The sequence below is a fragment of the Phytophthora infestans genome, genomic scaffold (assembly GCF_000142945.1).
Source record: "Phytophthora infestans T30-4 supercont1.15 genomic scaffold, whole genome shotgun sequence".
Classification (NCBI taxonomy): domain Eukaryota; phylum Oomycota; class Peronosporomycetes; order Peronosporales; family Peronosporaceae; genus Phytophthora; species Phytophthora infestans.
The window spans coordinates 2,227,817-2,298,157 of record NW_003303744.1 but is presented as its reverse complement, the minus strand read 5'-3'; the positions used below and the strand labels follow the sequence as shown (position 1 = coordinate 2,298,157).

Here is a 70,341-nt window from a genome sequence, read left to right as displayed (position 1 = left end):
GTCAACACTCCACGTAGGATCCACTCGATGGCATTGTTCCCTCCGGAATTCCTGGCCGGCATCCTGCTGGCCTTCGTGCAGCTGAGGCTTCGCTCGCACTTCAGTCTGGCCACATGGCTGGTGAATGGCCTTACGTTCTTCTTGCCGCCCGAAGACGAGCTCATCGCGACGCTCAACGGCCAGCAGCTGGCCAAAGGTGGCAAAAGCGGCAAGACGCCGGCCGGCCAACCACTCAGCGCGGCCGAGAAGATGGACAAGTTCTACGTGCGTGTGGCCAAGACGGAGCCCGGCGTCTTCAGCCAGACGCTCTTCTTCGAGCTGTACGAGATGCTAGTGGTGTTGGTCTCATCGGCCTCGGTTGCCTGTTGGATCGGCAGCGTCGTAAGTTTCACGGCTCCGTGGTTTAGCCCCGTGGCCGACGACGCTGATGACAAGGTAGACGTGGCCACGTACGGCCTCATGTCGGCCATGCTTGTGGCCCTCTGGTTCCCCTTGCAGCTCAACTTCGCCCAAGGTTTGGCCGGCTACGAGGCCCGCTTGGGCCTGGCCGTCGGGTTTATCGGCCTCATTCTGTCCGGCTTCATCATCCTGTCGCCCAAGGGCATGTTCGACTTCGATCTGGAACTGGCCGCCCAATTGGCCGGCCAGCGTATGGAGATGGTGCTCCGCGCCGTGGGCTTCGTGGACGCAGACTTCGTCAACATCGAGCTGCTGGCCGAGCTGGCCCGCATCTCTCTGTTCTTCACGTTTGCGCTACTCGCGGGCATCTTCACCTGCACGACATTCCTACCATCATTTCGGTTCGCACGCATGTACTCGGAGATGATCAAGGACAAGCAGACGTCGGCCGTGATGAAGCTCTTCCTGCACCTTAACATGCTCTTCCCCGTGCTCATCAGTGCGCTGTGGGTGCCGCGTCTGTCTAGTAACGTATTAGTCCCGTCCGAACTGGTCAAGTGCTCTCCACGTGCATTGGCCCGCGATTGTCTACAGAGCGACGTGCTCGGCCTGGCCAACACGTCGTCCGACGTCTGGAAATGGTACAGTCTCACCGAGTCGCAGTTCCACACGCTGCGCATCTACGTCGTGTTCGTGGCCTGTCTTGTACGCTTGATCTGCTTCCGTACACATCTCCAGTACTTCCTTTTAGAGCCTCGTGAAGTCATGGCCTCACTTGTGGGTCGGCCGGGCTTGGTAGACGGCGCGTTACTGCAGAACAAGGTGCGTCTGCAGTTCAACTACGTGCCGATCATCGCGCTGCAGTATTTGGCGCCTGTATGTGCGCTCCTGGCGTCGGCCCAGCTATTGATGAAGCAAACGGCCATCTCTCTGGGTGTGTCCAAGGCCACTTCGTGGGCTTTACAGCGCGTGGCCAACGTGTCGCTCCCCGCTGGCCTCGCGTCTGACGCTGCCACGCTGAATATCCTACCCGACCCTACCGCGCCGCCCAACCTCGGCGGATTTCGACTGGGCGACGAGCTGACCAAGGAGAACGTGACGCCCTTCTTGCGGGGTATGGGCCAGTTCCCCATCCTCACGGCCGAGTTCTACGACGCAGCGCTGGGCTTCCTGATCTGGTTCTTGAGCTTCACCATGTTCGCTGTGAGCTTGGCCGGTCTCATCTACTGGCGCAACGTGGCGGCCCACGGCACGGAGGTAGAACAGCCCGTTGTGCGACCGAACAAACAGACCCCAAAGACACTGAAGAACCAGCTTAAGAGTCTCAAACTCAAGAAGAACAAATAGATAGAAGAAGACAGGAGAAAGGCTGGCCAAACGGCCACCGCAAATACAGAAAACCTCTCTGCTTGTTTCAAGTTTATCTCTACTGCTTCTTCATGTTCTGGAGGTATTCCTTCCAGCCATGGGCGGCCATCTTCTCGATCTTGTCGTCCACCTCACACTTCTGCGTGTCCAGGAACGTTACCATCGCGTCGAGGAGTGACGAGTCCCCGGCACCGAGGATACGGACGGCCAACAGACCGGCGTTCGTCGAGTTGCCGATGGCCACAGTGGCCACCGGCACACCGCGTGGCATCTGCACAATGCTGAGCAGTGAGTCCTCACCGTTAAGTGTCGACGTCTTGACAGGGACACCGACAACCGGCAACGGCGTTAGGGCAGCGATCATGCCGGGCAGGTGGGCAGCACCACCGGCACCGGCAATGATGACTTTGAGGCCACGGCCCGCCGCATTCTGCGCGTATTCGTACATACGGGCGGGTGTGCGGTGGGCCGACACGATGGTAAGCTCGTAAGGCACGTCAAACTTCTCCAGCATGTCGGCCGCAGCGGCCATGCTGGGCAAATCCGAGTCCGAGCCCATAACAATGCCAACAAGTGGCGTACGCTCGTGCTTGGTCAGGCCAGCGTTCTTGGCCGCGTCCGGGGACAGGGCCGTAGCACGCTTGGTGAGCTCCGAGAGGCTCGGCGCCGTGATAGTCACGTGGCCGAGCTTGCGGCCCGGACGCACACCGGCCTTACCGTAGAAGTGAGCGGCGGCACCAGGCACTTTCAGACTGTCACGGAGCAGCGAGAAGCTCACGTCTTCGGACGACGAAGCGTCGCCGAGCACGTTCACCATGAGAGCGGCCGGCACACGCAGCGCACAGCTACCAAGTGGCAGGCCGGTGATGGCCCGCAGATGCTGTTCGAACTGGTCCGTTTCACAGGCCTCGATCGTGTAGTGGCCCGAGTTGTGCGGGCGTGGGGCAATCTCATTCAGCAGCACCTCGCCAGTAGCAGTCAAGAACAGTTCCACGCCGTAGATGCCGCGGCCATCCAGCTGAGCAACAGCAGTCTCGGCCATCTCGCCGGCACGCTTGGCCACTTCCTCAGGGATCTGGGCCGGGGCCAGCACTGTGTCACAAATGCTGTCACGCTGGGTGGTCTCCACGACGGGGTAGGCGCGGACGTCGCCCTCGGCACCCTTGACGACCATCACGGCCAGCTCCTTGACGAACGGCACCCATTTCTCAGCATACAGCTTGGCCTCTTCCTCGGCCAACTCCTTCAAGTCTACACCGGCATCGTCCTTGGCCAGCAACTTAGCTCCGAGCTTCTCGAAGGCCTCTACGAGGTCCTTCTCGCTCTTGACCACAGCGTTGCCCTTGCCGTCATAAGCGAAGCGACGCGACTTGAGCATGTAAGGGTAGCCGAACCTTTCGCCCACCTGGCGAGCGGCCTGCAGAGAAGTGACGATCTCGTACGGGGCCACATCGACGCCTTGCACCTGTGTGAAGAACTGCTTCTGCTGGTACTTGTCCTGGATAAGGGCAATGGTGGCCGGCGCCGGGTGTACACCCTGCAGGTTGGCCTCCTTCTTGTCCTGCAACTTTTGCAAGAAGGCAGCATTCACGTGCTCAATTTCCACCGTGAGAACGTCGCACTGCTCGGCCAGTTTGGCAATGTCCTCCTCCTTGGTGAAGCTGCCGGCCACGGCCTTAAGACCCGTTTGGCCAGCCGGGGAATCGGCGCCCAGCGGATCCAGCACCAACACCTGCAGGCCGAGGCGGTGAGCTGCATTGGCCATCATGCGGCCGAGCTGACCGCCACCTAGCACGCCCACTACGGGTGGCGCAGCCCCGCTAGTGTTGGTCGTCAGCACCGGCATGTTGATCTTCGAACTTCTAATGTTTGTGCGGCGTTGATTGGCCGACGGATGGCTGGAACACATGAATGTAGCCATTTGCTGTTTTATCCTAACGTTACATTCATTTTGTCGATGAGTTTTGTAAAAGGCCAAAGCAAGGCCAAAACTCACCAATTAACCCTTTCGTCACCCCATTCATTTCTATATTAAGCCTTACATACTTTAATCAAGTTAAACTTTCAAACCCGTACATCATGTAGGGTTTTAGTATATCAATTGCGAAGGGGTTTGCGAGCTTATTAATCGCATTTGAGAGGGTTTGATCAAAACAGTACATAATGTATGGTTCAGATTGCTGCAATATGATTTGCTGAAAATAATTGACGGCACTGATGATTCGTCGAAAACACACGAAAATCCTCCTTCTATCCCAACATTGGCACAAGGTGCAGTACCGTGAATGACAGCCTTGCCACAGTGGAAAAAGGTGGCGATGCTCCATGGAGGCAGAGTGGATCTCGGAGGTCCAATTTGGACCTCACTTCTGAAAAGCTGCGAGCGAGAGGAGTTAGGAACTGAGCGCAGAGATGGCTGAGCGGGCTTCAAAGCGTCAGCGCAGGTCTCAAGCCAGCAGCACACCACAGCTTTCTCGAGGTGTGGCACTTGTATAGTCACTAGACTATAGACTACGGGTAGCAGGTGATAACATGTTTGTTTCTTATTTTATGCAACAGATAATTCTGTGAATTTCAAGGACGTTTGGAAAGTGTTACGCCGTGTGGGATGGTCCTATAAACCCTCGTCGAGTAGAAGTTTGGATTTGCGCTATCGCTACGTTCGTCCTGGAGGCAACCCAAATGGAATAAATGGTCAAGACTATTTCTTGGGGGAAGAAGCACTTGTTGGGTACTTCAACAGTGCGTATGCAGATGAAGCACCTTACGTGAAAACTGGTAACTCGGTCGGAGTATTGCATAGTGCTAATGTAGGTACGAAGAGCAGTGCGATTGATGAGCTTGATGCCCTACAAGTTGGTGCTACAGCTGGAAATGTTGCTTCAATACCTGAGCAAGGAGATATAAGTTTGGATACTTGTGACAAGGACGACGACAGACGCACTAGACAGCTAGATGGTAATCCTGTGGCTCACACGATACCAAAAGCTACTATTGGTGTCGTGGATGAACAAATATGTGTTCATACGTCTACTGTCGATGAACCTCAGCAATCACGTACAAAGTCTACTGTTTCGACTCCAATATGTCCAGTTTGTGAATCACCGTGCTCGACCCAGCGGTCGTGCACGACGTGTGGTGCATTTATGCATCATTTTTGCTCTCATGATGTTTGTGCAGCACTTGAGCTGTACGACCCGGACGGACAGCAGATACTGGATTTTGGAGACGCTTCGTTCTGCAGTAAGCAGTGCTATCGAGAAAAAGCAGCACCGGTCGTGATGAACATGAGTGGGCAAAACCAGGGGGGTACAACTGGGTTGGTTTCGGGAGTAACTACGTCGAGTGTTGCTACATCGCACAGTGATATCCACCTCCAAGGACAATCACAGTCGGAAGGAGTACTAATACGAACGAGTGAAGCCAAGTCAAACCCGCCACCTCTACTACCAGTTAAACGCAAGCCGAAATCAGCAACTCGTAAGACAGACCAACCACGAACAGCAACTGAAGAGAACGCAAAATCACGAGTTAGCAGTACTCGAAAGAACTCAAAATCAGCTGAACGCTCGCAATCGAAAGGAAAACAAAAAATTTCAAACGCAAATGCTACTGCATTTCGTAAAGAACTCGCAATACGGGCGGAAGCTACCGCAAACAGATACGTTGGAGCCAGTGTGGCGTTTTCGCCAGCTGAGGAAACCTGGATGGGGCGCAAATATTATAGCGATGTCGGCTCAACTTATCTGATTGGCGTAGTGACTCGTCACATCCTTGAAAATAAAAAAAATGGTGATGGTGTGGCTGTGCCAACCTTGTCGTTTGAAGTACGATGGACAAATACCGCTTTTCAAACAAAACATCACATATCAGATCGAAGAAGATGTCGTATGTCGCGGCGTAAAACACTACGTGGCTATACATCAGAACAGTGCTGAATTTGGTGAATCTTGGAGTGCGCTTTGCAGTATGGTGCCAAAGTATACGAACATACCTCAACTTACAGATGAATTTGACGAAGTACAAGAAAGTGAATATCGTGAGTGGTCGGTCTTTCGAAGCCAGAAAGAGCTTCAAATTGATTTGTGTCCAGCAGAAGTCGAGCTTATCCAAGGTATGACATTCTCACCTACGGCTTCGCTTGACGAAGTACCAGGCCTGTTTGCTCACCCCGATGGGTCTACAACCACAAAATTACGCGAAGAAAGTAAACATCTTTTTGGAAAAAGTGCAAGCTCGAGTTTCTTTGCGTTTATCCCTATTTCGTTTTGGAAACAAGTGGTGACTTTTTCAAACGGTCGTGCTGCAGAAACCTCTGGTCAACTTGGAGCACCTATTGAACTGGAAGAATTGATGATATTTCTTGGGATTCAGTGGTACATGACACTTGTCGACAAGGGCGAGATGCGAAATTATTGGTTTGACAATGAAGACTCAAATATTTTTCCTGGACAATCGTCGACAAGTTTGGCTACTGTTATGAGCTGGAAAAGGTATCTATACATTAGAAAAATTTTATCGTTTCGCCCTCGTACAAGTGCTGAGGAGCTGTCGAGTGATCCTGCAGCAAGTATACGTCCTCTGATAACAATTTTGAAAATAAGATGCTGCCGTCACGTTATTCCGGGGCGAGATGTGGCTGTGGACGAAGCGAGTATTGCGAGTAAATCAAAGTACGCCAGGCACATAATCGAAATAGGTAGCCATACGCGTATATTAAAGATCACTTTGCTAGCCAATCAGACTGCTGGAATCATCGGAATGCTATTTGATTGGTCAAACCGAGGACATCGGCGAAAACGTGACTTCAACATTGAAGCTCGCAATGTTTTGGCGCGAAACAAGCCGCTTTGGAGGGTCAACGATTCAAACTCGCGTGCGGGGGCGTCGAGCGCGCGCCAAGCCCCAACGAGTCTCATTCCGCAATTTCCTTTCTTGTGAACACTCGGGTTCATACCGACTGCCCCCACCCATCTCTGCTAACCCACCCGCCGCCTGACACTGACCGATGTCACTACCATTGCACGCTGCCTGACACCACCGAAATCTCTGGTGGAAATGCTGCTCGATTCCCATGCTGTCGTCACGCTGGTCCACACATAAGATGCTAACGCCGACAAGTCGCTGTCGCCACGCCGGTCCGCACGCTGTACGATGCTAACGCTACATGGGCGCCGAACGTCAGTCATACATGCTGCCCGTTTGGAGCCATACCGTTGCTACACTGGGCCGCTGCATTCCCTAACCGATGTGAACACGAAGCGTCAGCGGCAACAACAATCATGCGCGGTAGCTACTACGACGGTTTGTACACGGTGTGTGCTGGTGATTAGACTGCGAATTTCCGACTGATGTCCATTGTGTTGGACCTGCAGCGACTGCTACACACGCTGCTCGTCAAACGCCAATTCATCTTGTCGGCAGGCACGGAACAGTGCGAGAGGATGTAGCCTCTTTGCTAGTCGTTGGCCACCTTGACTAATGCAAATTCGTCCCACCAGCAGCCACTTGCACCTCGCCGATGGTCTGGGAGAAAATGCAGTTCACGATGACTCGCAACCGGCCATATGGACATCTGACGCAATAATATCTTCACGTTGAGAGCTACCGGAGCGTGGTTTGTCCTCAAGCTTGCAGTGTAGTGTGGGTAGTTTTGCTTACAAAAATCTGCACCAACCAAGTATCTATAAATCCACTTCTCATTTTTTTTCATATAATCAAATTGCTGTACCGATGCGACACCGGAACTAGTGACCAGCGGTCACGTGAGCCACGTGAGCCTAACGCGTAGTCCTCTTGCTTGCCTTTGATCGGAGGAAAGGTGCCTGCATTTTGTATATCGAAGAGCTTCGCATGAGATGACCTTCGAGATTGTAGACCAGATTAGGCAGATAATATCCATGGTACTTCTGCCAGCATGACCATGACGCTTCTTGACAAAGATGTGGCTGGATGTATCGAGTGGGTAGGTGCTTTCGCACAAAGTAACGTTGTGCTTTTCGCAGTAATCTTCCGTTTGGGTTGGATTCCTGCATTTACTGCCATACGCAGTATATTCACACATTGCACGACGCTTCCATCGACTTTGATCTTGTTCTTCTTGATTTCACTGTGACATTAGCATCTTATGTCGTCGTCACATAGATTTAAATGCCGTACGCCTCTAGATCCGTCTTGCCGTCCAAGGTTGGCGCCATGGCCACCTCCGTCGTGTGGTGTGGCCGTCGATTGTTGTTATCGTGAGTCCCAGCTTGCTGTCGATGACGGTGGTGTTGACGGTCGTCATCTCCGGCGGGTCATGGACAAAAAGCACCTCGTTCGTCTGTTGCTGCCCCTCCGGAACCGACAACGCACTCGTATTCATCGCCTGGGTCGCAGTACTCGCCCTATCCGCGGGTGCACGTGCCACCGCTACGTGATCGTCGACCCGTATGTCGGTATCCTCAGTCAGTGTTTCCATCCATCGACGTCTCGGTCTCGGTTCCGTAATGAGGGCAGCCTCGGGGAATCTTTACCCTATCTTTTAGATGTTAGACGCCAACAAATGATTTTCTTTGCTGAAATCACTATAGAGCGCTTCCGCTAGTATGTATCCCTCCCCCCTCGTCGAGGGCTTCGAGTGCATTCTTCGGTGTGCCACACAACACCGTAACGTAAGCGACACAATAAAATTTGAGGTGAAATTTAGACTACGCTTGCGTTCTAAGTGGTAGATATTGGTGCTTGCGACAGTTGGGTTGCCACCGTCTCAGAGAATTTCATATATCAAAATACGGTGTAATACGTTATTTAATACAATAAACGATTAGTCTATTTGACAAAACCAGGACGGATAATTTAAGAGACCCACCCACTTTTGCTAAATCATACTCTATGTATTTTTATGGAAACGAAAGGGTTAACTGTAAAATAAATGCTCATGTTAATTAGTTTGGCTTAATGCTTTTAAAAGTGCCGTCGATGTCGCTCACCGCGAATCACGCGTGGTTTGCAGTGGGACCCCTACGCACAAGTGTTTGACGTGACGTAGTACACTGAGGTCTTGGTCATCGAGTGACGACCGACCTTCTCTCTGCATCCCTCCAGGGTTCCTGGCAGGCAAGATGGAGAAGTTCTCCTTGGCAGAGATATGTATTGTTAAAGCAGTTTCCTGGTATTATATTATGCTCCTTTACGTCCCTAACTTGCGTCTATTAACGCGGGAGAGGCGTCCAACTGCTTTCTCCTTTTCCCCTCCAAAGAGTCATATTTACACACTTCAGTCCTATTCAGTTGTCTCTCTCGCGGGGTAATTATGGTCGTCTGAAGCCGTCCTGTACATACGTGCTGGACTCGTATGTGTTGGCCCGCTCAAGATCAAGCTCGATGTCACCCAGCACGGGGTCGCTAGGCTGGCCACTTCGTACAGACGTTACATGTCCGCGTGGGTCTTTCTTTCTGGGCTTAATCCACGTGTTGCGCATCCAAGCGCCCCAGGCCACGCTGAGCAGGAAGACCACGAAGGCCATGAAGCACAGAGCGGCACCAGATGCCAACAGCGCACAGTGGACGATGCCGTCCAGCGCGTCGCAGTAGCGAACGTAGTCGCAGGCGGCCAGCGCGCAGCCGGCGCTCATGAAAAGCATCGTGAAGATGGCGTCGACGCCGAAGCTCCAGGGCGCCGGCATTTTGGCGCAGCGCAGCGTAAATACCATGACTAAGAAGAACGCGTCGTAGAGACAGGCAGCGAAGGAAACGATCATAACGAAGTTAACAGCAGGCCCGCCGTAGTAGACGGTCACCTCTTGCGAGTCGCCGCCGTTCGTCTGGAAGGTCATCTTCTTCGGCTCGAAGCTCGCGGCCACAAGCGCCAACGCCGCCACACACGTAGCGAACTGCAGTGATCGCAGCGTTAGACAGATCATTCGGTCATGCTGCTGGCCGCAGCGTAGGTTGCTCTTCATCCCCGTAGGTTATTATCTGCCAGCTGGAGAGACGCAATAGCGAAATGTAAAGTAACGTCTGAGGCTTCCGCGCTTTCGATCGAAATTTGCCCTAACCGTTAGTAAAGACGAGTCGGAGCTCACTTATCTCAAATTATTTTAAGGTGAGTTCAATTTAAAGCACGTATTTAAGTCGTATTTATCAGATAATCTTGCTTAAAATGAGTGAAGAACTGTTTTTAATAAGTGGAAGCTCTTTGGCTGTTTAACTAATGTATTTTACTTCAGTACTTTTGTTGCCAATCTACTAACTTCATTAAATGGTAACATTAAGTTACCAATCCGGTGCAGTTAGTATGGATGCCAGGGAACTGTGTACAGAAGCCCAGCAAGTGTCTTCTGGATAGTCTTCTCTAACTTTTCTTATAAGTATTTCCTTCATTTATGATAGAACAATAATGCATGTAGTTTTTTCACTCCGTAATGTACTGGTTTTCTTGAGCGGCTCTTCCATCAGAGAAGAGGGGACATCCGATGCAGCGGAAGCCTGTGTTTGGTTGCTAACGCTACACGTAAGTTAGAAGAAAATATGGTTCAGCAGCAAATATAAATGTGGCTCGAAGCCATGTCACAGCCTGGGAATTCAAGGCAAATTCTTCTCGAGTCTAACAATGTGGCTCTGATATCGAGTGCCTAAGCACAGCTAATAGTTTTGCCAAAACCCACACTCCTCTTCGCCGGTAGGGCTCTGAAATTTGTCAAGCAGGTTCACGTAGCGTCAGACAGCATGAGATCATCCATTCATTCTGGCCTGTCGTGCCAGTGATCCTGGGCACAGCCGACGCCAAAACGTATCGACGACGCCTCGGCCCATGAAGGCCAGTCGTCGATCCGTTTTTGGCGTGAGCACTGCCGACTCGGTAGTGGCATGATCATTGTCGTGCAACGAAGTAAACGTTTCTCGTCCTGCGTTGCTCGAACTTGTAGGCCCAAATGGTTTCGACGTTTCGACAAACCCGCTTCAGTTTTGTCACGTGACTGCTGAACACAGTAACTCAACCTGCTCGCAACATCTGCCGCACGATTCAATGCTTACTACAGTTCATGTACATGTACTACGTAGTAGCCCATGTATTAATAGTATGTGCGCCAGCACCAGAGAGCTTGGAATGGGTGAACTCAATGGCTAAGCTGCCATGTGAGCTCCTTCCTTAACGCTGAGCAAGGCGCTTGGGTGTCCCTTGCAGGGTCCAGGCCTAATTATTCTTTGGCAAATCGGCTGTTGTACCCATTAAACCAATCGTTGAGATGACAAGAGACAACAAACGAAGTTGCAAAATGCTGCCAAGCTTTTCATGTTAATAATAGTGGGGGGGGGTCTATCCTATTGTACAGCTCTTTACACTAAGAGAAGGCTGTGTGACTGGCCTATGCCATGGCGGCCTGCGAGCCGCGAGCAATCTCCTCCTCGCGCACCGTCTTGCTGCCGGAAAGGATTTCGTACTCGCACTTGGAGCCGTCGATGAAGTTGGTTTCGTCGAACTTCAGGTACAAGTTGGTGGCCACTGGCCGCAAGCCAGAGTAGGCAGCCGAGACACCACGGATCAGACCGTTCTCCAGCTGATCCGCGGATTTGGGGGCGATGCGCAGGTCAAAGCACTGTTCCTTCGAGCCCAAGTACCACTTGGACATCTCACCACAGACGCTGACAACGCAGTTCGGGTTGGAGCGCACGTCAAAGTTCACTACGGCCGACTCCATTTCGTCCGCGATGCTTAAGCGACGGTCATTAAACATAACCACCGTCTCACCACCCACTATTTTCTCCGAGATGCGGCGTAGTTTACGGGCGTCGCCCACGTTGCCGTCCTCCCAAGTGGCGGCGAGCACACGTACAGGCGCCTGAGTGGGGTCGTTGCTGACAATCTTGTTCAGGAGGCCACGCAGGTTAGTACGAGGCTGCGACTGCTCGGCGTCCACGGCGGCGTCTGGGGCAACCTTGGCAGTGGCAGTGGTCGAGACGGCCATGACGGCCAGTAGTACGAGCTGGCGCAGGAGCTGCATGTTGGTAGTAGCGCTGACAGTCTCTGTGTGTAAATAAGTCTGAGGCTGTGGGAGCTGCTCGTAGCTTCCAAGTCGAGATGTTGGCTGGCGGAGACGTCCTTCCTCGGTCCTTGGCGGTGCCTGGCTAAAAACAGAAGTGAGAACTAGGCACAACCATTTTTAAAACCCGCCCAATGGGAATCAAGGAGCTTTTTATAAATACATGCGGCGCAAAGACGGCCAGTGGCTACATTTGGCGCGGATTGAATACAAAGGTGCAGTAACGATCAATTTATCTATCAGACTAGATACCCTACTCAAGTAGATAGGTCTAAAACGACCGACTGTACGGGGTTTCGTCGTAGCCGTCATCGATTTGGCCGATTGCGGGATAACTATAGCCATAATCAAACCCTATGTGTTGGGAACGCCCATGTGTGGGCGTACTAATGGAGCCAACAACAAGCTGGCCAGCACCAATGGATTATGGGGACCCCCATCAATGGATTGCCGCGCTGCACAGCAAAGGTGGACGCAGCTGGGTTGAGCAGCCATTTCAGAGCTCCGAGATCTTTTCTTTTGCTAGCCGCCATGTACCCATCAACCAAGAATCGCGGGACAGCTCACAGTGACACGAACCGGTACTGAAGACAACCAGAGCTTCAAGCGAAGTCACAAAGAATTGGGTCGCATCTCGCCGACGAAGATCGCATGAGTGGCTGATTAACCAGGCTGGAAAAGTATCGGCAGAATTAGCGTTTTATACAGAATTAATTTATGCTATGGATATTAAAGACAATGCATATAGGTTGCCAATTGTGGTCCTTGTTGTGACTCCACGATTTGTGAGGTGGGCCCACGCGGGAGCTCGGGGGCCGAGTCGGCCCGCTTCGCTGTTCGAGGAGAGGCTTCGCTGTTCGAGGAGAGAAGCTTGACTGAGTGGTCCTCGTTCGCGGGAAAGAAGGACGGGGACGGGCGTCGTGATTACCAAACTCCCTCGAAAATTGGTAAGGTAGTTTGTTCCCAAGTTGCCCAATTCCAGTCCCAAATTGTGGAGCACATGTACCGGTAGCTTCCTTCTTCGTTCGACGGAGCCCTCCTTAATCGTTTTGTCAGTCACAACGAATCGACTGACAAATTCGCCAGCGAGCTGTCCAAGTTGCACTCCAACACGGTCATGCACAGAATATCCATCGGTATCGCAATGGATATCCACCAAGCAGCTTATCGTACGAGGCATTTGCCTTGTAAGCTTAGATATGTTTATCTGCGGTACATATTTTAGCTACAGTAATGTGTAAACACGCTTGAAGAAGAATCGCACGTGTATGGTGCTGAGTCGGCCGGCGACACAGCGTTATCATTATGTAGAAAGAATGGGGGGGGGCACTTCAAAGTGAACACACAACTTGTGCACCGAGCGCAGTATCGGTTTTCCAATTTGTCAAGGATGTCTGAATTAAATGTAAATAATACATGTAATTTTTTTGGTGCGAGCTACAGCGAGTGTGCAAAGAAACTCGATCGAGTTTGAAAGTGGTGGTTGAGTGCTTTAACTCTTTTTAAAAAGAGCACTTGTTGACGAAACACATGAACTTGGCAAGTGCCCTTTGATTGCTCCACTGCGAAAACGCAGGGCCAAGGCTTGGTCCAAATGTCATAAACTCCGAGGAGAGCACGGACACCACTGCCCGGGTTTTACCGAAGTGTCTGCTCGTTTGACTCAAACTTTGAGAGGGCACGGGCAAATCAGCGACACCTTCAGCAACTTGAATGCTGCCTGCAAAGGTGCAGCCATGTCGGTGAAGAGGTACAGCGTCGACGTCGGCGATGATGGCACGAGGTCCAATGGCGGCAAATGGCTGGCTGGCTTCGGCTCATCGCCGAGTGGGCTTTCCCCTAAATCATTTACATGTAGTAAATGTGCATGTTGAAGACGATGAAAAAAGTGAATGGGAATTGCATGTAGTACATGTACAGTACATGTAATATAGAAGTATGAGACATTGCTTCGGTCAGTCGTGTAATTCTACCGGTACAGTACGTCGTCCATGCGCAAAGGCCACTGACCTGAAGTCAGCAGGCCGTGGCAGCGCCGTAGTGCCTGGCCACCATGCCCTCCAGAGCGCTGCGGATGGCCCCATCCAGCTCGTCCACCGCCTTGCCGTCCTTAAATACCTTAAAGCAAGGCAGCGAAGACACGTCGAACTCCTCGGTCAAGCTCTGCCAAGTTGCAAAACGCAACAAGTATCACATCATCTCGATTAGCCCACTCGTACTGAACATGGTACTGTACCATCATTCCGGCAAAAAAAAACGCTAAAGAGACACGATGCACGTAATTTGCTTCGCTGCGAGGACAAGAATGTCTTACCTCGACTTCGTCAATATCCACGCGTGTGAACACAGCTGCGGGGAATTGACCGCTCAGCTCCTCGAAGAACGGGGCGATCTCCACGCACGGCTTACACCACGTGGCCCAGAAGTCCACCACCAACTGGATGAAGGCAACACCGAGGCAAACATGGTCAGGAACTACATGTAACACCAGGCGCGCCGTATTATATAGTACGGTACAAAATGTTCCGCGGCACCACCACACAATTCAGCGAGTTTCGTTTACTGTACTCGTGAAAACTTTTTCAGACTGATATCCCCTAAATTGCACGCACCAGTTTATTGGACTCCCGGTTCTTCTGGAGAAGTTGTTGCCATTGCGTGTCCGACGTCACGGACACAACGTGGGGCTTGCGCTGCCGCAAACCTTCCGACGGCGTCTTGCCGTTGGCAATCAGGGTCTCGACCTCGTCCAAGCTGTGTCTCTGGATACGCGCCTCCAGCTCGTTCCTGTCCGCTCCACGCATCTCGTCGCGCTTGACGCTGTCGCGGAAGAACTGGAACGTGGGCATACTCGCCACGCCGCAGCTCTTTGCGACCGTCTTGAGTTCATCCACATCCACTTTAAGGAAGATCGTGTCTGGATATTTGATACTGAGCTCGTGGAAGGCAGGACTTATGTATCGACACGGACCACACCAAGAGGCCGAGAAATTAACGACCACCGAGCGCTTGGTTGTGTCAAGAAGCTCTTTAAACCGGTGCTCCGATGTCACATGGATCACAAGGCTCTACCAGGAGCGGTTAGAAGCAGAACATGGCGCGCAATGATGGAAGATACTGGTAGACGTAAGCCTTAAGGTAGCCACGCACATTGATGGGGACGTACTCGCCGTCTTGGCGCAGCACGCTGCGCAGGAACCAGCCCCAGCAGCCTTGCGACATCGTATTAATAAGCTTTAGCAAAAATCAGATTTTGGTGTGCCCCACCCCATGGGCAAAGATGCGGAATTGGAAAAAATCTCGCTCTCGGTTGTGCGTCAAACGCTCTTCATTGTTTGCTTAGTTCTTGGCGTGCTTGGCAATCATGCTTTCCAGAGCACTCCTGATGGCTCCGCTGAGTTCGTCGACTACCTTGCCGCCCTTGAACACCTTGAAACTAGGCAACGACGACACATTGAAATCCTCGGCCACACTCTGCAAACAGCAACAAGTGCATTGTTAATGCCACAGACACACCGCGCAAGCTACATCCTTGCCTCAAGCGTAGGTTCTCTTACCTCGAGCTCGTCCACATCTACACGTGCGAACACAGCAGAGGGGAAGCGAGCACTCAACTCCTCGAAGAACGGGGCGATCTCCACACACGGCTTGCACCACGTGGCCCAGAAGTCCACCACCAACTAAAAGACACACTATCAGAATGGCTACAAAAAGATATCACAACACTAAATGCACCACACGCACCGCCTTGTTTGACTCTTGATTTTGCTGCATCAAATTCTCCCATTGTTCCTCCGACGTCACATTTGTCACCTGTGGCTTACGTTGACGTAGACCTTCATCCGAAGTCTTCTCTTCAGAGGCAACAATCGACTTTTCGTTCTCCGGCAACTCCACTTCCACGTAATGTTTCTGGATAAGTGTCTCCAGTCCGTTCCTGTCCGCTCCACGCATCTCGTCGCACTTGACGCCGCTACGGAAGAATTGGAACGTGGGCATGGCCGTCACGCCGCAGCCTCTGGACACGGGTTTTAGTTCATCCACGTCCACTTTGAGGAAGATTGTGCATGGATATTTGGCGCTGAGTTCGTGGTATACGGGGCTAATGTGGCGACACGGACCGCACCACGTGGCCGAGAAGTCCACGACCACCGAGCGCTTGGTCGACTTGCCCTTGCCAATGAGCTCCTGGAACTGTTGCTCCGACGTCACGTGGATCACACGGCTCTATAGGCAACAATTGTCAGTAAATAAATGGGTTATGGCAACCGCAAAAGACCTACATTCTCGGGGATCGTTTCATTTTCTTGGCCGAGGACATTTTTGCGGAACCAGTTCCAGAATCCCTGCAGCATCATGAGTGCAAACGGCAGCAGCGCATACACTGGGATGCAGAACCCTCCGATGCATATCTAGCGAGAGTATCCAAATATTAGTGCGCATAGTGAGAAGGATCGGCCGACGGATGATCCGTAGCCTACCGTCGTCATGGTTAAAGCTTCTGGTGTTAAAAACTGAAGGAGTGAAGGTCCTCAAAAGCTTTTGGTAGAGCATTTAATCGAGGCTATTTGCTGTTGTAGAGAGATTCTCCGTTCTTGTACGAAAAACCTCGTTCTGGTAGTGCAGCCACCTTCAGAGGAAGCCAACACCACCAGTCTAAACTTTAAAGCTGTAAATTATCCTGTATCATGCGTGATACGGGCAAGTCTGGAGGCAAGCCCGGCGCGGCCGGCAAGGGCCGTAAGAAACGCGAGAAGGGTGCGGCCCGCAAGTTCGTGACGTCGTTGGAGGAGATGACGCTGCGTGACGAGCAGGAGGAGCAGAAGCGTAAGGTCCGTGGCGACGATGAGGAAGGAAGCGATTCGGAGGACGAGAGCGACTCGGACGAGGACGGAGAGGAGCTTGTGGCCTTCGAGCGCGTACAGACCAACTCGCTGTTCGGCTTTAGCAACAAGGCCGACGGCCCGGCACTGCAACAGGAGAAGAAGAAGGTGGGCTTCGCTGCGATCGCCAAGACGCAGAACCCCAACTCGAAAAAGAAAGCCAATAAGGTCATGAAGGCCAAGGACATGGACGAAAATGCTGCACCACAGCAGCTCAGTCGACGAGAGCGTGAGGCTATTGAGAAGGAGCGATCCGCCGCCTATTACTTGAAGAAGCACCTGGCTGGCGAGACGGATGAGGCGAAGAAGGACCTGGCCAGGCTGGCGGAGGTTAAGCGTCGTCGCGAGGAGGCCGATCAGCGCAAGAAGGAGGAGGAGGCTGGTAAGGAAACTGAAATATTTGCAGTAAAATGTAGGAGTTTTGTAGAAACTGATTGTTTTTTTTGTATGGGTACAGCTGCCGCCGAACGCGAAAAAGCCAAGAAAAAAGTGCAGGTTAAGGACGATGGTAAGCTGACTCTTATGCTGTAAAGTCGGGATATGTGTGTTTATAATTTACTTTTTAACTTTTTTGTAGATGAGCCTTTGGACGCGCGTGCGATTAAGGCCCTGAAGCCGGCGCTTCTTAAGGAGAAACTCAAGGAGCGCGACCTGTCTACACAGGGCCAGAAGAAGGATCTGATCCAGCGTCTTATCGACTACGAGAATGAGCGCGCTATATAGAGAGCTTTTTGTGTTCTTGGAGTCGATCAATCTGATCACTGTGTCAAACTCAGTTTTTTTTTCTCTTTATTTGCGTTTTTTCAGCGGTTTATCCAGTGTCGTTTCTTTCACTACCACTATCTCAACGTTTATTTTGTTTATTAGTATTCTTGTGCAAGTATGTAGTTTTGAATTGTTGTCTCGTGAGAATAGTGCATCTTCACAATTTTAATGCCTTTCATCTTAATTTTTGCAGTGCTTGCATTTTAGTCACAATAACTCTATCAGTGCAATTTCATTTGTAGGAGCACCGCGCAGGCTCATATCTTTGGGTATAATATCTCCTTTGTGACCTCCGAGTTTTTTTTTTATTGCTACATGTATGTTCAGCGTAACGGGGTACGTAGCCCTAAGTGTACCCTGGTTACATGAAGTGTGACACTTCACACTTCAGGAGTATGACACGTCATACTTCGGAATATTTGGTACGAAGTACCAAGGCAAGGTCGTTCAAAGCCAACCATTGGTCAACGACAATGCATTACTATAGGTGACTTAGAGCATCTCCACCGGTGGTGAGTACATGTAAAATTAAACGCAAAGTAGTCGCAGATTTGAGCTTTCGACACCACAACGGTGCCAAAGCCAGTACAGCGCTCCACCGGTGCTGGTGGAACGAAGTACGTAGCCCTAAGTGTACCCTGGTTACATGAAGTGTGACACTTCACACTTCAGGAGTATGACACGTCATACTCCGAGATATTTGGTACAAGGTACCAAGGTCGTTCAAGGCCAACCATTGTTAAATGACATTGCATTTCTATAGGTAACTAACAGTTTGTATTAGACCCAAACTTAATTTACCTATAAATATACTCAGTTTACAATCTACCTTATTTGGGTCACTTCGCTCTCTTTAATAAAAGAGGGGACCTGTGAACTGCCGTTCACTGAGAGTTTGTATACTCTCGGAAGATAACTTCCTCTTGCGCAAGGTGCTGTGTGACCCCGTCACACTTGGTAGCACTTGTAGTCAATCCACGCCATCGCGGGTAGACTTAATGAACCTCCGAAGCTCGTTGCCATGGATAGGAACGACTTCTCCCATTTGAACGACTCTCAGTTCGAGTCGGTTCGGAAGATGGCAGGCATCTTCGGGATGGAGGCCCTGCAGAGCCTGGTGGTGTCAACACCGGCTGAGCAGCTCGAGCGCGTCAATGCATTCGACGCGTACGAGCAGGTCCTCATCGCGCATGTGCGGGAGAACCTGCAGGCTTCGGCGGCGGAAGCAAATCCGCCTCACCCGAAGCCAATACGGCTGAAGGTAAAGCCGTATAAAGGGAAGGAAGGCGAGAGCCTTTACTTCTGGGTCCGAGAAGTAGAGCTCGCGATGGACGCGGCTCTGATCTCGACCGAGCAACTGCGTGTTGCTTTTGCACTCTCCAACCTTAGCGGTCGTGCTAAGAGTTGGGTGTACACTCGGATAGCAACATCCCCTGGATGTTTCACATCCTGGGCTCAGCTGTGCGAACAGCTCCGAGCCGCATTCCTCCCGGCGAACTACGAGTACCGCCAGCGTTCGCGCTTCCTCGCGTGTAAACAAGGAAGGCGCGAACTGCACGAGTATGTGCAAGAGATACGGGAGCTCACGGCGTCCCTAGTGGGAAACCCACTCAATGAACACATCAAGATGACTGTGTTCATGGACGGCCTTCGAGTGGGCCCCGCACGCACTCAGCTGTTCCGGGTGCAGGCAAGCACCCTTGAAGAGGCGATTCAAGTGGCTCTTCAAGAAGAGTACAGCCATCGCCAGGCGCGTACGCCGGCCTCAGCGTGGCCTGGGAGCTCCTTGTCGGCTCCCGGTCGAACAAGCCCCAACGGACCAGTTCCCATGGAACTCGGGTCCGCCGAACAGCGTGACATCCGCTGCTTCGGCTGTGGGAAGATGGGCCACTTCAAGCGCGACTGTCCCGCGGAAAGACTCCGCAGACGGTCCTTCCCCAAGCCCGTCCTCAAGGGTCGCTGGCAGAAGCCAGGATCCCGGGGACATGGGAACGCCGGGAACCAGTAGGGGCGGGGCGCCCTACTGGGGAAGAACTAAGTCTTCGTGATGGGTGCGCGGGTGGCGCGTACCACGGGGACTTAGCCCCTGAGAGTCTTCGCACTCTCGAATCGGCGAAGAGCAGCGGCGGGTTGCTCGTAGTACACGGATGTGTACGGGGATACGATCATCCCTTTAGAAGCTTGATCGATTCTGGGGCGTCGAAGAACTTCGCACGCCGCCAGACGGTTGCTCGTAACAGCAACAAGTTGTCCGATGCTTTGAGAGAAAGCAAGGGCAACGGGACGGTGTCAGTGCGACTGGCCGACGGGAAGGGTCGTCACTGTCCCCAACGTCCAAGTGGATCTGGCCGGCGGGAAGGGTCGTCACTGTTCCCAACGTCCAAGTGGATCTGGCCGTCAAGTTTGAAGACTTTGACAGCCTCGAACAGCTCACTGCTCTCGATATGGATCCATATGATATGATCCTGGGCATGCCCTGGCTTGAGAAGCACGAGCCCTGAATCGACTGGCGAGGCAAGGCAATCAGTGCCAGCCGCCCTGCGCAGTCCGACAGAGCATTGGTGAGTCATGTTCCCACCTCTGTCAGGACCCGGGGCGCCCGCGAGGGCTGTTAGGGTACCAAAGCATCCGGCAGATGCTTGGGAGTCGTCGACGTATATGACGACTCCAAGGATGTTTTGATGGTGGCCGCGCCCAGAAGAGGCGTCGGCCAAGTGGGTAACTTAGGTCCACAGGCGGGTAACTTAGTTCCGCAGACAGCTGCAGCTGTCATGAACACTGAGAACAGCGTGTTCAGAGTGGGTAACAGAGTTCCACTCACGGTCGCCCAGACCTTAACTGAAGAGGAAGGCGTTGAACACGCTTCCTGTGTGGGTAACACAGTGCCACACGCGGTCGCCCAGACCTTAACTGAAGAGGAAGGCGTTGAACACGCTTCCTGTGTGAGTAACACAGTGCCACACGCGGTCGCCCAGACCTTAACTGAAGAGGAAGGCGTTGAACACGCTTCCTGTGTGGGAACAACAGTATCACACGAGGCCACGAGTGCCTCGGATGTCGTAGCGACGACATCCCTAGACGTGGGCAGCAAAGCTCCCCGTCACAGACGCCGTCGGCAAAGACACCGCCGCCGCCTCAAGCCGGATCCGAACTTCGTTCCGATCGAAGCGACTCGGAGTCCAGGGCCCGGGCTCCTCCGACAAGGCCGGTGGAAGAGTGTTATCACATCTTCGATGACGAGACAGGTTTACCAGTCAAGGCATCTGGTGTCCACTTGGAACCGTTGCCAGAGGTTGCGGAGATACTGAACCTCGAGGAAATGACGGCTGAGTCTTTCCTGGCCAACTTCAAGGCTGGAGAGATTGCTGAGATGGTACTCATGAGACCTGAGACCACTCAGGAGGAGCTGAACTCCTCCTCTGTCTTGGACGAGAACGTCCTGGAAGACATGAACAAGCAGCGTCAGGCGCGCTTGGGTTCTGAGATTCTCAAGAATCCCAAGGATCCGGTGTATCCTTTGGTGACGGAGTATGCGGACGTGGTGAACAAACACCCACCCACCGACCCAACCTTCACCGGATCGAGGCGTACGGCACGAGATTGATCTCGTGCCCGGCACAAAGTATTGTGTCACGAGGCAATGGCCTCTCCCGCGCGAACAGTGAGAGGTCATTGATGCCTTCTTCGCCGCGAAAGCGAAGGCAGGCATGGTGCGAAAGTCGAAATCCCCGCACTCGACGCCGACTTTCTGCGTTCGGAAGCCGAACGGAAAGTGGCGTCTGGTTCACGCTTATAACAAGCTGAACAACGCAACGGTGCCGGCCCAAACACCGATCCCACGAAAGGATGTGTTGTTGAACAACATGGCCGGGAGCGTACTGTACAGTGCGCTGGATTTGGTAGACGGATACTACCAAATCCTGATGCGAGAGAGTGACATCCCGCTCACCGCGGTAAGCACTCCAAGCGGCATGCTTTGGGAGTGGCTCGTCATGCCGCAGGGCTTGTCTAACGCCCCGGCGACGTTCAATCGCCTGGTGACGCAATTGTTCCGCCCTTTGCGTACCTTCGTACAGACGTACTTTGACGACATTTTCGTCCATAGCTGTGCCGAGGGAGGCAAGACGGCCATGGAGGTGCATCTAGGACACCTCCGTCGAGTGTTGGACGTATTGCGAGCGAACAAGCTCTACGCCAACATCGACAAGTGCGTTTTCGCGTCACCAGAGATTAAAGTTCTCGGTTGCTTCGTCAGCAACGTGGGCGTTCGGGCTGACCCAGACAAGGTCAAGGCCATAGCAGCATGGCCGGCGCCCCGATCCCAGAAGGATCTTCGAAAGTGGTTGGGCTTGACCAAATACCTTCACAAGTACAGCGCTGGGTACGCGGGCTTCGCTAAGCCCTTGTCGAGCCTCCTTCAGAAGGACGTCGACTGGCGCTGGGAGCAAGAGCACCAGGATGCTTTTGACAGCATCAAGGCCAGTCTCCAAGAGGCCCCTGTCCTGGCCCTGCCGGACGAGACGAAGCCGTTTAGCGTCGTCTGCGATGCCTCCGATTACGTGCATTGCTGCAAGCCGACACGGCCGGACACGAACGAGTCATCTCGTTCCAGTCCAGGCAGCTCAAAGCCGCCGAGCGGAACTACCCTGTCCATGACAAGGAGCTCCTGGCAATGAAATATGCCCTTGTGAAGTTCCGTGTTCACCTTCTGGGCTCTAGGCCCTTTGTGATCTACACAGACCACGCGTCCTTGAGGACGGCGACTAACTCGCCTCACCTCTCCCAAAGGATGGCGAGGTGGCTGTTCTTCTTTGCGGAATACAACTTCCGCGTCGAATACAAGCCGGGCAAGCTCGACGTGCTTGCGGACGCCCTCTCTCGGCGTCCCGACTATGAGTTGGCCCACATCACGCGGGTGACAACGGATCTATATGATCGGATACGCAGGGCGTATCGGGACGATGAGGCTGTCGCGCCTATCGTCAAGTTCCTTAAGGCCGGAACGAGCGCGAAGTCCGACTGGCTCTCGTCGCGACAGCGCCCACGGCTCCACCGATATGAGTTGAAGGAAGGCCTCCTCTATTATCGGGTGGAGCCCACTGATCCTCCACGGGTGGTCGTACCCAACGACGAGGATCTGAAGTTCGACATCCTCGCGGAGGCGCATGACGCGCCCTCCAGCGGCCACTTGGGCCGCGAGAAGACCTTTCTGTCGGTCTCTCAGTCCTTCTGGTGGACCCACATGTACAAGTGGATCGCCCGGTACATCAAGACATGTGAAACATGTCAGCGGGTCAAACCCGCAGGGCACTCTTCGGCTCCACTACAGAGCCTACCCGTACCGGTTGATTGTTGGAAGTCGATGAGTCTTGACTTCATCTTTGGGCTTCCCGCCGACGGACACGGCAACACCGGAATTTTGGTGTTCGTGTGTCGACTGAGCAATATGGTACATCTTGCTCCAGTTCCCGTCACTGTAACGGGCGAACAAACCGCAAGGTTGTTCGTCGATGGCGTGTTCCGCTATCACGGTCTCCCGGAGACGATTGTCTCGGACCGAGACCCGCGGTTCACTGCTGCGTTTTGGAAAACGCTGTTCCCTTTACCGGGAACTCGTCTGCAGATGTCCACTGCGGATCATCCGCAGACAGACGGCCAAACAGAGCGCGTCAATCGAGTGCTCGAGGACACTCTGCGCAGTGTGTGCGCGGCAGCGCCACGTACGTGGTCGTCGCAGCTTCCAGTTGTTGCGTTTGCGCTCAACAACGCGGTGCACGCGTCCACGGGGTTCACGCCGTTCTACTTGAACGGCTTTCGCCACCCCAGAGTGCCTCTCACGCTTCGAGGAGACACTGACGCCTCTATTCTAAGTGGGGGAGAGGCTCGGAAAGCCCTTTCCTCCCAGGTCTCGGATGTGAGGCCAGTTTCGCTGCGGAAACAGGTGATCCTTTATGGATACCAAGCTGAACATTGTCAGCAGGGTCCGCGATGCCATGGCAGCGGCCCAAGATAAACAAAAGGAGTACTCAGACAAACAAGGAAGAGGAAACTTAAGTATATTTGAGGTTGGTGACTTAGTGTTGCTAGACACGAGGAACCTACCTCTAGACACTGTTAGCTCTGTCGGCAGCAACAAACTGAAGCATCGCTTCATCGGACCTTTTGCAGTCCTGGCCAGACATGATGCGTCGTACACCATCGACCTTCCAAAGTCAATGAAGAAGCACCCGACGTTCTATGTCGGACGTCTTAAGCGGTACTTTGACCCGCAGGGGGTTGCTGACTCGCAGACCCCCCTTGGCCCAGCTCCTCGAAGCGAGGACCGGTCACAGACGTCGACAAGAGCATCGGCGCAGACGCCCAAGCGTCGGTCGGGACGGCAAGGCTGCGGTCAAGACCGTACGCCGGAGGGCTCCATACGAACGGACCCCGGCGCCATACGCCGAGTACGCTGAGTACGCCGGGTACGCACCATACGCGTACGTCTGGGAGTGTGCCGCAGGCGGCTCCGGACGTGGCAACAAAGCCTCGATCCGTCGGATCATGCGAATGGCCTCGTCCAGATCGGACGAAGAGGCCCGGCGATCCACCCGCAGGTGCAGGCTCGCGACCTCTCGCTCCACCAGGTCCAGGCGGCCCGCAAGACGAGCGAGCTCGCCCTGATTCCCGGCCTGGGCGGCAGCATTACCGCCAGTCCCAAGGCCAAGTGCAATCTCAAGCACGAGGACACGTTGACGGAGGCGGCCATCCTCAGGGTCCTGTGTCGGACCCGCAGTCGGAGCACTCGGACGAGAGTGGCTCTCGGGAGGCGCCGAGTACTCGTACTCGTACGAGGGCACCTCCGCCCCTGCTTGATCGGAATGGAGAAGCCCACTTCCACGTGGAGCGAATCCTCCAGGAGCAACGGTGTCGCGGCAAGCGACAGCTACTCGTGAAGTGGAGGGGTTATGCCCACTCCGAGAACTCGTGGGAGCCGATTGAACGGCTCCTGATTGACTGCCCGAAGGCTGTCGCAATCTGGGAACAGAAGCGGCGGCAGCTTCATAAGTAGTCCGGGGCTTCTTGCCCGAACGGGGTACGGTCGATGAATACATACCGTACCCGCGCTCATCGTGAGCGCTAGAAGCCGCGCGCTTCAGGATGTCCCTTGGCAGCATACGCTTGCTGATCAAGTGGGCAAACCTCACACGAAGATCACGCTGGTCCAGGATGTGGGACAGCAGCTGATCTTCATGGAGTTCCCGTGACTCCGTGGGTGAGTACTTAAGAGTCTCCACCCATGCCCAGAACATGTCCTCACAAGAACTCCACGTGGAACAGTTCTCGGGCATAACCCAGGGGTATCCCCAAACAGGATAGAGACCACCCCGGGTCTCGGGCTTCTTACGACAAGTCGTGAAGTCCTTAAGGGGAATGCGGTGTTGCGCGAGAAGCACACACCGAACAGCCTCCAAGTTGTCGACGAACAACTGTTCTTTCTGAACAAGGGCTCGTTCATAGATGCCCCTAGAAGTGTGGCCGCCCACAAGGCCACGAGGAGCGACGAGAAGCTCTAAGAAGAGGTCAGCCCCAGAGCTCTCCTCGGGAGGCCAATACCCTCTTGAGTTGATGGCAGCTCCCTGGCTGACGGGTGCCGCTACCGAACCCCCACGCACACGCTGGGCAGCTTAGAAATCCTCCTGCTGCTGGTCGAGGTCATTCGAGACCTCCCAGGGCTCAGAAATAGCACCCTCCTCCTCCTCTTCTTCCTCTTTCTCCTCCTCATCATCTGAGGAGTCGAAGATACTCTGATAGGAGTGTTGAGTCTCCTTCTCCTCGCGGAGTGGAGACTTAGAGGCGGTACGCTTCTTTGAGGGCTTGGCGCCTTCGGCTTTAGAGGCCTTAGCGCGCGCAAGACCCTCGGCAAGCGAGAGACGTTTGCGAGGATTCTCTTCCTCATCGCCACCGGCTTTGGGAGCGCCCTTAGCCTTAACGGTCGGACTCTCAGAGCGCACAGAAGTCCTGGGACTGTGATCACCGTGATCACTAGCGGGCGACTGCACGCTGCCTTCTTTGTGCTCACTGGGCACTGGGCTGTGCCCTCCCACAGAGCCCGCAGGAGCATCCTGAGTGCTCTCGGACTCGGCATCGTCTTCACTGCCCGAGTTGAACTCGCGCTCTACGAACCGAGGGTTCGGACGGTTGTCTGAAGACGAGGGCGACGGACTGCGGCGCCTGCTTGCGCGCTTGTCCGCAGCCGCGTCACCCGAGGAACCGATCGCCTCGGAGGCCACCTGAGTAGCCTCCTTGAGTGCAGAGCCTTTGCCGTGAGGCTTAGTGCTATTGGCCTGCGCCTTACCGGCTGCAGCCTTGGAGCGTGTCTTAGCACCGCTCTTAGCAGTGCCACGAGGCATGTTAACGGTCGAAGTGGAGACCTAGACGAAGAGCGCACAGGTTGCTGCTCGAGGCTCTAACTGTGAAGTGAGCCTCCGCCGCGCTCGCGCGGCCAAGTCGATGGTTTTCGACTTTGAGAATGAGAGTTTGTGACGAGCACTTCTTCATTCTGATTGGTCGGTAAACCGAACCTAAGTGGGGGAGGATGTAACGGGTACGTAGCCCTAAGTGTACCCTGGTTACATGAAGTGTGACACTTCACACTTCAGGAGTATGACACGTCATACTCCGGGATATTTGGTACAAGGTACCAAAGTCGTTCAAAGCCAACCATTGGTTAAATGACATTGCATTTCTATAGCTAACTTATAGTTTGTATTAAACCCGAACTTATCCTACCTATAAATATACTCAGTTTACAATCTACCTTATTTGGGTCACTTCGCTCTCTTTAATAAAAGAGGGGACCTGTGAACTGCCGTTCACTGAGAGTTTGTATACTCTCGGAAGATAACTTCCTCTTGCGCAAGGTGCTGTGTGACCCCGTCACACATAATCCAGTCGGCGGCGGTGGACTCGGCGTCAGAAGGTCTAAACGCTGAGAGTGTCTCGGACGTGGTTAGACAGCATGACGACGATACCATCTACCTCGGAGAGAAGTCTGAACGCGAAGGAGTCAGATCGGCCGTCGCAGTGAACTCAGCGAATACGGGCCCTGACACGGACGACAACTATGATGTACCAGAGGTATCACTGTTGGAAGGTACTATAGCTGAGGTCGGAGTAACGAACTCAGCGGCGACGGTGTTCGACCCCGGCGGAATTGACTACGGTTTTGGACAAGATGAAGCTGATGAATGCAACTCGACGAGAGACCCAATGGACACCCTAAGACAACAGTACTTGGCTATCGCTGCGACCGAAGACGAGCAAGAGGATGATGTTGACGATGGTACGACCAACGTCTTTGAGCGTAGTGGGACAGATCTGGAATTGACGGACTACGCTCACGAGCTGGCCGTCCTTCCCGACCTCACTGAAGCTGAGCTTACCGAACTCGACTATGGCGCTGCAAACGTCAAGTCGAGTAGTCATACGCCGGCACAGTCGGCTAAATTGGTGGCAGAACTACAAAAGCACGAAGAGATAATGATTTCAAGTGGTAATGCCCTGCCGCCTCCAGCGTACGGAGCATTGTGCGACATCGACGTTCAAGGACACGCACCCATTAATCAGAGAGCTCGGCTGATACCTCTCCGCCACTTGAGCAAACTTTACGAGTTGTTGTAGGGGCTGCTTCGAGCTGGAATGATATCATTCTCGGGCAGTCCTTGGGCCTCGCCAGTGGTGATAGTGCTCAAGAAAAATGGTGTGGATATTCGGCTATGCATTGACTATAAACTGGTTAATGCGGTTACGACACCGATGGAATACGCTATGCCACTGGTTGATGACCTGCTTACCGAATTGGAGAGCTACTTGTAGTTTTGCTCGCTCGATGCTGCGAGTGGGTTCTGGGCAGTCTTGATGACACGCCGAGATCGGCAGATCTCAGCGTTCGTCTGTGCGCTTGGACACTTTAAATGGTTACGAATGCCGTTTGGATTGAAGAATGCGCCTATGATCTACCAACGACTGATTGACAACGCTCTATGGGGATATGTTCAACCAAAGGGAGGATGGCAGTTGTTTGCTGAACGAATGGCTGTTGCTGAAGCCGAGTCGGGAACTCGGCGAGTTGAGCTCGGCGGAGTCAGCGATTCAACGCAGAGTCAGCTGACGAAGTTTGAAGCTGACCACCAATCACAAGCTGACTGCGATCCGGTCCAAGACCTGGTCAACGGACCAGACGGCGACATTTTGCTTATGGAGACCCAGACCAGTCTTCCTTGATTCCGGTGTTCAAGCGGAGGTCATTTGTCGATGATATCTGTTTTGGAGGGGAGACGTTTGACGCCTAAGAGGTTCGACTCGACCGATTTCTAGCCCGGTTCACAGAATGTCGACTTAGCATCAGCTTTACCAAGAGTATCTTTGTCCAGCCCAAGCTTGATTTCCTATCGCACGAGATTACGCCGAGTGGCATACGCGCTGATGCGAAGAAGATAACCGCGATCGCTGAGCTCGCCTTCCCGAAATCAAAGAAAGGGATGCAAGCTTTCCTCGGTGCTCTGAACTATTACGGCCGATTCATCCAGAACTTGGCTGTTTACGGAGCAGTACTCTATCAGCTCAAGGATACGGACTTTGGACCTGGGGGTGACTTGGCGTCAGCAAAAGCGTCATTCGCCGAGCTCAAACGACGGGTAGCAGAAGCTCCAATTCTGCGTCATTTCGACTCGGCGAATGAAGTCCATATAATGTTGTACGCAAATGAGTGGGCACTGAGCAGTACTTTGATGCAACCGCACGACGACAAGCTGCACCCAGTTCGCTTCTGCGGACGCGTACTCAAGGAGAATGAACTCGGCTATCATCCCGCTGAGAAAGAAGTAGTCGCGCTGTTACAATTGCTGAAAGTGTGCTACACTCTCTTGGTGGGAAAGACGCTACACGTCTACACCCGTTTCTCCACGTTGGAGTGGGTGTTTAAGTCAAAGTCGCTGTACGGCCGCGCAGTCAGTTTTGCAGTTATGTTGTCGCCCTACGATTTGAAGGTGAAGCGAGTACGTGAACGAGATGTAGACTTCGCCCAGTTGCTCCAGGCGTCGATAACCCCGTTTATCGGACTCGACGATTCCTTGAAGCACCTTGCGTCTCCCTCCAAGAACTCGGCGACAGTTCGAATGGACCCAGAACTACTATACGCCCGCATACCAGCTGACTTTGCGGGATGCGTGCTGTCATTTGATGGCTCAGCGAAGACAGCTAAATACGGCGGGTATGAAAGTTGTTCGTGGATACTGTGGCGCCTTCCGAATTGGGACATAGAGATCGCTGCGAGTGCGTACCTGTCGTCCACCACAGTCAACATCGCCGAGTACACTGGCATGAACAATGGCGTCTTGGCGGCGATTGACCGAGGGATAACCGATCTGATTATCGTGGGTGACTCCCGGCTTGCAATCCAGCAATCCATGGGGGTGATAGCATGCAAGAAGGAAACGTTGCAAGTGGAGCTAGCTCGACACAAGGATCTCACGAAACAACTCAACTCGGTCCGGTATCGACACATAGCGCGACACTATAACGCAGCGGCTGATTCTCTCGCTACAGAAGCACTTGAAGCTAAAGCTGGACGAGTAATTCTCGGGACGGATAGGAAAGCAGAACTGAGAATGATTAACCGAGTAGCTGAAGAACCGTACGCCACAGACAACCCAGCGGAAACCCCGATTGTCACAGCAGTCACTCGTAGCCGAGTACGCCGAGTTCACTTTGAGGACGAGCTGGATGAAGACTCGGCTAGAGCAAGAGGAGGAAGTCAGGATCACGAAGCCATATCAACAAATCCTGGAGAATCGGCGTTTGGTAGCAGTGGAGATGAATTCGAACAAGTCAGCAGGGCATCAGCTCGGCGGACTAACCACACGACCCCGAATGTCGAAACAGGGTCGCAGATGGAGTCAGCCCAAACAGCTCAGAATGGCAACGACATTAATCCAGTGACAGTACAGACTGAGAGGAGACGACGAATCGCGAAGGCACAAGATGAAGAACTCAGGTGGGCCGATCTGAAGGCGTACCTGAGAGGTGAATTTGAGGACCTTACACACCGTCGAGCTCAGAATGCCGGCAAGGTCGCAGAAGTCTTTGTACTCAGCGAAGACGGCCTGTTATACCGCCGAGATGAAGCTCGCCGACTGGGCGAACTCTGCGAACCGAACCTCCCATTGAGATTGGTGATTCCGTCAACTATGGTCGACGAAATACTTTATAACTGTCACAACTCGATCGAAGGAGGGCATCAAGGCATTGTCAGAACGTATCACCGAGTCAAAGCCGACTACTACTGGATTGGTCTTTACGCCGACGTGGTGAAACATGTTAGAGCCTGCGAGGACTGTAATACCAGTAAGAGCAAGCCACAGTTGAGAGGTTACTCGCCGGGAAATGTGGTGTCAGACCATCCATTCCAAGTCGTGTCAATGGATTTCGTGATTCCCCTTCCTCGAACGCAGCGGGGCAATACTGCACTGCTGCTGTTCCAGGACCACTTCACGGGATTCGTTATCGCTAAAGCTATGAATGACACCGGGGTACTCGAAGTGGCCAAGGTATTTGAGGAATGCGTCTTCAGGCAGTTCGGGGCTCCGTCTCTGATACGGCACGACCGAGATCCAAGGTTTATGAGTGAAGTATTCCAAAAGTTCTCCGAGATGATGCAGTCGAGATCAAGAGCTACGCTGAGTTACCGACCACAAGCCAACGGTCAGCAAGAGAGGTCAGTCAAGACAATGGTTCAGACTATACGGGTCTACGTGGAAGACCCACTTCAAGCCGACTGGGATGACATCGCCGAGAAGATGGTACACGCTATCAACAACTCAAGAGATTCGACTCGGCGAGAAACCCCTTTTTATCTGGTACATGGTTGGGACGCCAAGTCTACACTCAAGGCTATGACGAGTTCAATACGACGTGGACAGGGACGCCCAGTCAACTCGGCGGACGCAGTCGAGTGGCGCCGAGAAGCGAACAGACAACGAGAAGTGGCACTTCGATTAGCAGCTGCTTTCCAAGTGCGAGAGAAAGCACGACGAGCTCGAGAGCACAACGAAGCGCTGAGCAAGAAGGAGAAAAGATCCATTCCCAGCACAGCAGATGACGAAGATGAAGCTGCAGAACCAGGCGATGAAATCACTAAATCCTTGTTCAAAAAAGGAGATCAAGTCTGGTTGTTTATGGAGCGAGTCAAGTCGGGCCTGACCAAGAAGTTAGCCCACCGATGGCTTGGACCATTCAGGGTGAAGAAGAAGGTGGAAGAATTCGCCTATGAATTGGAGTTGCCCGACAAGAGCGGATATAGGTTCTACCCAGTAGTCCATGTATCACGTCTGAAGGCAGTCACCGAACTCGGCGGAAGACCAAAGACGAGACTAATCGCCGACCTCGAAGAGACTCAGCGACTTGACTTTGACGAAGAATTACTGCCTGAAGACAGCTGGGAGCCAGACACAAGTACGAACCAGCATGAAGTCGAAGCAATTCTCGACGATGAGCTACCATTATCCACGAGTACGACACGATCACAACGGAAGTTTAAAGTTAAGTGGGTCGGCTACGATGAGCCTACTTGGGAACAACTGTCGAATTTGTCATGTGGAGGTCTCCTGTTTGACTATCTACGACAGAAGAAGCGTGAAAACCGTCTGCAAATGGTGCAAGTTTCAGATGAGGATTAACAGCTATTGCACCAAAAGTTACCCCAACTCAGCGGACGACACAGGCCAAGTTGAGATGGAATGCTACTGTGTCAAAACTACATATACTGAATAATTACGAAATGAAGTCCTGAACGATACCTACGGGAAGCCCAGTCAAAAGAAGAAAACTAAAAAGTTGGCGATCCGGACTCCAAGTGAGTTGAACCCGACGGAGACAGCTGGGAAGGGCTCAGCGGACTCGACGATTGGAGGCGTGGCGTCGTGGCAGACGTCATCCCTTGGGGAACTGCGGAAGGAGATGCAACATCCGCAGCCGTGGCAAGAAGTATCATCGCCGAGCTAGCCAACGGAGCTGAAGCCAAACCAGATGCCTCAGGACCCGACTGGGCTGAAGTGGGTTGAAGCGGATCCGTTCCACTGGGGAGTGGGGTGCCGAACAGAGACATACTCGGAGACGCGCCTCGGAGATTGGGAGAGCCCAACCCATCGTCCGCCGAGTCGTCATCAGACGCACTCTCGTCATCTGAGCCGAGCTCACCGATTGAAACCCAGTGAAGATATGGATGCCTTGACGATTCAGCCGAGTTGGAGCACCCGGGGCATAGGCAGGAGGCGCTTGTTCGGCAAGATCGAAGTCTTCTTCAATCGCGTCGTCAACAACCTGAGGATCCATACCGCGCGGAGCGAAAACCAAGAAGTCCACGTTTCGAGCGCGGAAGCAGGTGTTATACAGGTGGACCGCCGGGTCAGTTAGCCACCAAGCTCGCCAGGGCTCGGCTAGATTCACATCATGAGCACATTGGACCCAGTCTCTCCCGGAATTGGACCCAGGCTCTCCCGAAAGATGCCCACGAAAGGTTAACGGGAGAATAATGGGGACGGACGGGTCGAAATAAACCTCGGCGTCCACCAGAGGAGCAGGTGCATCGCCGAGTTTCTAAGTGACCGCCGAGTAAAGCTGATTGTAGACAGCGACAACCAAAGATCGCAGAGTGTCACTACGACGTTTGCGTTCACGCTTGTACACCAGCCACAGCTCATGCACCTCAGCAAGCTGAGCGGGCGTGGCAGCCGGGTTGACGTCAGGTTGGAGACCCATCAACACACTCGACTCGACGATCCAATGACGACGCTCATAGAGAGCTACGAAGTAACGGGTCATTTGGCCATCTGTCTGGATGGGCCTCCCCGCCGAGTCCAAAGGACTGTCGCCACGAAGCTTCACCCACATATCTCCAAGAACTTGCATCAGAGTTCGAGGTCGGGTCTGAGAAGCCAAACACCGCCTACCTTCCTCCAGTATCGACGGAGAAAAGAAGAAAGGAAGCTCAGGGAGCATCCGCCGAAGACGCTGACAAGGATGGCTCGGATCGAAAACGGCCATGAAAGCTCGAATGCCATCAAGAGAACGCGGCGTAGGTGGCACACGACTCTTGCCTCCTACGAGCTCCATCTGCACCCCTCCGCTCAGTGTATCCAATAATGCATTCCAACAAAAGGCTGAGCCGAAATGCATGAATAGTACCTCGCGGAGTTGAGCCATGTGAAGAGTCAAGCGACAGTCCTTGGACACCGCTTGCGAGGCTCGAGTCCGTAACGTCGCCAGCGGGAGTGTAAGAGCGCTGGGTAGTGTGACCAAAGCCGGACGTGAGGCAGTCGAACTCGGCTGAGAGAGAATCGACACTACCGGGAGCCTACTCGGCGAAGAAGCAGCCGGAATAAATTGAGCCGGAGCTGGATCAGAAGTCGACGGAAGCTGCCGATGCTTGTGGTGTCGGTGCGTCTTGTGATGCTTCTTGTGTTTCTTGTGCTTCTTGGATCGCTTCGACCGGTGACCGGTAGGACTCGACGAGGCACGACGTTTGCGATGCTGCTGCGTCCCCGAAGCCGGCGCAGAGGCAGAACTCGTCCCGTCACCATAATCCTTCGATGAATGCCGCGAGGAGTGGGGATCACTCGGCGGCAAGGACGCATCACTCATCTCGTCGTCAGAGCCGAAGATTGCCGCATGAAGACTCCTCGCTTTGGCAGAACGACGAGCATCTTCGGCCGCTGAGTCAGAAACTGAGGGACTGCCAGCCGAGTTCTCGGATAAAGAAATAAGATTCGAGAGCGACCCAGCGGCAGGTTTCGTCGAGCCGGTGGGCGGTGCAGAACCATCACCAGGCCCTAACACCTCGTCGTCAGACGCGTCGAGGTCCTCAAGCAGCTGAGCAGTCACAGTGCGGGCGGTCGCAGCAGATCTCCGGATAGGGCGCCCAGATGGGGACGTCAACACGGCCGTGGTCACAGGAAGAGACGGTCTGAGGACACTCACGGCCGGAGTCACTAGGTCAGTCGGCGTGGTGGATACGCTCAGACCCCGAGAAGACGACTGGGAGCGCCCAACCACCGTTGGCACGACGCTGAGTGGTGCACTCGACTGGGGCAACCCAGCGGAGATGGGCGAAGTCGAGCCTGGGGCACAAACGCTCTTAGCCGGGACAGGCAGCGAAGCCGCGACATCGGATGAAGATATCGGCGGTGGGCGAGTAGCCGCGACTGACGAAGTCACCGGAGGACCAGAAGACGAAGAACCCGCCGAAGTCGTCGAAGCAACCGCAGGAACGGTGTCGGCGGGCGGCTCAGGCAACGCAAACTCGAATTCAGCTTCGCTCGAAACATAATCGTCGTCTTCAGAGCGAGCAGAGAGAGCGGGCTGAGTAGCAGAGCTCAGCTGAAGGTGACGAACCTTCTTCCGCCGAGTCCGACGACGGGACTTTCCAGAGCGAGGCCTTCCTCCATCGGATACAGTAGCTTGAGGAGAACTTGAGTGCAAAAGGGCACTGATAGCCTCGTGTCCATCCTCCCCGGGAAGTGGACAAGCGTACGGTTGAGGCGGATGCGGCGCCGGTGGGCGATGACGAGGGCCTGCAGCTGTGGGAGACTTGGGGTTGGCATAACGCCGAAACCGCTGAGTCGAAGTCAAGTTCGCCAAAGGCGTACGGTGAAGCTGGGCAAGAGTCGGCTCAGCCTGGCTCGTAGCCGCCGCTGAGCTGACTGGAGCCTCCGCCGAGTCCGTCAATGAAGTCACCAAAGACGCTTGACTAGCTGAGGGAGCCACACTAGGACCGATAACGGAACTCGCTACTGGAGCGTCTCGGCGAGGATGGACAATCAACTCCAACCGCCGCGTTTCACCAACTGGGATGCTGAGAACCTCAGGGAAGCGAGACTCCAAGACACGACACAACCGAGCGTTAAGGAGAAGGTCGGACGGATCAAGCCCAGGAATCTGCAACCCACCGCCAGCAGCAGCGGCCATGTGAGGGTCGTGCATCGGAATAATGCCATTCCGACGGATGAGCCGCTTCTGTCGCAAGATCACCGCCCGCTGCTCAGCGATCACCGACTGAGCGTGCCGCAAAGATTGAGTGCCGGTGGAGCTGTACAACCGCACCGACTCCTGCAGCTGTTCGAAGTGCTTGGAAGCAATGCCCTGAAGGGTGACGAACGCCGCATCCCTCTCAGAAATGGATCGGAGAAGGACGTCGATATCGGCGTCTCGATCCAAGACTTGCTGATGATGGAGCTGGGCCTGACCCAACGCAGCGTCAACCTTGCTCTGCTCAGCTGCGATGGTCCGAGCAAGTTTTGCCTCACTTAGAGCTACAACCTTTCGCAGTGACGCGAGGAGATTAGCCGACTGCGTGGCAGCAGCCTCCAATCGAGACACCTGCTGTTGAGCCGACGAGAGCTGAGTTGACAAGTCGACGTTGCTGAGAGCAAGCGAGTCCAGTCGCCGAGTCAGTGCGTGGTTCTCCTCCTGAACAGCTTGATTGTCAGCTCGGAGATCGCCAATGATCTGTGGATAATCAAGTGCGGCGTAGTTGCCTTTCAAGATATCCAACAGTTCCCCCGCAGAAGCAGCATGCAAGATCGCTCGCCGCTGTACGGGATCAGAGGGCTCCACGGAACGAGTAAATCCGTAGGCCATGAGCCTCGCCAAGAAGGTCAATTCTTCTCGGCGCTCATACCCTTGCTCGTTAACTCTGGCCATAAGGGAGTCAAGACTCATTGGAGCAGCCGAGCTTGGCTGATTGGTGGCGCCCGAAGTGGTGTCGCCCGGCAAGCTCGGTGGACCAGGAAGGCGCACGCGAGAAGACCCCACTGACTCCGCGTCGGACTCATGGGAAGTTGTCAGGTCGACCAACCCCGCTTCATGCCGGTCGCTGACCCCACGAGTACCGACGGGTCGAGGAATCGACTCAGCTGGCACGCCTTCACCTCGACAAGAAGTTGGAGAAGAAGGATGGCGCCGTGAGTTGTGCTGGAGTAACATGCGAGGAGTAAGGTGCTGCCAAGGGAGTGGCAGCGGAAGCATCAAACGTACCGAAGAAGGTGGTGGAGAGCCGCGAGACGTCATCAGCCGAGTATGGACCAACGGTGGCAGAACCAAATAAAGGATTAAGACACTCACCAGCTCGACTCGTATCATAACCGGGGCAGTTGTGGTGTAGGGATTTCCAGATTCGACCATACGCCAACCTACTTTAGGTCAAGAATCGGCTCGGTCTGATAACCCAGAGCTTAGGAGCAAAGGATCACGGTAAGTACTCGGCGATCTGTCCGGGTATGCTATCCGGATAGCCGCTGAGCTCAAGGGTCGCCCGAACTCAGCTGAAGGGTAGGTAGAGATCCGAAACGAATACATTTCACTTGATATTTGTATAGGAAGCATAGGATTAAATAGGGGGAGCCAAAAAGACTCCCAGAAGATAACAGAGCAGAATTTTCCTAGTCCAAGACACGTGTACACTTTTCCGGTAAGTCCCTGCATAGGGCTGGATTATGCCTGCCGTCAATACTCGAGAGGCATAGCTTGTAGGGTATTAACTGGGAGCGCCAAGAGATTAGGTCGGTCCGGGTAGGACAAAGTCTCGCTGCGCGCGAAAGAAAGCTCCGCATACTCAGCGGGCCGGTACGTCGGATAGCCCGGGTGCCGTAACACTTCTAGCTGAGCAGCCTCTGCGCTCGGTGACCTGTAAAAGCGCGCGCGCGCCGTCGTCCATCCTTTGGTGGAGGGCACAGGGTTGTGAACGAGCTCAGCCGAACCAAACTCGGCGGAGCCTCGGAAGTGATCTGACTTGGTTAGTCGGAACCGAGTGGAAGCGAGCCACTCGTCTGTCCCGGAAGGGCCGGACCGCGAGGGGACCACCCTAAGCGCAGGCCATACAACCGCCGACCTAACTCGGCGATTCGTTGTGGTTTGTGTAAACAATCCACATCTGACGGTATTTGTGTGTTCTACTACACCACATTAGCAACCAAGGCAATCAACCCAGTTTCCGTCTCGCTCGCCTTTTTTGCAGCTTTTCTTCCGCCAGGGCGATGCCGTTCAGGATCATCCTGAGTGACCGCCGCGTCCGTGTCACTTTGGCGTTTCCGCGACTTTGCCGTCAGAGGCTGAATCAATTTTGGCGAGTGCCGAAGAATTGACCTTACCGCTTGGCTCTTGAATGGGCCGTTATTCTGCTCGCGGTACAGTACATGAGCATCGACGATTTTGTCCTCCACAGTTTTACCACTCTCATTTCCTGCTACAATCGCAGCATAACAACCGGCAAACTTGTTACACGCGGCTTGCAGGTTGCACCAACGGGTTTGCAAGCTGTGAACACCCCGCTGCTCGTGTGACGGAGTCGCACCGCTGCGACCAACAAATTCCTCGTGTACTTTGCTCCAAAATGCGTCTCTCTTTTGCTCATCACCGACGGCAGGGACTTGGGACACATCCAACCACGAAGCAGCCAAATTTAAGTCTTCTGCTGCAATGAAGTTCCTTCCCTTTTTCTTGGACCCCGTGGTGGCACTTAACGCGTCGTCTAGCGGCACGGTGGTGTCATTTTGAGCTTGCATGACACGCTCAGACCCTCCGTCTTCTGATCGGGCGGTCACGTGCTCACTGACGGAGCTGTGGTTAGCGATAGCTCCGCTCCTACCGGTTCCAACAGCACCAGACGTGAGCATGACCGACGTTGCACGAGGTGGCGGGGTGGCAGAGGCTGCAAAAGAACGCTGAGCAAGTTCAAACGATGGAGCCGGCGTGAGAGAGGTGCTGTAGACTGCAAGAGAGCTCAGATCGCAGTTGTTGGATGGTTTCAGCGTTGGCGAGACATCTTCGTGGGCGTGGGAAAGCGCTGATGTTGCTGGTGAACCCATGCTGCTGTGGCGGCGGAATGAGCTGGTCGAGAAATCCACTGGTTCCGGTTTTCTCACAAATTTAAGCAAGGCTAGCTTCGTGAGCAAACTTGCCAAAAAAAATTAGTGTGAGTAAAATTTTGCGCAGTTTAATTAACATTTGGCACAACCGGTGGAGGGCATCATGATTAAACTTATCGCTACTTTTGTGTAGAAAAAATCCAAAATATAGCTTTACTCACCACCGGTGGAGATGCTCTTATAGTTTGTATTAAACCCAAGCTTTATCTACCTATAAATATACTCAGTTTACGTTCTAACTTTATTAGGTCACTTCGCTCTCTTTTGAATAAAGAGGGGACCTGTGAGCTGCCGTTCACTGAGAGTTTGTATACTCTCGGAAGATAACTTCCTCTAGCGCAAGGTGCTGTGTGACCCCGTCACCCTTGGTAGCACTCGTAGTCAATCCACGCCACCGCGGAATAACTACCTGAACCTCTCCGAAGTTCGTTGCCATGGATAGGAACGACTTCTCCTATATGATCGACTCTCAGCTCGAGTCGGTTCGGAAGATGGCAGGCATCTTCGGGATGGAGGCCCTGCAGAGCCTGGTGGTGTCTACACCGGCTGAGCAGCTCGAGCGCATCAATGCATTCGACGCGTACGAGCAGGGCCTCATCGCGCATGTGCGGGAGAACCTGCAGGCTCCGGCGGCGGAAGCAAATCCGCCTCACCTGAAGCCAATACGGCTGAAAGTCAAGCCGTATGAAGGGAATGAAGACAAGAACCTTCACTTCTGAATTCGAGAAGTAGAGCTCGCGATGGTCGCGGCTCTGATCTCGACCGAGCAACTTCGTGTTGCTTTTGCACTCTCCAACCTTAGCGGCCGTGCTAAGAGTTGGGTGTACACACGGGAAGCAACATCCCCTGGATGTTTGACATCCTGGGCTCAGTTGTGTGAACAGCTCCGAGCCGCGTTCCTCCCGGCGAACTACGAGTACCGCCAGCGTTCGCGCTTCCTCTCGTGTAAACAAGGGAGGCGTGAGCTGCACGAGTACGTGCAATAGATACGGGAGCGCACGGCGTCCCTAGTGGGAAACCCACTCAACGAACACATTAAGATGACTGTGTTCATGGACGGCCTTCGAGTGGGCCCCGCACACACTCAGCTGTTCCGGGTGCAGTCAAGCACCCTTGAAGAGACGATTCAAGTGGCTCTCCAAGAAGAGTACAACCATCGCCAGGCGCGTACGCCGGCCTCAGCGTGGCCTGGGAGCTCCTTGTCCACTCCCGGTCGAGCAAACCCCAACGGACCAGTTCCCATGGAACTCGGGTCCGCCGAACAGCGTGACATCCGCTGCTTCGGCTGCGGGAAGATGATCCACTTCAAGCGCGACTGTCCCTCGGAAAGACTCCGCAGACGGTCCTTCCCCAAGCCCGTCCTCAAGGGTCGCTGGCAGAAGCCAGGATCCCGGGGACAGGGGAACGCCGGGAACCAGTAGGGGCGGGGCGCCCTACTGGGGAAGAACTAAGTCTTCGTGATGGGTGCGCGGGTGGCGCGTACCACGGGGACTTAGCCCCTGAGAGTCTTCGCACTCTCGAATCGGCGAAGAGCAGCGGCGGGTTGCTCGTAGTACACGGATGTGTACGGGGATACGATCATCCCTTTAGAAGCTTGATCGATTCTGGGGCGTCGAAGAACTTCGCACGCCGCCAGACGGTTGCTCGTAACAGCAACAAGTTGTCCGATGCTTTGAGAGAAAGCAAGGGCAGCGGGACGGTGTCAGTGCGACTGGCCGACGGGAAGGGTCGTCACTGTCCCCAACGTCCAAGTGAATCTGGCCGGCGGGAAGGGTCGTCACTGTTCCCAACGTCCAAGTGGATCTGGCCGTCAAGTTTGAAGACTTTGACAGCCTCGAACAGCTCACTGCTCTCGATATGGATCCATATGATATGATCCTGGGCATGCCCTGGCTCGAGAAGCACGAGCCCTGGATCGACTGGCGCGGCAAGGCAATCGGTGCCAGCCGCCATGCGCAGTCCGACAGAGCATTGGTGAGTCATGTTCCCACCTCTGTCAGGACCCGGGGCGCCCGCAAGGGCTGCCAGGATACCAAAGCATCCGGCAGATGCTTGGGAGTCGTCGACGTATATGACGACTCCAAGGATGTTTTGATGGTGGCCGCGCCCAGAAGAGGCGTCGGCCAAGTGGGTAACTTAGGTCCACAGGCGGGTAACTTAGTTCCGCAGACAGCTGCAGCTGTCATGAACACTGAGAACAGCGTGTTCAGAGTGGGTAACAGAGTTCCACTCACGGTCGCCCAGACCTTAACTGAAGAGGAAGGCGTTGAACACGCTTCCTGTGTGGGTAACACAGTGCCACACGCGGTCGCCCAGACCTTAACTGAAGAGGAAGGCGTTGAACACGCTTCCTGTGTGGGAACAACAGTATCACACGAGGCCACGAGTGCCTCGGATGTCGTAGCGACGACATCCCTAGACGTGGGCAGCAAAGCTCCCCGTCACAGACGCCGTCGGCAAAGACACCGCCGCCGCCTCAAGCCGGATCCGAACTTCGTTCCGATCGAAGCGACTCGGAGTCCAGGGCCCGGGCTCCTCCGACAAGGCCGGTGGAAGAGTGTTATCACATCTTCGATGACGAGACAGGTTTACCAGTCAAGGCATCTGGTGTCCACTTGGAACCGTTGCCAGAGGTTGCGGAGATACTGAACCTCGAGGAAATGACGGCTGAGTCTTTCCTGGCCAACCTCAAGGCTGGAGAGATTGCTGAGATGGTACTCATGAGACCTGAGACCACTCAGGAGGAGCTGAACTCCTCCTCTGTCTTGGACGAGAACGTCCTGGAAGACATGAACAAGCAGCGTCAGGCGCGCTTGGGTTCTGAGATTCTCAAGAATCCCAAGGATCCGGTGTATCCTTCGGTGACGGAGTATGCGAACGTGGTGAACAAACACCCACCCACCGACCCAACCTTCACCGGATCGAGGCGTACGGCACGAGATTGATCTCGTGCCCGGCACAAAGTATTGTGTCACGAGGCAATGGCCTCTCCCGCGCGAACAGTGCGAGGTCATTGATGCCTTCTTCGCCGCGAAAGCGAAGGCAGGCATGGTGCGGGAGTCGAAATCCCCGCACTCGACGCCGACTTTCTGCGTTCGGAAGCCGAACGGAATGTGGCGTCTGGTTCACGCTTCTAACAAGCTGAACAACGCAACGGTGCCGGCCCAAACACCAATCCCACGAAAGGATGTGCTGTTGAACAACATGGCCGGGAGCGTACTGTACAGTGCGCTGGATTTGGTAGACGGATACTACCAAATCCTGATGCGAGAGAGCGACATTCCGCTCACCGCGGTAAGCACTCCAAGCGGCAGTGGCTCGTCATGCCGCAGGGCTTGTCTAACGCCCCGGCGACGTTCAATCGCCTGGTGACACAATTCTTCCGCCCTTTGCGTACCTTCGTACATACGTACTTCGACGACATATTCGTCCATAGCCGTGCCGAGGGAGGCAAGACGGCCATGGAGGTGCATCTAGAACACCTCCGTCGAGTGTTGGACGTGATGCGGGCGAACAAGCTCTACGCCAATATCGACAAGTGCGTTTTCGCGTCACCAGAGATTAAAGTTCTCGGTTGCTTCGTAAGCAACGTGGGCGCTCGGGCTGACCCAGACAAGGTCAAGGCCATAGCAGCATGGCCGACGCCCCGATCCCAGAAGGATCTTCGAATGTGGTTGGGCTTGGCCAACTACCTTCACAAGTACAGCGCAGGGTACGCGGGCTTCGCAAAGCCCTTGTCGAGCCTCCTTTAGAAGGACGTCGACTGGCGCTGGGAACAATAGCACCAGGATGCTTTTGACAGCATCAAGACCAGTCTTCAAGAGGCCCCTGTCCTGGTCCTGCCGGACGAGACGAAGCCGTTTAGCGTCGTCTGCGATGCCTCCGATTACGTGCATTGCTGCAAGCCGACACGGCCGGACACGAACGAGTCATCTCGTTCCAGTCCAGGCAGCTCAAAGCCGCCGAGCGGAACTACCCTGTCCATGACAAGGAGCTCCTGGCAATGAAATATGCCCTTGTGAAGTTCCGTGTTCACCTTCTGGGCTCTAGGCCCTTTGTGATCTACACAGACCACGCGTCCTTGAGGACGGCGACTAACTCGCCTCACCTCTCCCAAAGGATGGCGAGGTGGCTGTTCTTCTTTGCGGAATACAACTTCCGCGTCGAATACAAGCCGGGCAAGCTCGACGTGCTTGCGGACGCCCTCTCTCGGCGTCCCGACTATGAGTTGGCCCACATCACGCGGGTGACAACGGATCTATATGATCGGATACGCATGGCGTATCGGGACGATGAGGCTGTCGCGCCTATCGTCAAGTTCCTTAAGGCCGGAACGAGCGCGAAGTCCGACTAGCTTTCGTTGCGATAGCGCTCCCGGCTCCACCGATATGAGTTGAAGGATGGCCTCCTCTTCTACCGGGTGGAGCTCAATGAACATCCACGGGTGGTCGTACCCAACGACGAGGATCTGAAGTTCGATATTCTCGCGGAGGCGCATGACGCGCCCTCCAGCGGCCACTTGGGCCGCGAGAAGACCTTCTGGTGGACCCACATGTACAAGTGGGTCGCCCGATACGTGAAGACATGCGAAACATGTCAGCGGGTCAGACCCGCAGGGCACTCTTCGGCTCCACTCCAGAGCCTGCCCGTACCGGCTGACTGTCGGAAGTCGATGAGTCTTGACTTCATCTTTGGGCTTCCCGCCGACGGACACGGCAACACCGGAATTTTGGTGTTCGTGTGTCGGCTGAGCAAGATGGTACATCTTGCTCCAGTTCCCGTCACTGTAACGGGCGAACAAACCGCAAGGTTGTTCGTCGATGGCGTGTTCCGCTATCACGGTCTCCCGGAGACGATTGTCTCGGACCGAGACCCGCGGTTCACTGCTGCGTTTTGGAAAACGCTGTTCCCTTTTCTGGGAACTCGTCTGCAGATGTCCACTGCGGATCATCCGCAGACAGACGGCCAAACAGAGCGCGTCAATCGAGTGCTCGAGGACACTCTGCGCAGTGTGTGCGCGGCAGCGCCACGTACGTGGTCGTCGCAGCTTCCAGTTGTTGAGTTTGCGCTCAACAACGCGGTGCACGCGTCCACGGGGTTCACGCCGTTCTACTTGAACGGCTTCCGCCACCCCAGAGTGCCTCTCACTCTTCGAGGAGACACTGACTCCTCTATTCTAAGTGGGGGAGAGGCTCGGAAAGCCCTTTCCTCCCAGGGCTCGGATGTGAGACCAGTTTCGCTGCGGAAACAGGTGAAATCCTTTATGGATACCAAGCTGAGCGATGTCAGCAGGGTCCGCGATGCCGTGGCAGCGGTCCAAGATAAACAAAAGGAGTACTCAGACAAACAAGGAAGAGGAAACTTAAGTATATTTGAGGTTGGTGACTTAGTGTTGCTAGACACGAGGAACCTACCTCTTGACACTGTCAGCTCTGTCGGCAGCAACAAACTGAAGCATCGCTTTATCGGATCATTTGCAGTCCTGGCCAGACATGGTGCGTCGTACACCATCGACCTGCCAAAGTCAATGACGACGCACCCGACGTTCTATGTTGGACGTCTTAAGCGGTACTATGATCCGCAGGGGATTGCTGACTCGCAGACCCCCCTTGACCCAGCTCCTCGAAGCGAGGGCCGGTCACAGACGTCGACGAGGGCGTCGGAGCAGGCACCCAAGCCTCGGTCGGAGCGGCAAGGCTGCGGTCAAGGCCGTACGCCGGAAGGGCTCCGTACGAACGGACCCCGGCGCCATACGCTGAGTACGCCGGGTACGCACCATACGCGTACGTCTGGGAGTGTGCCGCAGGCGGCTCTGGACGTGGCAGCAGAGCCTCGATCCGTCGGAATATGCGAAAGGCCTCGTCCAGATCGGACGAAGAGGCCCGGCGATCCACCCGCAGGTGCAGGCTCGCGACCTCTCGCTCCAACAGGTCCAGGCGGCCCGCAAGACGAGCGAGCTCGCCCTGATCTACGGCCTGGGCGGCAGCACACCGCCCGTCCCAAGGCCAAGTGCAATCTCAAGCACGAGGACACGTTGACGGAGGCGGTCAACCTCAGGGCCCTGTGTCGGACCCGCCGTCGGAGCACTCGGACGAGAGTGGCGTTCGGGAGGCGCCGAGTACTCGTACTCGTACGAGGGCACCTCCGCCCCTGCTTGACCGGCATGGAGAAGTCCACTTCCACGTGGAGCGGATCCTCCAGGAGCAGCGGCGCCGCGGTAAGCGACCGCTCTTCGTGAAGTGGAGGGGTTATGCCCACTCCGAGAACTCGTGGGAGCCGATTGAACGGCTCCTGATTGACTGTCCGACGGCTGTCGCAATCTGGGAACAGAAGCGGCGGCAGCTTCATAAGTAGTCCGGGGCTTCTTGCCCGAACGGGGTATGGATGATGAATACATTCCGTACCTGCGCTCATCGTGAGCGCTAGAAGCCGCGCGCTTCAGGATGTCCCTTGGCAGCATGCGCTTGCTGATCAAGTGGGCAAACCTCACACGGAGATCACGCTGGTCCAGGATGCGGGACAGCAGCTGATCTTCATAAAGTTCCCGTAACTCCGTGAGTGAGTACTTAAGAGACTCCACCCATGCCCAGAACATGTCCTCACAAGAACTCCACGTGGGACAGTTCTCGGGCATAACCCAGGGATATCTCCAAAGAGGATAGAGACCACCATGGGTATCGGGCTTCTTACGACAAGTCGTGAAGTCCTTAAGAGGGGTGCGGTGTGGCGCGAGAAGCACACACTGAGCAGCCTCCAAGTTGTCAACGAACAACTGTTCTTTCTCAACAAGGGCACGTTCGTAGATGCCCCTAGAAGTGTGGCCGCCAACAAGGCCACGAGGAGCGACGAGAATCTCTAAGAAGAGGTCAGCCCCAGAGCTCTCCTCGGGAGGCCAATACCCTCTTGAGTTGATAGCAGCTCCCTGACTGACGGGTGCCACCACCGAACCCCCACGCACACGCTGGGCAGCTTGGAAATCCTCCTGCTGCTGGTCGAGGTCATTCGTGACCTCCCAGGGCTCAGAAATAGCACCCTCCTCCTCCTCTTCTTCCTCTTTCTCCTCCTCATCATCTGAGGAGTCGAAGATACTCTGATAGGAGTGTTGAGTCTCCTTCTCCTCGCGGAGTGGAGACTTAGAGGCGGTACGCTTCGTTGAGGGCTTGGCGCCTTCGGCTTTAGAGGCCTTGGCACGCGCAAGACACTCGGCAAGCGAGAGACGTTTGCGAGGAGTCTCTTCCTCATCGCCACCGGCTTTGGGAGTGCCCTCAGCCATGACGGCCGGACTCTCAGAGCGCACAGACGTCCTGGGACTGTGATCACCTTGATCACTAGCGAGCGACTGCACGCTGTCGTCCTTGTGCTCACTGGGAACTGGGCTGTGCCCTCCCACAGAGCCCGCAGGAGCATCGTGCGTGTTCTCGGACTCGACTTCGTCCTAACTGCCAGAGTCGAACTCATGTTCTACGAACCGAGGGCTCGGACGATTGTCTGGAGAGGCCGAGGGCGACGGGCTGCGGCGCTTGCTTGCTCGCTTGCCCACAGCCGCGTCACCAGAGGAACCGATCGCCTCGGAGGCCACCTGAGTAGCCTCCTTAAGTGCCGAGCCTTTGCCGTGAGGCTTAGTCCTCTTGGCGTGTGCCTTTCCGGCAGCAGCCTTGGAGCGTGTCTTCGCACCGCTCTTAGCAGTGCCACGAGGCATGATTTACGGTCGAAGTGGAGACCCAGAAGAAGAGCGCACAGACTGCTGCTCGAGGCTCTAACTGTGAAGTGGGCCTCCGCCGCGCTCGCGCGGCCAAGTCGATGGTTTTCGACTTTGAGAATGAGAGTTTGTGATGAACACCTCTTCATTCGGATTGGTCGGTAAGCCGAACCTGAGTGGGGGATGTAACGGGGTACGTAGCCCTAAGTGCACCCTGGTTACATGAAGTGTGACACTTCACACTTCAGGAGTATGACACGTCATACTTCGGGATATTTGGTACGAAGTACCAAGGTCGTTCAAAGCCTACCATTGGTCAACGACATTGCATTACTATAGGTGACTTACAGTTTGTAATAAACCCAAGCTTTATCTACCTATAAATATACTCAGTTTACATTCTACCTTAATTGGGTCACTTCGCTCTCTTTTGAATAAAGAGGGGACCTGTGAACTGCCGTTCACTGAGAGTTTGTATACTCTCGGAAGATAACTTCCTCTAGCGCAAGGTGCTGTGTGACCCCGTCACAACTAGCGACAAGAGTGTCGTTCAAAATCAATTGACAAACGAGCTGGTACACCTAATTGCAAGTGTAAGCTTTCTACCGCAGTGCAAGTACCGGTATAGGAGACGTAGCAGTTTTTCTCACAATCTGGATCTCTAATTCGGTAAAACCAGCAGTACAAATTGGTCGATTGCACGTAGCTCGCACGGAACCTTAAGTCCTAATTTTTATAAAAGCTTTATTGTAGCGACGCACCAAGTCACAGTCATGACGTTGGTACCAATGCGTCCTACTATCTTCAATTGTATTCCTACTTGTCTTTGCTGACTACCAGCTGTCTTCTTAAGTTGCCAATGAGCGGCCAGGCAGACACACGCCTGGCCGGAAGGCAATCACCATGTTTGGTCGAGTTTTGCCAAGCATGGAACTTCAATGACAGTCATTCTATTTCATTTGAATTCACTATGTAGATTATAACCCGGTTCAAATGAACCGCGGCTCACTACTACGCTACGCTACTTCAAGATTCGACTCAGGGACTATCTAGAATCTAGTATAATGAAAAGCATATACTTACATAGGATACCAAGGGAATGCTAACAAGCAATTCCTCGTAGCTGACAAACAACTAACCATTTCAATCTCACTTAGCAATTTAACTTCTTCGAGGCACATAAATGGCCTCATGTACCTTACTTTCGAGTCCCCATCATGGGACTCTCGCTGCCCTCCTCCGTTTCGTTCCTCGCCACGCGAATCTTTTCTCGTCGCTGTTCCTCTGCGTCGTGCTCTCACCAGCTGTCACATCTGGTAGCACTTGCTGTTTTTCGTCCCGGAAAAGGTTCTTCGTTCTCTATTCGCTACGCGACACCTGGAAAGCCGCTCGCTGAGCGTATGTCGTCGTTTGTTCTCCTGCATATTCGTCGGATGTATTCGTTGCGACCTTATTTCAAACGGCTTGCCGTTTGGAATTTATGCGTTTGTATTGCACTAAGCGTCTGATTTATAAGAACCAGATCAATAGAATACTTGCATCTTTCGTCGCATCTCTGGTCAGCGTTATCGCTGATTGCGTGTGTGGTGTAAGTGTCTGCTCTATATGAACCGGATCAATTCAGTACCTGCATCCCTCGTCGCTATCCACCTGTATCCGACTACCTTTTTTGGTACTTTATCGCTGAAATTTTCGACAATCCATCATGACTTCTTTAAATCCTCAAGGATGGTCTACTGATGCTATCACGCAGAAACACATTGAAATGGTTGACAAGCAGCAACAACTACTTGAAGACATTAGTATGCGTGAAGTGGACGTGGGATGTATCCGTCTGCCTAATTTTAATGCACGATGGGAGAGCCTGTTGAGTTGTACTTCGAGCAAATTTCTCAGTACTTTGAAGCCAAAAACATCGATTGGCAAAGCGACAGCCGAACCTCTAGGATTTTGGTCATTACTACCTCAAACTTTAAAAGAAATACTACCACTTAATACAAGCTGAACTAGCGTGATACCAAGGACAGGCCGGACCTTAAGGCCTGATTGACCGATGCTTTTGTGCCTCCGTATTTGCAAGAGCGCTTGCGAGATCAGCCGTATGCTCTCAAGCAGAAAAATTGCTCTAGCTTAAATTATTAAATCTCTCGCTTCCGTGAAGCTGCCCGTGCAGCTCGAAAACCTGGCGAATCGACGCGTTAATACCGATTGCCGTAGCCTTAGCCAACATTCGGCTCGACCACTCTCTGGCTCTCAATTCGAGGGGAGGATGCTGCTGCTGGTTACTACACGCGCCCTATTCCGACCTAAACTCAAGCTTACCGACATTCACCAGTGGAAACGCCGCGTACTGCCGCTGCAGCTGAGAATATCGTTGTGGCCACCAAATTGACCCAACAAGCTCCAAATTGGGGCTCGCTCGGTTGGTCTGATTCGGTCAGCAGCGAATTCGCTGCTGGATATCGAAATTTCCTAGACTACCATTTATCAAACAAAATGGTTTACTTTTCCGCAAGTCTCAGACGATGATACGTTTGTGTGTTCCGTTTACTCGGGACAATCATCTTCGAACTTCCATTATCTCTTGCTTCCACGGCTTCAATATTGCTGCCAATCCTGGAGCTCATCGAACGTACCTTCCCATTTCGCAATGGTACCATTGGCCCACCTTGTACCAAGACGTTTCCGATTATGTGCAAAGTTGTGAAACCTGCACTCGCTAGATCCACAATCAATGAAAGCAAGAATGTCCCATACTGATTTCTGAGGAATGTTGGTCTGTCGTTTTTATGGACTTTATCACTGGATAATCTGATGTCAATGGTTTAGATGCAATATTGACTGCTGTCGACAATTTGTTCAAGCGCCCAAAGTATCGTGCGCACTCGGGCTGATGGTGCACAAAAGACTGCGTATCACATCTTTGATTGCGTTGTTCGCCATCACGGTTTACCATCGATCTTCATCTGTGATCGCGATTCCAAGTTTGTGTCCAAGTTCTGGTCATCCTTGGCTAAGATAATGGGAATTCGCCTGCACATGACAACTTCCTATCGTGCCCAAGCCGATGGACAATCTGAACATCAGAATCTGATTCTGGAACATGTTCGACGCTGAATGAAATCGTACCACGGACGTGATTAATCGAATAATCTCAAAACAATTGAGTATGCTCATACTACTCTCGTCAGCGCATCTACCGGTATGCCGCCCGTTGAAGTTGATACTGGACGCAAAGAACGGAAACTGTTGAAACCTTTAAGCAATCCTAGTACCATGACTCAAATTCAGCGTGGAATGCGAAACAGTTCCAAGCCAAACGTCAAGAGATTACTGATTAGGCAAAGACGCATCTTCTCCAAGCCCATAAACGTCAGAAGAAATATTATGACAAGAAGCGATCCTCGATCACGTATGAGGAAGGATACTTAGTCGTTTTGGATACTCGTCGCATTCCATCCGCCCATGTGACCCAATACATTGATGGGAAACGAGCTAAACTCGCTGCTCGCAAGATGGACCATTCGAGATTGTGAAAGTGATCAACCCAAATGTGGCCAAGATGAATCTTCCTCGAAGCATATTCATCTAGAATCCACGTTCAATGTGGACATGTTGAGTCATTGCGTTGGAAACCCGTCGCGTTTTAAGACTCGTCCTATCCTAAAGGCATCTAGACTGATTATTGAGACCGACACTGGTGCAATGATGCACATCATCAAGAAGATTCTTTACAAGCGTCAATTTAAACGCAAACCTGAATGGCTTGTGAAATGGCACGGATTGCCAGATCACAAAGCAATCTGGGAGCGCGAAAAAGACATTCGTCATGTGTCGCATTGGAAGGCTTTCTCTTCCGACTTCAACAAACGTCAACAAGAGGTCAAGTCCGGAGGGTGTAGCGACGCACCAAGTTTAGCCAGCGTTGGCCATGACGTTGGTATCAATGCGTCTTACTTTCTTCAATTGTATTCCTACTTGTCTTTGCTGACTACCAGCTGTCTCCTTAAGCTGCTAATGAGCGGCCAGGCAGACACACGCTTGGCCGGAAGGCAACCACCATGTTTAGTCGAGTTTTGCCAAGCATAGAACTTCAATGACAGTCATTCTATTAGGCAAAGACGCATCTTCTCCAAGCCCATAAACGTCAGAAGAAATATTATGACAAGAAGCGATCCTCGATCACGTATGAGGAAGGATACTTAGTCGTGTTGGATACTCGTCGCATTCCATCCGCCCATGTGACCCAATACATTGATGGGAAACGAGCTAAACTCGCTGCTCGCAAGATGGACCATTCGAGATTGTGAAAGTGATCAACCCAAATGTGGCCAAGATGAATCTTCCTCGAAGCATATTCATCTAGAATCCACGTTCAATGTGGACATGTTGAGTCATTGCGTTGGAAACCCGTCGCGGTTTAAGACTCGCCCTATCCTAAAGGCATCTAGACTGATTATTGAGACCGACACTGGTGCAATGATGCACATCATCAAGAAGATTCTTTACAAGCGTCAATTTAAACGCAAACCTGAATGGCTTGTGAAATGGCACGGATTGCCAGATCACAAAGCAATCTGGGAGCGCGAAAAAGACATTCGTCATGTGTCGCATTGGAAGGCTTTCTCTTCCGACTTCAACAAACGTCAACAAGAGGTCAAGTCCGGGAGGGTGTAGCGACGCACCAAGTTTAGCCAGCGTTGGCCATGAGGTTGGTATCAATGCGTCTTACTTTCTTCAATTGTATTCCTACTTGTCTTTGCTGACTACCAGCTGTCTCCTTAAGCTGCTAATGAGCGGCCAGGCAGACACACGCTTGGCCGGAAGGCAACCACCATGTTTAGTCGAGTTTTGCCAAGCATAGAACTTCAATGACAGTCATTCTATTTCATTTGAATTCACTATGTAGATTATGACCCGGTTCAAATGAACCGCGGTTAACTATTACGCTACGCTACTTCAAGATTCGACTCAGGGACTATCTAGAATCTAGTAAAGTGAAAAGAAAATACTTACATAAGATACCAAGGGAATGCTAACAAGCACTTCCTCGTAGCCGACAAACAACTAACCATTTCAATCTCACTTAGCAATTTAACTTCTTCGAGGCACATAAATGGCCTCATGTACCTTACTTTCGAGTCCCCATCATGGGACTCTCGCTGCCCTCTTCCGTTTCGTTCCTCTCCACGCGAGCATTCCCTCGTCGCTGTTCCTCTGCGTCGTGCTCTCACCCGTCGTCACATTGATGACAAGGTCAAGGACCATGGCGTTAATATGCCGATCGCGTTGGCAAATAAACAAGAGATAAAAAAGTTGAAAACGAGTTGTGAAATTGCTTTCGTATATCGATTCTTTCGAGCCGTACGTTGGAGAAGTTTTAGTGCTTCCGGTATCTGAGAATCAGGATAATTTGCTAGGTATGACTTGTCACGTGTTGGTAGACTACGTATTGTTTAGCTTATAAATTGTCAGCTGATTGATTTTGGAGCACGGCTTAGTTTGTTGTTCAAGTCCAGGACTTTTAATCTTCCTACGTGACCTCCCTGTAGTATTCTTACTCCTAACTAGTCGGCTGTTCGAACTTACCCTCTTGAAGCTCTTGAAAGCATCTGACCCTTGTTCCACAACAAGTGCCGATCTTGTTCTTCAGCGCTGTTGTTCGTCTGGAGCAATGCGTGGCTTCTTGTCGGCACTCACGCTTCTGTCCTTACGAGTTCTGTTCAACCTCACATGCATGGGCTAATGAAGATTAGCCCCAACATGATTGAAGAGACCGTGAAATTACAACAACTGCTCTCGTTGGACTCAACCAAAGTGAAAAACAAAGAAAAAAAAACCGAGAGCGACGCACATCCCTTCATGCCCTGCACGAAAGGCCCAAGGGCAACGGTGTTCTGGCAACGGCACTACATCACGCTCAAGTAGCAAGTATTGTTGACATGTTTTTTTCTCGGCTATTAGTGGAGAAACGAAGTACATAACCAGCAAACAAGTTTCGCGCTCATATTTTGTGTAAGAAAACCGGTATAATTATGCACGATTATGGCGCAATTGAACGATGACACAGTAAGAAGACTGGAAAGATACGATTTTCGAGAAAATGCTGAGCTCGTACTGGAATAGCTGCATGGATTTGCTGAGTGGCTACTATCTATTTCGCATGTGTGACTCTGACATTAAGTACACTGTGCTTCAAACTGCCGAGGGCTCATTTGAGCATTTGGTGATTCCGAGGGGCCTATCCAATGCCCCTGTAACCTTTTATGATCGAATCCGAAGGTTACTTAACTCCAACTTTTTTTTCCTAGAAAAAAAACATAATTTGTTTAAGTACGACGGAGCTTGTCTGATTTTGTCGAAGAATCAGCGAAAAGGACAAAAAATGAGTTAGGGTTTGTAAGTAGGGTGCTGCGCGTGAGAAATGAATGTTATAACAGGTTTCCCTTCAAATAGAGCTACTATGGAGCCTTCGTTTGTGAGTATCCACTTACTGAGCTCAAGTTAAACTGTGATGTTTGCTCTATAATAAAGGACAAAACACGGAAATGACTTGTTATTAGTGACACACTTGAGTGTTTATTTTCGCCCTGTTGGACAACGGTAGACATCATGATGAGCATACCGTGGATAGAAGTTGTAAAGGGCTTTATGTCCATAGAAGTGTTATTGATGGTATTGCTACCAAGCCCAAGCGATAACTTTTGGTCCGATTTTCTGTCCTTTAATGTCAAGGTGTTGGAGTTAAGAACCTGGCTAATTCTGTCTTCTTGTATTATAGCGACATCTACATATTTACCGAGGAGAGAGACTTGAAAAGGCATTTAACAGCTTTGGATCGGGTACTATCGCGGCTTGAGGAGAACAAGAATTACGTCAAACAAAATGATACTTACGAACAATTGAGAGTTATCGAGATAATCGAGCTTAAGGTTGGCCAGAGACCGACCATAAATCGCTCCAAAGTGTCTTCATTTAGAATGGGATTTGAAGACGAATTGCGCTAATCATTAAAGCTGTTGTAGCCGTTGCTACAAGTACCGTAAGTTGCTGGGATGGTGCCCAGCAACTACAGCACTTATGGTCGGTGTTTATACCTCGAACGAAGAGGTTGTGTAACCACCGACCAACCCCGCAGTTTGCATATTTTTAGTTCTTTTCTAACAACAGAGAAACGAACTCACTTCCACTTTTAGTTTGACGGCGACACCGATCAAAGAATACTTTAGCTGGGGGTCGCGCTCAGCATGGAAGACGCCGACGAGGCAATGGTGCAACATTCTGCCGGCGGAATGCCTGTGGCAGTGTACCCGCCGCTCCCTCCTTATTAGGACCGTGACGTACGGTTGGAGGAGACGCCTACAAGGACAGCGGTGATACAAAGTGGTGAATCAAGGACAAGTCGCCTAGTGGAAGCTCTAGCTCATCATTCGGCCGCGGTGCAGCAGCAGACCGCGGAGCAGCTTGGCCATGTCCGGTCGCGCTCAGCATGGAAGACGCCGACGAGGCAATGGTGCCACATTCTGCCGGCGGAATGCCTGTGGCAGTGTACCCGCCGCTCCCTCCTTATTAGGACCGTGACGTACGGTTGGAGGAGACGCCTACAAGGACAGCGGTGATACAAAGTGGCGAATCAAGGACAAGTCGCCTAGTGGAAGCTCTAGCTCATCATTCGGCCGCGGTGCAGCAGCAGACCGCGGAGCAGCTTGGCCATGTCCAGCGCCAGCAGGACCGACTTGCGGCGCAGACATCGGAGTATCTCCAGGCCCAACACGACCGACAGTCGGAGCTGTTAGAGCAACAAAAGGAGATGAAGCGTCAGATGGACGAACACCGGCAGTACCTGGACGAGCAATACCGTTTGCTCCGTGCTGCTGAGGAAGCAGTTGGATTGCAAGGACAGCGCCTCGAGAGCCTGGCTGAAGCCGTGTAACCACATCTGCAGGCACGTTGTGGAGCTTTTGCTCAGGGCGCTGCACCTATAGTGGACCAACGACCACCGGAAGTACCTTCTGTCACCGTGGCAGCAGGAACAAATCTGCCGGTTCCTCCCATTTACCGAGGCAGCTCGAAGAAAGAGAAACGTGACTTCATGGATAGTTACGCTATTTATTCCAGACGGATTCAGGCGTTAAATCAAGGTTCTCAAACAAGCGTTTTTGTAATGCCTTTAAGTGCATGTATTGCGCAAGGCACGATGGTACGAATTTGTCAATTCGAGCAGTTTAAAGAAGAAAAGGGTGTGACGAAGTCGGAATGGCGAGATTATTTTTTGTCGGCAAGGATCCAGACAACACAGCCTACAAAACATTGAATCGCGAGGTAGAACCTATGCATGGACACGAATCTACAAGACGCTGAGTCACGACTGTCCCGTCTTATGGCGGACTTCTACGAGATTGAGGATAAGCTAACATGAATGATATGGTACAAGCCGAGCCCAAGAAGGTAGTAGGATATTGAGTCGAAGCACTAAAGCCTCCAGCGTACAAGGCGTCTGCTAAAGATCAGCTCGGACGTCAAGGCCACAAGACGACCAAATCAAACATCCAATTGTTTTTGAAATGGGTTCGTAAAGACTTAGAAAGTTTTATGCAGTTTGAAGCGCACATCGCGAACGTTTCACAAGAGAGAAGTGCAGCAAAATCAGAGAAAGAGCAGAAATCTTTTGACAAATCGAAGAAAAATCGAGGATGGCAAAACAGTGCAACCAAAACTCGTTCCAACTCCAGCATACAAACTGTGAGACGCGCGGACCAGCCAAAAAGGAAGCAAGAACTATCGGGTACTAGTGGAAAACCGAACAAGAAGTGCTTCAAATGTGGTGAGTTAGCTCATGGTGTGTTCCAGTGTCCCAATATTTCGGGTCCTGCCGAGGCCAAAGAGTCATATGAAAAGACTATAGGCAAGCGAGTCGTGAAACCTGTATTGGCAGCGATTCCAGCAGGTAAAGTTAATACTACCGCATCACCTGCTGTATCGTTATGGGTACTGTAGAGACCGAGATTACGCCCGACAGTGCTGCCGAAGTTTCTGTGGTGACAACTAAGCTACTGAAGCGGTTGTCGGTGAGTGGGGCTTGGATTGCTCAGCAAGACTTACCTGGAAAAGCAGCAGTTACGGGTATCGGGGCAGACCTGTGCCAGTAGCTAGCAAAGTAAAACTGGATCTACGTTTTTCAACCCGGGTGGACCTCTCGTTCTAGGGAATGTAATCTGTCGGGTGACCGATCAACCACTTCCGCCTGGAGTGAGAGATTTACTGCTATCTCGTTTGATTATGGTGTGATTGGGGTATAGTTCCGACAAGTTACTGGCTGTAGCGCAGCAGATACAGTCCGTTTGGGATATGAGTGATGTGACTGAAGAAACAACGCGTGGAATGGCGAGTGTTTTAGCTTACTCAGGACAGAACCATGTCGAACCTGCAGAGAAAGAATTGAATTTGCAGGAAGATGAAGATCAGATCTGTTTCCTACTTTTACTGATGATATGGATACAGAGCGCGAGTTAATTAAAAACATATTACTAGAGAAAGCCGAGGAAGCTCGGCGTCTTGGAGCGTCACTTGAATTCGTTGAAGAATTGAAGGCCATACTGATGGAGCTTATGGACGTCTTTCGCTTGATTATTGGAAGCGATAAACCTGTGGATATGCCACCGATGGCGGTGACACTCAAGCCTGGCGCCGTGCCAGCGCGGTGCCGAGCGAGAAGGTACTCTCAGACGCACCGTGAATTTCTTAAGACACACATTGACGCTCTAATATCAGCTGGGTTATGCTACAGAAACCCACGCAGCCGCTGGTGTTCGCCTCCACGTATTGTAAACAAGCCTGAAGCTGGAAGCCGTCGACAGTCGATGTTAGAGGACCTTACGAATGTGTGGAACAAATCGTGTGGCCAATGCCGATGTTGGAAGTAATTTTCGACCGACTTCGTGGATCATCACGATACTTCTCGCTAGACTTTTTTAAGGGATTTTGGCAGTTTGCCATGGCAGTGGAGTGTCAGGAAATTTACTCCATTCTCACAGAAGAAGGGGTCATAACCCCTACTCGGGTACTTATGGGTGGCACGAATAGCGTGGCGTATGTGCAGTCAACAGTTCAAGATGTGTTTGCTGAAGTGTTTAACAATGTCTTGCTCATCTGGATTGATGATCTTTTGGGTTATGAGAGCAGCGATGAGGGACTGCTTGGCTTGCTAAAGAAAGTATTGACTATTTGTGCGGAAAAGGGATTAAAGCTAAACCCTAAAAAGTGTTCGTTCTACCAGCGTGAAGCACTTTGGTGTGGACGTATTGTGTCCGGTGATGGAGTACGACATGACCCAGCACGACTTGCTGCGCTGGCGAACCTTCCACCCCCTACTACTGGTCAGGATTTACAACAGTTCATCTGTGTGCTTAATTGGATGCGCACTGCAATTCCAGCATACAATAAATTGGTGGCCCCTCTGTCACAGTTGATGGAGAAAGTATATGGCGAGGCAGGAGGGCGTAAGAAGAACCAAGTAAGGAAGATTCAGCTCAGTGAGGCCGGTTGGGGATGTGCAGAAGCCGATTCTCTTGAGCGGTGCAAAGAAGCACTAAAAAAATGCGCTTCAGCTAGCACTCCCGAACCCCGAAAGACGTCTTTCAGTTTATATTGACGCAAGTGATGAACATTGGGGCGCCGCAATAACCCAGATTTCTCCCGAGATGGCTAGCAGACCACTTAGTGAACAAGATCTCGAGCCATTACTGATGTTGAGCGGAACCTTCTCAGGCTCTGCAAAGCGGTGGGCCATTGTGGAGAAAGAAGTGTATGCTATCATTGAAACTTGCCGTCGTGCGGACTATCTACTGCATTGCCCGGACGAATTCGCCTTGTTTCAGACCACAGGAACCTGCGGTACATATTGGATCCACATAGCGTTTCTAAGTCTGTTGCACGAATAAGCTGCACCACTGGTCGATGTTATTGATGGCGTACAAGTACGACATCCACGACATCTCTGGAGAGGAAAATGTCTGGGCCGACCTGCTTTCTAGATGGGGTTCGTCTCTTAAAACAGTGTGCGCCATTCGACAAGTTGACTTGCCGCTTTCTCCGCAACTCGATGACACCTTTGTCTGGCCGACGCAGGTATGCATTGCTACTGCACAAGATGCAGCACCACGACCAAGCGACTTGGTTCGCTCAGAGACGAATGCATTGTGGACAGATGATAAAGGGAGAGTTTGGATCCCAGACGAAGCGGTGGAACTACAAGTACGTATCTGCGTCGTGGGTCATTTTGGCGTAGCAGGTCACCGTGGCGCTGCAACTACAGTGGAAAGGGAGACTGCTGACTTTGTCTGAAAAGACATCGAGAAAGACATTGCGTTTTTTGTTCGTCGATGCCTACATTGTGCAAGTACTCTGGGTGGACCGCCCCAACCTCGTCTTCTGGGAGAAGCGATGCACGCAGAGCGGCCCAACGAGTTGATTCACTGGGACTACTTGTACATGGGAAGCAGTACAACCGGTGAAACGTACGTGTTAGTCATTAAGGACGACGCGTCAAAGTTTGTGTGGCTGCTGCCATGTGAAGCAGCGGATGCCGAGACTACTTTTCACTGTTTAACGGACTGGTTTTCCTGTTTCGGTGTGTGCCGCACCTGGGTCAGTGACCAGGGCACGCACTTTAAAAATAAGACCATTGAGGCGCTCCAGCATGCGTTAGGGGCACTTCACCACGGCTCGATGCCCATGGGCAAATGAAACTGTAGAAGTGGCGATGAGAGAGACGCTGCGCTGCTGCAGGGTTCTCCTTTCGGAATGGAAATTGCAACCTCGGGAATGGCCTAGAGTAGTGAAGATCATGCAGAAGGTGCTCAATCATACTCTGTCCCCGTCGCTGCGTGAAGTGGCTCTTCTGTCACTACAATGACAGGGATTCCAGCCATGCGCCCCGGTGATACAATTTTTATACCAGGACCGACAGCATCGGTCACGTTGGACGCTATTCAGACATCACAGCGGCAAAATGTGGAGAGAGTGCAACAAGCACTAGTAGATATCCACCGACGCGCAAGTCAAGTGAATAACGCTGTTCGCGCTACGGGTAGAGATGCACGGAACAAAAAGAAGGGAACAACGAAGGCGCAATTTGACATCGGGGGCTTTGTGTTATATGCAGATGTGTGGCAGCATACACGCAGCAAGCTTTGTGTGAAGTGGTGCGGACCTGCACAAGTAGTTGGTACGGTATCCAACTGGGTTTTTGAGATTCAAAACTTGGTAACAGGACAGCGCAAAGAGGCCCATGCTAGTCGATTAAAATTTTACGCAGACAGCTCTTTTAACGTCAATGAGGACCCTCTTCAGCATATTGCGCACAACAGTGAGGGACATATCGTGGAGAGCCTACTCAAGGCACGCTACAATAAGAACGAAAAATGCCACGAGATTAAGGTGCACTGGCGGGGGCTAGATGCTCTAGAGGACTTGTGGGAGCGCTGTTAAGGCATTTGTCCGCAAACAAGGTAAACTTGCGCCAGTCAAGGCGCTGCGAAAGGCTCTGAACATCAAGTAATCGACTTAACGTTGCCAGCAATCGTCTCACAGGTAAGGTAATGGCTGCAGGAGAAAACGATGTCTTTCGGAGGGGGAATTGTTGTAGCCGTTGCTACAAGTACAGTAAGCTGCTGGGATTGTGCCCAGCAACTACAGCACTTCTGGTCGGTGTTTTTACCTCGAACGAAGAGGTTGTGTAACCACCGACCAATCCCGCAATTTGCATATTTTTAGTTCTTTTCTAACAACAAAGAAATGAACTCACTTCTACTTTTAGTTTGACGGCGACACCGATCAAAAGCTTACAATGAATTATACTTGTATACTGTAGTTTATGAAAGAGGCGCAAGAAAGGGTTAAGGTTGTTTGCCTTTTGATATTTGCAGTATATCGGTTCACTAGCTTCCCAGTTTCACAGGACTGATGAAATTTGCTCTCATTTCATGTTTTATTTTCATAATTGACTTGCTAAAAAGCAGTTTGAATTATGTCTCCCGGTTGACGTTGTTTTAGTACAACATAATTTAATTTGATTATTCTCTTTCCCTCATAGTTTTTTCCTTCGAGGGTGGCAGCGGCTCGTTTGCTTGCCAACTCTAAATTATTTGGTTTGTGGTATGGCTTTGAAACTATGTGTTGTTGATGATCTTCTGTCCCTTTGTTTTTAGTTTTCGTGTTGAGAAGAGGCTTCATTTACATGCTAGTACTATACTAGTACTACTGTAGTACTACGCTGTACTGTCATTTCTTTTTATGCGTGATGGCTAAATGTATCGAATAACCGATAGTATCGAGATAGAGATATATCACTTTAGAGATTGATATTAAATAATACAGGGCTCTCTCAACCAACTGTTTGGTTGAGGGCAGTTGGTCGGGGAGACCAGCACACTTTGCTTTCTCCCCGCCTGCCCCAAGACTCTCTTCGTTCTCCTCTCCCTCCGACAAGGGGCCAGTTTGTTACACTGGCACTGGTAATGTGGGACATCTTGGAGTAGAATCTCGATCTTCACCAACTCCAGGATAGATTCGCCGATCTTGTTGTCGCCGAGCTTCACCTTGATAGTCCGGTCGGTGTAAGCGTGTGCCTTCTGCTCGTGCTTCTTGACGAATCCACGAGACACGTATACGGTTGTGGTACCACAATCCAACAGGATCTTGGCACCGAAATTGTTTACACCCTGTACTATTGATCCTTCAATCGAAAACAATGGCGCACGAGTGTAGACGAGAGGGTCTTCGCAAAGCAGATTCAACGTATCCTCGTTTACGATTAAATCTTCTTCGCTAGCCTTCGCCACGTCAGGTCCCTCTTCTACTGGCGTGGCTGTTCGTTTCCCTCGTCACTCTTCAGCTTCTTGCAATCACGCTTGAAGTGCCCTGGCTTTTTGCAATAGTAGCACACGGGTCCTTCCTTGGCTTGTTCTGCGGGAGCGTAGTGACCGGGCTTGAAGGACTTCTTGCTGAACGGCTTCTTGTTGTTGGACTGGTTAGAGCTTGCTCGTCCGCGGGACTGTTGCTCACGTTCCGGCTTCTCGCGGGTCGGGTTGCGCTCGCCACCGAAATGAGACATCTCATACTTCGCAGCATGGTCCATCGCCTCACTCAGCATCGTCGCGTTTTGAAGCTTAACATAGGCTTGAGTCGCACGCTTGAGACCGTCACAATAGTAGCTGACTTGGTCGACTTCGCTCATGTCCTCAACGCGGAAGATCAATGACGGCTACTTCCTATTGTACTCTTCGATGTCATTGCCCTGACGGAGCTCACGTAGCTTCTGTCGTAACACCGCTTGATAGTTGGAGGCTTCGAAGTGAGCGAGGGCATCATTCGTGAACCGACGCCACGTCTGCATATCCGCGGGAGTTCTTGAGGCCCAGAATAAGAACCATCCTGACGCAGGTTCCTCCATCGCTGTCCCAGCGATCGAAGGGAGCGTGTAGTTGTCGTCCGTCGCGTCGTGACCGTTGATTCGGCACAGGGTCTCCACTTGGAAGAGCCACTGGCGCACATCGTCGTCACGCTTCCCCTTGAACTTCGGCAGGCCGGTCGGAACGCGAGCCTTGGACGCTATCGGCGGCTGACGCTGCGCTTGATTGTTGGCTTGGAGGGCTGTAATCTCAGCACGTAGCTGTGTGAGCTGCGCTTCCAGCTCGGCTTCTCTCTCTCCTCTCGGTGGCGCGTCTTGGTCGTTCTTGCGCGTCGCGGGGGCCATGGTCGTCGAGTCTTGACCAACAAGTGCTATGTAGCAGTTGTCTTCGATATTCCGGAGGAGTTTGACTGTGTTCTCGGGATGCCATTCTTTGTGGATGTACATCCGGAAATCGACTGGAAGAATCGTTGCTTCAAGGTATGCGTCTCAGAAGGAGCCTCAACGGCGGATATTACGACGCCCTGTGGGAAGTGCAGTCAGGTTAATGGCTCTGGGCTTCACGATGCTGTGGATTGCGAACGCTCTTCCGCGATAAGCCGTGATTCCTGTCGAGCCGCCGTGCCAGAAACACAGCTGGAGGGCGAAGTTGAAAGCGTTGAAAGACCAGCTGAGGACGTGGAGAAGCTTTCGAAGCGTGAGAAGAAGAACGCTAGAGCTGAAGCAATGTTTACTCTCGGAGTGGTTGATTCGGAAGGAGTTGAAACCAAGTACATCACTAGGAAGAAGCTACGGAAGTTCCTACGGTTACCTGCGAAGAACCAACCGGAACACGACTTCATGATTGTGGTAACGAACGATACGATCAAGGAGATCGAACGAGATCTTAAGAGGAGCGATGAACCAGACAACGTTGGATCCGAGAAGGCCAGGCGATTCCTAAGCACGGACTGGGGGACGTTCAAGGATAACCCAGCATACCCTGTTCTCGTCGAGTACAAGGATAATATGTTCAAGCCAGAGTTGCCCGATGAACTGCCAATGGAGCGCGACATTGAGCACCGTATCGATGTGAAGGACCCAAACGCTGCAATGTATCGGCAGCAGTGGCGTCTCTCGCCAGAGCAGAAGACGGAAATCGATAAGTGGGTACATGAGATGATCGCGAAGGGACTGATTCGACCAAGCATCAGCCCTCACGCTGCACCGACATTCTGCGTACGAAAACCCGTGGGATGGCGTATCGTTCACGACTACCTGTACCTTAACAGCAACACGATCAGACAGAGCGTGCCGATGACGCGCAAAGAAGACTTTTTTGATAGTATGGCTGGCACCTACTATTTTTCGTGTATGGATTTAATGTCGGCGTACTACCAAGTTCGAATGAAGATGGATCATATGAAGTACACCGCATTCCAAGCGCCAAGCGGCCTATATAAATACCTGGTACTACCTATGGAAGTCAGCAATGCTCCTGCAACTATGCATAGGCTGACGTCGTCGTTGTTCAAGGGGTTGTCGCACACCAGATCATTCTACGATGATATCTACGTCTTCACGAAGTCGAAGGACATCAACGATCACTTGCAAGCGTTACGCGACGTACTGGAGATACTTAAGGAGAACAAGCTGTACGTGAAATTGTCTAAGTGTGTGTTCTGCGCTGAATAGATCCCGTGTCTTGGTGATTTTATTGGCCGAAACGGATTTCGGATATACCCAGACAAAGTACAGACCATTCGCGATTGGCCGGTCCCAAGGACCCAAGAACAACTCCACAGCTTTCTCGGTTTAACTGGATACGTGCAGCGATTCTGTGAGCAGTATGCTGAACTGACAGCACCACTGTTTACTCTGTTGAAGAAGAAAACCCAGCGGAACGCGAAGATAACACTGAATGCAGTGCAGTTGAAGAGCTTCAAGGATCTGAAACGACGACTATCCGACACACCAGTTCTACATTTACCCGACTTCACAAAGCAGATGCACTTGCGGACGGATGCAAGTCAGTTCGCTGTGGGTGGTGTTCTCTTTCAAGTTGTCGATGAAATCGAGCGACCAATCGCTTTTCCCAGCCGGAAGATGAAGTCAGCAGAGCTGAAGTACCCAACTCAACAGCAGGAGCTACTCGCGATTGTTAAAACATTGGCGGCGTTTCGGATCTACTGTTTGGACCGACCGGTGATGATCGAGACGGACCACAAGTCACTCGAGGGAATTTTCCAGCAGGAGATGGCGAATCGAAGACTAGCCCGGTGGTACGACATCCTCGCAGAATACCAACCAGTCTTCGCGTACTTACCAGGAGCGACGAATGGTATCGCGGACGCACCGAGCCGAAGACCAGATCTTAAGCCTGAGACGAAGGAGTTCCACGATTTACTCGTCCCAAGCTTCAACGAGACGAGTTACCAACTTCGTGTTACCGAGATTCGGCCAACAAATGAGCTGATAAAGTTGATTATCAACGGGTACGCTAAGGACAAAATCATTCGAGAAATTCGACGCGCGATCAAGAAGCGTGGTACGACAGCGAACCCTCATGGTACGGCTGAGAAGCAATACAAAGCGTTCTTTGAGGAAAAGAACCTGATCTGGTACCAAGAAACAACGGATGAGAAGCCACGGATTGTCGTTCCAAACGTGGTGGCGCTAAAGAATCGCGTCATCTCCGAAGTACACGATTCAAACTACGGTGGGCATTCCGGCACCGATCGCACATATCTGAAGCTACGTGCTGACTGGTATTGGCCGCGAATGGTTCGTACGATCAAGAAGTACATCACGGATTGTGAAGATTGCAGACGGAACAAACCTCGATTGACGAAGACCCCTGGGCGATTAGAACCTCTACAGATCCAGAAGAGCGATGGCGTTCGATTTCGATGGATTTCATCACGGACTTACCGGACACAAAAACCGGGAAGAACTCGATTTGGGTTGTCGTGGATCGCCTAACCAAGCGTTCCCATTTCATCGCAACGACGAAGACAGTTATCGCGCAAGAGGTGGCGACGTTATTCATCGATAACGTCTGGAGGCTTCACGGTATGCCACGTGATATCGTGTCAGACCGAGATACCAAGTTTGTCTCTGGATTCTGGAGTCAAGTCTTCGACAATGTGGGAACCAAGCTCAAGATGACGGTAGCGTACCGGGCTCAAGGTGATGGTCAAACGGAGAGGACGAACCGAACTCTTGAAGAGTACCTCCGCTGCTTTGTATCTCCACGACAAGATGACTGGGATGTACATCTTGCGAACGCAGAGTTTGCCATCAACTCAGCGGTCAACTCAAGCACCAAGCTGTCACCATTCGAGGCCGACATTGGATACGTCCCACACAACCCACTATCTGCTATTGCTGAGTCGAGTCGTCGAGGGTTGCGCGGGGGACGACGCCAAGGCGTTCAGTTTACGGAACATCAAGCAGCCGTACTTCGCCAGTGTCAGGAGGCCCTCGAGGATGCGCAAGCCCGTATGGCCGACGTGTACGACCGCGGACGCAAAGAGCAAGACTTCAGCGTTGGTGACCAAGTGTATCTAAGCACGTGAATCTGGACACAGCGCACACGGGGTTTCCCAACTCACGCAAGCTTGGACCCAAGTGGATTGGACCGTATTCCGTCGTGCGCAAGGTACATCGACACGCATACGAGATCAACTTGCCGCCCGGACTCAAGCTACATCCAGTCTTCAACACCGGCTCACTCAGGCCGTACGAGTCTCCGACGCGTCTCTCGCGACCTCACGAGGTAATATTACACGATGGCCAGGTGGGACAGATCGCCGAAGCAGTTATCAACAAGCGTCAGCGCAAGGGGAACGTACAGTACCTCATTCGGTGGGTGGGTGAGAGGAAGACGACGTGGGAACCGCTCGAGAACTTACACCAAGTGACTGGGTTGATTCAAGCGTACGAAGCCAAGACGCCTAAAGATCAAGAAAAAGACGACGTCAAATTTCCGAGGACGAAATAGTAGGTCGACGGACACGACAGCAACTCAAGAATAAAGATTAGCGATTACATTTCAAGATTATGTTCAAGATCCAGTTAAACGTTTAAGGTATACAAACTTCAAGTTCCAGGCGCAAGTTCCAGGCGCAAGCTCAAGTTTAAAAACGTCAAGCTAAAAAGGAGCCAAGCTATTATAAAGTTAGCCTACTTCTCCCTAGACCGGTATTTTAGCGAATCAGGACGCGTCGGACGAATCGTACTTTCGCCAGCCACAAAAAGGCGCATTTCAACAGCGGCATCTGCACGAGGCTTTCGTCGGAAACGAAGCGACCGTGCTTCGTCACCTGAAGCATGAACGCGTGCGACTTACGCTGAGGACCTGGGAGAACACCTGCGCACAGATACACGCCAGGCGCCAGCAGCAGAAAATCAGACCGACGCAAGCTTGAACGCCTTGGAGACGAAGCTGGACCTGATTAACACCAATCGTATCCTCACAGATCTCAGCCCGACCAGCAGCACGAGCGGCGCGGTTGGGATTCCGAATGAGAGTCCACAGTGTGGACCACCCCACCCCAGCAGATGTGATTAGTTTGTCAGTCGCAGCACGCACACAGTATAACGCACCGACAGCAGCTTCCGAGTACCAGTCGGAGATTCCAAGGGCGTCGGCAGCAAGATCCAGAGCGCGGAAGGCGCAACGGCCATCGCGGGAGGCTCCCATAGCCTGTGAGAAGTCGTCCGGCCGCGAGAGAGAGAACTCAGCGAAGGTCATGGGACCGCCGGTAGCTTTGAACTGATCGACAAGCTCAAGATACTCAGTGAATCCATCTTCCTCAAGGAGCCAACGGGGCTCCCAAGAACCCTCGGTTTTCCCTGCAGAAATGATGTATCCAACATAAAAGCGAGAGTCTCGGGTTACCTGCACGCCAAGACGATCAAAAATAGTTCAGACGTGCCAGCGGGGCGATGTCGCGGCACTTCGAGCTGAAGACGTTTTCCGTTGAGCTTGGCGGCTGAGGGACGCGCGCGGTTTTCGCCCACCAGTTGACCGAGACGCATTCTGCTTGGTTCGTGCCATGGCAGGCTCTCGAGGGAGCGAGTAGTTGCGCAGCCAAGGACACTAACACAACAGGGCGGCGGACACAGCGGCAGTGGCGAGCGTCGACTGAGGTAAGTTGCTAACTGGGGAGAGGCAAAGGCAGGTGAGAAGCTGCGGTAGTGGAGACCAAAGGCGTAGAGCAAAATGGTAAGAAGCGAGGACGAGCAACGGATACGTCAAGACCGACGACGGACTCAACCGCACTTGAAGAAACAAGTTTGACGAGCACTTCAAATGCTGGGGGGGTGAGTGTATCGAATAACCGATAGTATCGAGATAGAGATATCACTTTAGAGATTGATTTTAAATAATACAGGGGCTCTCTCAACCAACGGTAGGAGGGAATGCGTCCTACTACCGTCTTACCCCGCATATAAGGCATAGGTGCTGTAAATAAATACAACGCTGCTTGTGTGTTATATTCGTTTAGAAAGCCTATGTGTTGTACAACGAACAAATTGTTTGACTTTGAAGAATCAAGTTTGTGGGTCCTGGAATCTGGCTTGGTCGTTTAGGCTTGACCCTCCTACGCGATCGGCGTGGGTTCAAACCGCCACGCTGTGCTTCTTGCTAAGAGCAGCAAAGCCGTGACCTTTCACGCCTATCCGAGTCTGCTAGAACAGCGAGTTTCTCGTGGATACTATAGCTACGTCGCTCAGCACTCATGACTGTGTAAATTATTAAATGAGAGAAATAAAGCCAAGTAACAGCAGCACCGACAAGTTTGTTCAGAAGGGTGGTTGGTTGGGAGCTCTCAAGAATATTCATTGGTTGGTACAGCCTTGTGTTTTACACATGTGTTCTAATTAGATAGGTGGTCAAATTGAGGTTTAAGCTAGATGTCGAGCGAATCCCGAATTTATTTAGAACACATATGCCTTATATGCGGGGTAAGACGGTAGGAGTCCTAAAGTGTCCTATTGTCCTAAAACCTGGGATAAAAAACTAGCAATTCGGCTCATAAACAAACCCATATTTAGGACAACACAATGAGTTTTAGGACGATACAAGCGACAACTGGACACTCAGTCTGTCCTATTAGGACAGACTGCAACTCAGACCACTGTCCTATCAGGACAACACCAAGCCCAGCATGCACTGTCCTCAAGCCATATCCTTAACTGGCCTAGCTAGAAACAATAAACATCTTAAAGCCCCTCTCTCCAAGAGCAGCCGATTCTTTGTTGTGCGCGAAAAGCACCTCAACAAAACTTCTCTACTACAAAGTGTGTGACAATATTTTTAAAGTGTTTCAAAGGATGATAGTCATTGAAGGTAATAATAGCCGCTAATAACGGTTGAGCGACTTCAACATGCACAGCAAACGACGGTTAATAATCAGAACGTGACGACAAAGGGGGGGGGCTCAAAAAGCAGCAAAGTACTCGCAAGGGCTACTTGGCTGCAAGTCGATCCGAAGACGCGGTTAGCAAGCGATGGGGGTCTTGGTTAGCGCGGCGGTGTGCTCGGCCTGGTTCATCAAGTTGTCTGGCGTCGTCGGGGTGTCGACAACATGTGCGTTTGTGGCAGGCGAGTCCGGGCTGGGAGCCGACGTCGATGGGCCGTTGGACGGCACGTAGACTACCAGGTCGGCCTTCAGGTTGGAACCGACACCGACCGGCAGTTGGCACTCCTCCAGGTTCATGGCCTTCACGTCAGCGAGCAGGGTGTTGCAGGCAGTCAAGGCGCACATCTTGTCAATGGTGGCCTGGTCCGGGATCTCAGTGGTCCGTGCCGCACTGTTGAATGTTCGCGCTCGTGAGCAGAGCGGACAAGACACTGCTTCCGCAGGTGGCAGCAGAGGCCAGATAGGCGAGCGCCCTAGCTGCAGAAGGAGTAGCCGCAATGGTCCATGATGCTTGGCTGCAGTAGTGGAGATTCAGAAATGGTTGGTGTGCCCCAGGACAATAAGTAAAGCCAATGTGAGTTTTAAGTAACTCTTACGTAAATTTACGTAGATAGTCCGGAAAAAGTTAATATTTGAGGTTTAGGACAATCTGGAGGACACAAATTATAATATTCTGTAACGAAGGATTAGTCGCTTTTTAGGACACATCTCCAAAATCTCCCTGTAAAATTTAGGACAAATAGGACAGTTTAGGACGTGTCTTAGGACGCATTATCCTACACCCAACCAACTGTTTGGTTGAGGGCAGTTGGTCGGGGAGACCAGCACACTTTGCTTTCTCCCTGCCAGCCCCAAGACTCTCTTCGTTCTCCTCTTCCTCCGACAAGGGGCCAGTTTGTTACACTAAAGCAGTGGTTCATTGGCTTGCCTCAAATGTTTTTTGGGATTCGCTTTTAGCCTGTATTTGGAGCGGCCCAGTAGCTCGCTTTTGTAGTAGTACCTTTTGTAGTAGTACAAGCTCATTGTCGTGGACATTTCAGTCCCTAGCGGCCCCGCCTGTGGCGGGCTGAGTATGCGGCACGTTTGATGCGCCGTGTAGTAGCTTAATGGCTAGTTTAGACAGCAACATGACAAAGTAGCTCGGCAATATCTGGTATAGCTCAGAATAGTTGTCTCGTGCAGCGCTACAGCACAGTGGCTTACGTAAGTGGACTTCATGGCCTTATAGCTCGGCATTGCGGCCGGCGAAGCGCGGCATATGCAGTACACGTGCCGCGCTACAGCACTCAGGCAGGCGCAGGTGGGTATCACCGCCTCATGGCGAAGTTGCTTTAGCTCGTGGCGTCAACCTTTATATCCTATTTGTCCGGTGAGCCGCATGTCCAAGAAGCGTTGAGCGCACAACCTGTTGGAGTAGGGGGATTCGCAGAGGAGTTAGGACAGCGGAGAACACCGTGAAGCTATTCACGTGTAAAGATTCTTACAGGGAAATTTGAGTATTGAAGGAGAAAAGGCTTGTGTTATTGAGTAAAAGAAGAATGATGGCCAATGATCTTTTACCACGAACAAAAGTAACAGGTTCACATGTAAGGCTAACAGTTTTTCTTTATGAAATTTTTTTTACTGATTGGCCAAATCACAGCGAAACATGTAAGAAAAAAATCGAAATGCAAATAAACCATACACCTAAAATTTTCCAGCATTCCAACAGTAAATAACTGTTGAGACCGCTCAAATCAATCTTTTAAAGGTGTCAACCAACTCTCATAACGCTTCCTCGATGTGGGAGACTGTCAATGTAGCCATCTCCGATGCGTATCAAGATGGTTGATTAGACAAACTACACGACTAAAATAGGCTGAAACAACCTTACATGTTAATAAAAGTCTAGTGCAAATATTCCAGCTCAACGTGAAATAAACTCCACGTGTAAAGACTGTTTCGTCTTCAATTATTTGCACTGCAGTAAGAAAAAGAGAATATGTTCAATACAGACTCACACTTGCAATTAGGTGCACCAACTCGTCTGTCAATTGATTTGGAACGACACACTTGTCGCTAGCGCTGCTGAAAATAGCAATTTACACAGCGAGAAAAACAAACTCGGAGGTCACAACGGAGATATTATACCCAAGTATGTGAGTGTGTGAGCCTGCGCTTTATTTGCGAGCAAGTTGTGCTCCTACAAATGAAATTGCACCGATGGAGTTACTGTAACTAACATGCAAACACTGCATAAGCTTTGATATAGTATTGATAAAAGAAACAACACAGTCTTGAGGCTCTGCCTAATTTTAATTTGAAAACAAAAGCCGGCTTAAACATGCAAAACAAAAAGAGAAGTAGCAGAATTATCAGGGTGATATCGCAAGGCAAGCAAATATAAACATTTATTTAAGCCTCTGCCGTACAAGTCTCTCCACAGAATTCGATTGACATGCACATACAACTGCTAAGAAAGGCCAATAACACTATTGCATGAAAAACCTCTCAGTCGATTGACTTAGTATTACAGATACTTCTCACTGAAGAACAACACTTTAATAAATCCCGGAAGCAACCCGAGAAGCCACAAGGGAAGAAATATGCCCTAGAGATGTGAGCCTAGTATGAGTCTTAAAATGTGAGCAAGGTGAGCTCCTACTAAGGTCGTTGCATTGATGTTGACCATTCAAGCAGAGTGGACATTGCTTTCTCAGCTGCTTTACAAAAGGAAAAGCTCAACGCGGAAATTCGTATACTAAAACAAGGCAACATCTATTGTAAATCATGACATGAAGTAGCATTGAGCGGTTTAATCGGTCTTTACAAACTGGGAGGCTCAAAAGCTTGGATACAAAACGTGTAAAGTGCATTAATTGCACTTTACACATTTTATATCTAAATGCACTCCGCTGCACGTTTTGTATCTGTTTGTAGCGCAGTGTACACAAAATTTGTGTGCACTGCGCTACAAAAGTATTTGGACACTCTTTGTTTTGGCCTAATCTCAAGGACTACCTAGCGTTTTTGTGGATGCAGCTTTAGCCAATCACCATTAGGAATAGATTTCAAATGGCGAAAAAAACTCCTCGAGTTGGCACCAAAATAGAAAAAGGAGCCTACGTTAATGTTCCTTGGCATCTCGTGCATCTAGTGAGCTATTTACCAACATGTCCGAGCCAAGCATCTCGCAGCAAGAGCTGACGCCAGGCCAGAAGGATTACGTAGTAAGGTGCTTTGACTTCATGTCCAAGGCCAAGGAAGATGGCCTCTTCAGAGGGCAGCGAACCCGGGACCTGGTTGCTGCGTGTCTACAGATAGTGATGAGCACCTACAGAGCCGACAATGAGACCAAGTTTGAGGTGCACATCAGCAATATGTTTCTTATCAGCTACTTAATGCTAACCTCTTTTATTTTATATGTTATATGTGAAGCCAAAGCCTACTCAGCGCGGAATGAAGCGTGAATACGACCCAGCAGAGCTGAAACCAGTGATTCAAACGTTCGTCGACACTCAAAACAGACTGGGACAACCCGATTCAGCTCAAAAAATCATTTTAGAGGTCGCCGACAAGAACAAGACTAATGTAGTTCTGCAGCTTCGAACAATGCAACGGGTGCTCAACGAGCTCGACTTTCATTATGTGGTAGGTAAAAAACGGCTTATTCTGGCCGACACCGCTGCTATTGCCCGTGAATCGGCAGAAAACAAACTCATGGCTGTGGAAGATAAGGTGCCTGTTTAAATGTTTAAATAAGTATTTGGTTTTTCCTTGCACTCAAATATTTACAATCGTAATCGGATATGCTTCTGCGTACTTTCTTGTGCAAATCCATGTGCTTTTGGGAGTTGCCCAATCAAATGACCGCCTCAAAGGCAACCCGTTTCCCGTACACCTAAGGCATCTGGAAAGAGTTTTTTGGATAGTCTTGTGGCGCAAAAACGACTGCGAATCAGCTAATTCTGACCACATTTTTATAATCTACACCCGATTGTACCCCTTATATCTAACTCGTCTGGGTTATTAAATCCTCATAGCAGATGGCTACATTCTGGTCCAAGGACTTGTGCCGAGTACAATAACTATTAATAAATTTTGCCCCGCGACAGATCTTATGGACGCCATATATATGAAAGTTTGCAAGGGTGAAATGTAGCCATAAGGTGGTGAATTTGTACCTTGGACAAAGCACAATATCACTGTGATTTGCCAATGAAAGTTTATCTGACGGCCCCCTACGCTTAGCCAGGGGGGCTTCTGTACAGTATGTAATTATTTAAGAACACCTTATAGCGTTAAGATAAAACTGTACACCGTTGGGTATACTGCATGTATTAAATCGATTTCATCTCCTTTGGAATGTTAGTTGAAGATAGCTTTCAAGTTTAGTTTTTATATTTACTTTGTACAGTAAAAGTTCGTGTTGTAATGTAACT

At 52.0% G+C, this 70,341-nt stretch overlaps 8 protein-coding genes and 1 pseudogene across 8 annotated transcripts; 3 read left to right on the top strand and 6 right to left on the bottom strand.

The window, feature by feature from the left end:
* Positions 1-27: 27 nt before the first annotated feature.
* PITG_09727 (uncharacterized protein) lies at positions 28-1,746 on the top strand (the record flags this gene model as incomplete). The annotated part of the gene is made up of 1 exon (XM_002903282.1): positions 28-1,746. The coding sequence occupies one exon, from the start codon at positions 28-30 to the stop codon at positions 1,744-1,746; it is 1,719 nt and encodes a 572-aa protein (XP_002903328.1).
* Positions 1,747-1,794: 48 nt separating this feature from the next.
* Positions 1,795-3,627, bottom strand: PITG_09726 (phosphoribosylaminoimidazole carboxylase; the record flags this gene model as incomplete). Its single annotated transcript, XM_002903281.1, has 1 exon — positions 1,795-3,627. The coding sequence occupies one exon, from the start codon at positions 3,611-3,613 to the stop codon at positions 1,826-1,828; it is 1,788 nt and encodes a 595-aa protein (XP_002903327.1).
* Positions 3,628-8,665: 5,038 nt separating this feature from the next.
* PITG_09725 (uncharacterized protein) lies at positions 8,666-9,722 on the bottom strand (the record flags this gene model as incomplete). The annotated part of the gene is made up of 2 exons (XM_002903280.1): positions 8,666-8,669; positions 9,091-9,722. The coding sequence occupies 2 exons, from the start codon at positions 9,708-9,710 to the stop codon at positions 8,666-8,668; spliced, it is 624 nt and encodes a 207-aa protein (XP_002903326.1).
* Positions 9,723-11,023: 1,301 nt separating this feature from the next.
* Positions 11,024-12,325, bottom strand: PITG_09724 (uncharacterized protein; the record flags this gene model as incomplete). The annotated part of the gene is made up of 2 exons (XM_002903279.1): positions 11,024-11,877; positions 12,210-12,325. 2 exons carry the CDS (start codon positions 12,323-12,325, stop codon positions 11,118-11,120), a joined length of 876 nt encoding a protein of 291 aa, XP_002903325.1.
* A 2,135-nt stretch (positions 12,326-14,460) lies between these two features.
* PITG_09723 (uncharacterized protein) lies at positions 14,461-15,014 on the bottom strand (the record flags this gene model as incomplete). Its single annotated transcript, XM_002903278.1, has 3 exons — positions 14,461-14,496; positions 14,612-14,860; positions 14,979-15,014. The coding sequence occupies 3 exons, from the start codon at positions 15,012-15,014 to the stop codon at positions 14,461-14,463; spliced, it is 321 nt and encodes a 106-aa protein (XP_002903324.1).
* A 76-nt stretch (positions 15,015-15,090) lies between these two features.
* Positions 15,091-16,300, bottom strand: PITG_09722 (thioredoxin H-type; the record flags this gene model as incomplete). Its single annotated transcript, XM_002903277.1, has 5 exons — positions 15,091-15,266; positions 15,350-15,472; positions 15,537-16,019; positions 16,076-16,204; positions 16,274-16,300. The coding sequence occupies 4 exons, from the start codon at positions 16,148-16,150 to the stop codon at positions 15,132-15,134; spliced, it is 816 nt and encodes a 271-aa protein (XP_002903323.1).
* Positions 16,301-16,435: 135 nt separating this feature from the next.
* Positions 16,436-17,466, top strand: PITG_09721 (uncharacterized protein; the record flags this gene model as incomplete). Its single annotated transcript, XM_002903276.1, has 3 exons — positions 16,436-17,057; positions 17,133-17,183; positions 17,253-17,466. 3 exons carry the CDS (start codon positions 16,481-16,483, stop codon positions 17,396-17,398), a joined length of 774 nt encoding a protein of 257 aa, XP_002903322.1.
* A 35,831-nt stretch (positions 17,467-53,297) lies between these two features.
* Positions 53,298-54,613, top strand: PITG_09719 (uncharacterized protein; the record flags this gene model as incomplete). Its single annotated transcript, XM_002903275.1, has 4 exons — positions 53,298-53,300; positions 53,699-54,047; positions 54,098-54,168; positions 54,602-54,613. 4 exons carry the CDS (start codon positions 53,298-53,300, stop codon positions 54,611-54,613), a joined length of 435 nt encoding a protein of 144 aa, XP_002903321.1.
* Positions 54,614-66,010: 11,397 nt separating this feature from the next.
* PITG_22895 lies at positions 66,011-66,362 on the bottom strand (annotated as a pseudogene; the record flags this gene model as incomplete).
* Between the last annotated feature and the right edge of the window lie 3,979 nt (positions 66,363-70,341).